The sequence below is a fragment of the Saccostrea cucullata genome, unplaced genomic scaffold (assembly GCF_032062105.1).
Source record: "Saccostrea cucullata isolate Sc308-1 unplaced genomic scaffold, CSIRO_AGI_Scuc_v1 ctg8474, whole genome shotgun sequence".
Taxonomy (NCBI): domain Eukaryota; kingdom Metazoa; phylum Mollusca; class Bivalvia; order Ostreida; family Ostreidae; genus Saccostrea; species Saccostrea cuccullata.
Genome location: NW_026932727.1, coordinates 1 through 53491, shown reverse-complemented (window position 1 = coordinate 53491; position 53491 = coordinate 1). Strand labels below are relative to the sequence as shown.

At 30.9% G+C, this 53491-nt stretch overlaps 2 protein-coding genes across 2 annotated transcripts; both read left to right on the top strand.

Annotated features, from left to right (window-relative positions):
- Positions 1-9076: 9076 nt before the first annotated feature.
- LOC134235916 (receptor-type tyrosine-protein phosphatase alpha-like) lies at positions 9077-26951 on the top strand. Its single transcript, XM_062718091.1, has 24 exons — positions 9077-9188; positions 9928-10173; positions 13686-13763; positions 13972-14544; positions 14759-15175; positions 15342-15479; positions 16173-16281; positions 16441-16514; positions 16626-16825; positions 17136-17223; positions 18825-18898; positions 19000-19036; positions 19171-19268; positions 19570-19698; positions 19823-19968; positions 21275-21410; positions 21688-21828; positions 22016-22109; positions 23354-23427; positions 23745-23879; positions 24002-24127; positions 24282-24439; positions 25419-25554; positions 25998-26951. Exons 1-24 carry the CDS (start codon positions 9077-9079, stop codon positions 26067-26069), a joined length of 3591 nt encoding a protein of 1196 aa, XP_062574075.1. The 3' UTR covers positions 26070-26951.
- An 11391-nt stretch (positions 26952-38342) lies between these two features.
- Positions 38343-53060, top strand: LOC134235917 (receptor-type tyrosine-protein phosphatase epsilon-like). Its single transcript, XM_062718092.1, is given in 25 exon segments — positions 38343-38442; positions 39665-39922; positions 41392-41469; positions 43027-43608; positions 44682-44846; positions 45217-45354; positions 45743-45851; positions 45982-46055; positions 46202-46401; positions 46716-46803; positions 47781-47854; positions 47951-47987; positions 48127-48224; positions 48584-48712; positions 48823-48908; positions 48910-48948; positions 49209-49344; positions 49554-49694; positions 49842-49935; positions 50375-50448; positions 50756-50890; positions 51024-51149; positions 51281-51438; positions 52310-52445; positions 52894-53060. Coding segments are annotated over 25 exon segments (3327 nt in total). The 3' UTR covers positions 52966-53060.
- Positions 53061-53491: the final 431 nt, after the last annotated feature.

Below are 53491 nucleotides of genomic sequence, written 5' to 3'. Positions count from 1 at the left end.
TAGTCGTAGCTTCATATCTTAAGCAGTTTTTGCTAAGTAATCAAGACAAAATTGCTTTTTAAAATCAGAAAATTGACCATATCTCACGACCGGAAGTGACGTCATCGACGAAAAAAATTTCCAATAAGGTTCAGATCAGTACCTATCAGATGTGAAAGTGTCATCAGAATCGGTCCAGTAGTTTACGAGAAATCGCGTGCACAAAATCGGTAAGAAAAATAATAATAATAATAATAATGGGGAAAAAAAGAAACCGAAGAATAACAAGAAGGTCTTCCGTTGGAGACGGAAGACCTTAATAATAATAAGAAACAGAGTAAAAACAATATGTTCCCCAACTTCGTTTGGGGAACATAATAATAAGAAACAGAGTAAAAACAAATTTTCCCCCAACTTGTTTGGGGAACATAATTACATATAGTATATAGTGGAGGGGGGGGGGAGGCCAATTTTTTTCAATGTCAACTTCTTTCAGTACCAATTTCTTAAATTCAATACTACATTTCCCTGATATCAATTACATATAGTAAATAGTGGGGGACCAACAAGCCTTTCAATGAACATTTCAAATAGAAAAAGTAATTTTTGGAAAAAAGTGTGATGGGGGGGCAGGGCCCCCTCACCCCCCCCCCACCCCCTGTTGCTACGGGCCTGTAATAGTGCATTTTTATTAACTGTTCTCTCCATTTTTATTTGCACGGGCTTATGCATACATTCACACTGTACAATGTTCATAAATTGATTGAGTTCTTTAAAGAAATCATTAATTACAACAAATATTTGATTTATTTACACAAAAAATAATTCTTAGTTGTTTTCCTGACACCAACACTTCTTACAATCACTCACGATATGACTTAAGACATGTCCGCAGTCGTCTTAAAGTTAGGAATAAGATTAGGAGGTCTCCTAAAATAGGATAGCTTCAATGGTCTCACTTAAGACTAAGATATTTCGTAAGACCGTCTTAAGATATGTCTTAGTCCTAAGATAGCTTCGTAAGCAGCCTGCTAACCGAATTTTGAAACTGAAAAAAAAAACAGTTCAGTTCAATTCAGTTCAGGTATATGTTAATTACCAGCCATTATGGGTTATATATGTATCAAAATAGCATGGATTTGAAAATAACAAAACTATATGCCAATCGGAGATTAAATTTAACAATTTTGCTTTGAAAGTACTATCGGTCAAAGTAGAGAGATCACTGTAGAAAATGCAAACGAACCTACATTAATATCCAATAAACTTAACAAATTTTCTTTGATTGAATTTCGGTTAAAAAAAAACATGCATATGGTCCACGTATTGTAGTCCTTTTTTTAAAGGACAGCAACTTGTTGCTGAATATTACTGATTAGTTGACATACATTTTTGTTACACTACCCTGCTTATGGGTATTAAGTAAACAAACTAAACAATTGCTAAGTGTATAGTTATGATTAGCAATGTGCCTCTTTCAAAGTTGTGAATGCCATTACATCTAGCTTAAAACATAAACCAAATTCAATCATTTGAAAGTTGTTGCATGATGCTCAGGTGACCTATAAGGCCCATGGGCCTCTTGTTTAATAGGAAATTTAAAATAAAATAAAATGTCCTCTTAACATTAATTTCGAAGGGATGGAGGTATTTGATCCCATTCCATCACCTTGGAATGGCAATATATCATGATATGAACATTTATTTACATGTTAAACATATTTTTGTCGAATAAGTAATACTTAACATAAGGACCTCTTCTCAAATGCGTCCCTGACCCTGCAGATAAAACTTCGAAAACGATTGAGGAAGTTAGACATTAAAAACTACTTTTATCTGATCATAATGTTAGTTATCTCAGGTGACCTACACATTTTACAAATTGATAAATAGTACGTTATCTTACAAATAATATACATGTACCATGATTTCTGCAATTTTTTGGCAGGCTATTCACTTTTTCTTTTTTTTTATTTTTTTTAAATCAATAGTATAATGATAACTTTTCCTACCCAGATTACATGTAGTACCCCCTCCCCAGAACTGCGCTCATTTACAATTTCAATAGAAATGCACATGCAAAAATGACAATATAATTATTTTAATCAACACGTCTGCATGGGGATAGGGCAAAACCGCAGTAGGTATATCAGGTAAAGAACAGTAGGGCCAGATGAGTGTTGTTGGGCATAGACGTCTTGGTTTTATCGCAAATTTGCAGAAAAAGACATAATTTAACGTATTCCTCGTATATGACTAATTTCTGACCTGATGCATGTAAGTGTCTTCATTTTCAAAATATTGAATTTTCAGGTGTATCATGATCACCTTTCTTTGTAAAACAAGTCTACCGAAATTATATATATAGATAAAAATCTTATATAGTTTCATAAAAGCCTCTTCGAAACTTTTCTGTTAACTGGCAAGTTGTCGACAGATGTAGATAAAAAAAAAATTTAAAGCGTTTATTATGCTGCTTGATTGTTTAATATTCACAATAATTAAATTATCTTTTTAGATCATTTTACACTACCGTCGTTTTGATTTACCTGCTCCTCAGATTTTGACAACGATAATTTTTTCTTCCTTTAATATGACTGCCTTAAGAGGTGTGTGGGTAGTTTTGTTACTTGGATTTACTCACTGTTACGGTATGTAGCTGAAATTTTATACGAACTTTTCTGATATCTGATTCATATATCCTTTTCTATGTGCAATAATTGGTGTGAATAATTTTATCTCCGGACAGCTTTTGTCCATTTCAGGTATCTTACATTTGAAAAATATTGCATATAATACCAGTAATTGATGAGATATATATAATAAATTATACACAATCTTAATTTATGTTAAAGACAAATAAGTGATATGTTGAATCACTATAAAAAGTGTTATCGTAAGTAAGCTATAACATATCATAAAATAGGTTCATCTTAAAGGACTGTTTACAAGATACAGTAACTATTACATGTATGTGTTATACAAGCATATTACAATATTATAATTTCTTTTTATCTCTAAATGGTAGCTTTGAAAACATTTTATCACACCGGAGGAAAAGGGTTTTAAAGCATCAGAGTGTAAATTTGTTTTTTTTTACCTGTGCATAGAATGCAGACGATTTATGCTTTTGCTGCATTAAAATTTAGTTTTTTAAAATTATAAATCTGTTTGTAGCTTATATATATTAATCTTTCTGAATATACAATGACAAAATCAATTTCCTATTTTACCACTTTATCACTAAAATATGGCGTAGGGAGGTTCGTAAAACAGCCCACTTGGCTTTAAAAATAATTCATCAGCCCTTTTTTGCAATATAAAGTGTTTAAATTGCAAAAAATAACACATTAATTAAATTCACTTTTAAAAAAAAGTTTATTATAGTCATTTTTTACTTGAAATAAAAAAGATAAGTAAAAGATAACTACTAAGCATTTACTTAAAATTTAAAATCAATTACTGAAATTAATCTCAATTACAGATTCAAATGTTTTCTTGTTTTTTAGCTCTACTGGTCAGAGCCAAAAGTTATGCAAGAATGCGTCCGTCGTCCGTCCGTCTGTCTGTCTGTCTGTAAACAAAAATGCTACTCCTCCTACAATTGTATCTATTTCAATATTACTTGGCACACAAGTAGACTACACTAAGATACATAGAATATCATCGGTTTTTAATTTCGATGAACGGTGTTGCCATGGTTACTAAAAATAGAATTTTCTGTGAAATTCCTTTAAAAAGCTACTCCTTCTACAGTTTTGCTCTGTTTCAATATAACTTGGCACACAATAATACACTACGATACATAGAATAGTGCATCGGTTTTTGATTTCGATGAACGGTGTTGCCATGGTTACAAAAAATAGAATTTTCCTGAAATTCCTTAAAAACGCTACTCCTACTCAGTTTTGGTCTATTTCAATAAACTCGGCACACAAGTAGACTACACTAAGATACATAGAATAGTGCATTGGATTTTGATTTTGATGAACGGTGTTGCCATGGTTACTAAAAAAGATTTTTCTTTGAAATTCCTTTAAAATCCCCCTTCTACAGTTTTGTTCTGATTTCAATATAATTTTGCAACAAGAGACTACACTAGGATACATAGAATATCATCGGTTTTTGTTTTCGGTGATGGTGTTCCAGGGTTTAAATAAAAATAAATTTTGTGTGAAATTCTTTAAAACGCTACTCCTTCTACAGTTTTGGTCTGATTTCAATATAACTTGGCACACAAGTAGACTACACGAAGATCAAAAAGGGCATCGGTTTTTATTTGATGTTTGGTTTACCATGGTTAATGAAAAAAATTTTCTGTGAAATTCCTTTAAAACACCCCCAATTTTTATTTTATTTCAAAATAAGTTGGCACACAAGTAGACTACACAAAGATACATAAAACAGTGCAATGGTTTTTTAAAAGTAAAACCATAGAGCTACACTCGACAGAGCTTTGGTTGTATTTTAAAGAATTGTTTTACTTACACACTAAAAAGTTTTACTTAGTAATTTATATTTACTTAAATTTGTGTATATAAGTAATAACATTACTTGGTCTTTACTTACATTTTACCACTATTTGCTATATTATTAATATTTCAATGCCCCCGTAAACGAAGTTTGGGGGTTTGTTTTTGTCGTGTCCGTCTGTTGTCTAGCTGTCTTTCTGTTTGTCTGTTTACCCGAGAAACTTTAACCTTGCCTATAACTTTTGAATTAGCGGATCTTTGACTTTCATATTTCACACGTGTATTCCTTGTGAAAAGCCCTTTTCTTTGGTTCACCAAATTTGACCTTCACCTCGAAGTTTGACTGACTTATACACAAAAAACCCAAACTTATTTTTTTTCCAAATTTTTTTTGAATAGTAATACCAGGACATTTATCTTCACATATATATTTTTTTGTTGTAAGAACTTTCATTGAATACCAACAACTATAAACCTTTTTTGCCTTTGGAATTTCCATCCTTGTAAAAAAAACTTTAACCTTGGCCATAACTTTTGAACGGGAAGGAAAAGTGCTTTCATACTTACACATATGTAATCATTTTGAAAAAGACCATTATAGGGTACCAAGAACTTTTACTTTTGACCTTGGAGTTGAACCACTTTTAAAAAGCAAATCTTGAATGTAACTTTAGAAGGATTAGGGTTAGTGCATTCATCCATTGACAAGATCTATTTTTACCCCCAAATCTGCCCTTTGTCCTTGACCTTGGAGTTTGACCTAATTTCAAAATTGATAACCTTGACCATAACTTCTGAAGGGTTGAGGAAAGGGTTTCCATATTTCACATATGTATTTTTTTTGGCAGGACCTTCATTAGATACCAATAACCTTGACCTTTTGACCTTGGAGATATCAAGAAATACCAATAATTTAAATTTGCATATAAGAAAATTTTAACCTTTGCTATGTTGCCATACGGGGGCATAGGGGTTTCACAAAAAACATTTTGTTTAAATTGTATTGAATTGATTTACTTTGAGCAAAATTTTATTTACTAAATCAAAAGAATTCAGAGCAGTAATTACTTAAATATAGTAGTCTAATCACTGTCGGGATTAATTTTAAAATGTAAAATAGAATTTTGGCTTCCATATTAATTGTCTGTGAGGAGGAGTTATCTTTTTTCTGAATATTCCTTCATGTGAAAAAAAGTAACACTAATAAAAATGCATATTTAATACTTGAAATGTTTAAACCCTTTTTAAAATGGTCCTTAAAAACATACAACTTATTCAATTTTTAAGGCTTTCGAAGTTTGAATCAAATGTTTTATTGTTATATATAATAAAACAATTACAAAGAAATTGGCAAAGAAATTGAAAGTATAATTGTTTCCATCTTAAGTAGATTTCTTCTATTAAACTATTCAGAGGGCCCAGTTAGGGGTCTCTGATTTTGAAATTTTAGTAGCACTCAAATGTCAGAGGGTCGGTACCTTGCAGTGTTTCTATAAATAATGTCGATTTTAGTAAATATGATAAAATTTTACAAAATAGTATTCTTTTGAGTAATAATATTCTACATTTTAATTAATTTCAGAATTGCATTTACTTAGTAATAATTCATAAAATCTAGTAAATAGAAAGCAATCTCTAAAGCATTATCTTAAATTAAGTAATAATAATTTACCAAAAATGAGTTCATTTACTAACTTAAAATAATATAATTCCTATAGTTTAAGTTATTCTATTGATACTTAGTAAATCACTTTATAAGTAAATGAATTCATCCTTTTTACTAATTATGTTTACAATTACTAACCTTGATAGTCATTTACTTGCTATTCTGACTAAATGGATTACTAAAATTACTAGTTTTTTTAATTAATACCTTATTTTAAAAAAAACTAGTAAAACTTTTTTTAGAGTGAATGTGGTTTAAATAATATTTCATTTTTAAGTACATTTTAACTGCACAGGTTTGAAACATGTTTCTGATCTGATAATCTTTTGATGACTTTCGTGATTTATTGGAGAATAATGTTCGCAGCATTTCTATGATCTCCGCAATAATCGTGTACGTAGTAGAATTATGTGCAAACCATCCCTTTCCTCTACTTGTTTCATATTTTTTACAGAAAACCTGAGCAGAAGATCCACAACAACACTCTCCAAAGTTCTACATACCACGATGCATCACGGGCAAATGATGGTGATAGAAATATCACAGAAAAATATTGTGCTCATACTGCTCCTATATACACAAACAGGGCTTGGTTTCAAGTAGATTTGGAAAACCATACAGCAAAAAAAGTGTAAATTTATTACAGAAGAGAAGGTATACTTGCATAATATTTACTTCAAGAGAAAATGAAGAATTTAAATATCTTTCATTGTAATGTTCTATAAATATGAATTATATGTTGAAACAGAATCCAATTATCTTTTGTGAATTTAATGATACTTTTAAGTACTTCTCTGTTAATTTGATATGGTGATTGTAACATAGAAAATGGTCTGATTATATGTCTCAAATGAACATAAAATATCTACTACACGTATTTTGATTGAACATTTTATATAAAAACACATTTCAGTGTACTTGGTTTCAAGACTTGCACATTTATATATATAATAAAAACTAATACAGAGAACATGCAATTATCTGCTTCTTGCCTTGAAAAGGAAACAAAATCTACCGTGGCTCAAATGAAAGCACAACAATGGACATGTACATGTATTGTGATTTAAAGAAGATAAGTGCTTGAAAAGTGAGGTGAATGTAAAGCGTGTGAAAAATACTGAGTCTTGGACTTGATTTTGATCGAAGCATAATAGTCATTTTCTACAAAACTGTTCATACAGGTTTCAGTAATCGAAAATAATGTAGCCCTCTCTGATTTTTGTCTTATGTTGTCAAGAGAGAGCTTCATGTACATGAACAATCCATAGGATCTCCCCGCTATGATGCAAGAGAAATAAATTGCTTTTGCTTTTAAATTTCAAAATGGATTTTATTAACTATTAAAAATTTACCCCTTATACGCTCAATCAAGTTAAAAATAAAACTGCCAGAGAAACAAGGAAAAAAAATTGCAGAGAACGCAGACAAACGGAGAGCTAGACAGACAGAACCTTTCAATTCAGAAAAAAACACAGATGCATCAGACTCTAGCGACACGATATTAAAAAACAAAGATCATTTATGCCTAAAACTGCCTAGCCTTAAGACATATTCAGATAAAAGTAATATAAAATAATAATTCTCTGAATTGATATTAAAAGGTATAAAAGTGAACCAAATACAATTAATGAAACACGAGAGTCTGAAGCAGAAATATGTTTAAAACTTTCAAGTAGATATACTTGTAATTAAGATTGAGTGGAAATGACATCCTTTCAAAAAGTTCTCTCTAACATGTGCTTGGCAAAAAAGATAACTCATGTGATAGCCATGATTTGTCATATTTATGAAAAAAAAAAACATTCTCCAAAAGTTTGTTTTTAAGTTTCAAGTTGTTCAATTCATAGCCACTATGGGTAGCAGCAATGCATGACCCTTAAGGCGCTGGGTCACAGTTACAAAAATATATATATATATATATATATAGAAATACATTTAAAAAAATTGTTTAAAATCAGTAATTATATTTACTTGTATATAGACTCATCTTCAGACACTATTCGTTAACATTTGAACAGATTATATATGATTATGATACCTGTTGCTAGGGTCGGGCCACAATGAATCATAACTTTACTTAGGAATAAAGAAGACAAATCTGCTAAAACAGCAATTTAAAGTTGCGATTCTTCATATTAATGAGAATACATGTTCAGGTAGATTTAAGATTGATTATACTATAATCCACTTGGCTAGGGTGAGGCCCACTTTAGGCATTATACTGAAAGGAAACAGAAATGTACGGTGAACTTTTGAGGAATTAAATTCATTTTTCTTTTTATCATTTTCAGTATTCCTATCTTATTTTTAAAATTATCTTTTAAGAAAATACAACCAATTTTTTCTTTTGTTTTTGTCTTATAAATCATGAGTTATTGGAACTCATATGACAATCGATACCACACAAGAGAAAATCGAAAGCCAATATCTTCAATGTCTCCCCGCGTACAATGTATCTGTCACAGTCTAGTTTCTCCTTTGCATCAAAATTCATCAGAGTGTTTATTTTTCTAACACTGGTTTAGGCCGCGACTGACCTAGTCGATAAAATTGGTAGCAACTGTTCGCCATGCGATCAGCACTTTTAAGTGAAAGTTGCGGTTCCTATTCGGATGAGACCTTAAAAACCGAGGCCCCGTGTCAGCGGCAAGCGTTTGCACGTTAAAGATACCTCACTGCTCAATGTCCCTGAGTGCCGAGTAAAGGTAAAAATTGTAAGTCCTTCACCGGCATACGATGACGCCTCAATATGAGTGAAAAATTCTCGAGAGGGACGTAAAACTATATACAATCAATCTAACCCCTTGCTACGTGTATATTGGGCATGAGCAACAACGTCGAAAATAAGTCAAACGAAAGGCGCATGCGCCAGTGAGAGAAACACAACCATTAATTTTATCAGCTAAAAACCCCAATTTGTGTAATTAGTTTCTTTCCGTTTGGGGTGAATGTAATGATTATGATAGTCTACTGTATTAACAGCAGTTTTGTGGTATTAGGTGGCGATAAAACAAGCTTAAGGGACAGGAAAACAACTCGACTGTTTGGCGTTAACATCATCGACACGATTGGTTGGAAACCATTCCAGAACATCTCTGTCAACGAATTACACGTTCTATGGGGGGGGAAATTTACAAGAAACTGTTTAGAAATCCACTTTGTCTTTGTCCTTACAACTGTAATTTGAAAATCTCACCCTATGGAACTTCCGTCAACTGTACTAAGATTGCAAGAAATTTGTATCATCTGTAAATTTTCAAGGACAAACAATGTGTATATCTTCAATTGAATCAAACAGAACAGCAAGATTTATTGAAAAACTCTTCATTTGTACGTGATTGGTCTTTTAAGCATTTTCCAATATGACGTCGAGTCAAACATTTAACGGTTGAGTAATTCTGAACACTGATTTTGGTGCATAGTAACTAACATTTCATCTGACCAGTGTGCGTAACTTTCGGTCATGCGATAAAAAAAATCAAATAATAAGCTACCCTGCGTTTTCTTTTTCCTTTCAGTATTTATAAGAAAATAGAAATGAAAATTTGTGTAGTAAAACAGTAAAGTCCTAATTATTCAGATTTATATGGTAGCATCCACACCCTTTTTGGATTCAACATTATTAAATCATGAACCCAGGCCTAAAATGAGGCCACAATGGGCGGTCAAAATTTAGAAAAACAATGTACAACTCATGATAAGCCATTTTTATTTAAAACACACTCAGGTTGTTTAGACTAATTTATGATTGTTAGGGGTAGGTTGGGGTAACATTATGCTTATCTCATAACAAAATATTTTACATTACAGGTCCCCAATGGCAGCAATACAGATTTAGACAGTTTTACCTGGACGTCTCGGACTATCCAGTTATTTCGACTACAACCAGTCAGCGAACCAGATGTTACACTGACAACAGTACAGCTCCTGCTGTACCTCCAAATATAATTGAGATTCCATGTAAACAGACGGCAAGATACATAATTGTGGAAACAGAGTACAAATATCCAACTGATAAAGGTCCAATCCTAGAAATTTGTGAAATAGAAGTTTATGGTAAAACGAATTTGAGAGATTTTATCTTGATGTTAACGTGATGCCCACCTGCAAATGGCAGTGTCGACATCTCTCTAGAAATTTGAATACGTATACGGTTTTTTTAAACCGATGTCAATAAGATGTTTCAAGAAATGTGAGGACAAGCGAATTTACAAAAAAAATAATTTTCTGAAATCTAAAGCAAACACTCCCAGAAACATGATTCAAATGGTGATCTAGTTGAAGAATACAATGTATTTTTTTCCTCGTGTACATTTGCAGGTGAACATCACATTTTCTGAATTGTATTATTTAACAGGTCAATGTAAGTCAAATCAAGGTTAACGCAGGCATAAGAAGTTAAAGAAGAAGTCTGTTCTGGACATTTCTTGGGCGGAAGGGGGGGGGGGTGTTATCCCGTACATTGGTTTATCGGCTCCTCTCCTTTGATTTATAACATTACTTTGTTCGATATACAACTAGAGTTTTCATAAGAAAAGCAAACAAATATGTCGCCGACTATGTATTCAGATAATGGAAAAGCGTGTCCCGATTGTTTATCGGTATTCAAGAAATCCTCAGCTGGCCTTCAATATTGAATTCGTTTTCAATTAAGAAGAACGTTTTAAATTAATATATGTACCAGAAATAATCATTTGAGATATCGGGGACTTATATAATGGAAAGAAATTAATAATTCATAAAAATTCAATTAACGGCGTTTTTTTCTTGTCACAAAACTCCATAAGTATTTGTAAAGAAAAAAAAGCATTGACCTCATAAAAGAAAATGACTTTGTTTTACAAAAAATCAAATCATGAGACATGGGTATGAGGAAATAAAGTATAAAAAAAAACATGAACCTGTTTTTTTTTTTTAAAGATAATTCAAATTTCTTGAACTGAGTACAATTATAACCGATGACTTCTGGTAAAAAAAAAAAGCTAAGCCAATTTTTTGTCAAAATTTTTCCCTTAAAATTATATCGATGCAACCGAGATAAAAAAAATATTCAACTTATTTTCAAGATTGTACAAATACTGGTTCTTTTAAAACAACCAGACCAAAAAGATACAGGTAAAAGATTCAATCAATCGTTCTAACTACTTTATGTGTCTAACAAATGTTATTAAAATAAAATACAACTGGCACCTATATATCCCTTGTGTATTAAGTTATAAGTCTAGTCAAAGCAAAGCCTTATACATGTTATACTTAAGGTGATTCGAACGTGACGAAGATACGTCAACTGCGCAACGCAAAACGTCACGAAAATTTAATCTCAACACCAAATGTTCTATTACATAAACTTTTTAATACCACAATTATAGATTTATTTCATTAATAAACAAAAAAAAAAATAAATAAAATCATATTGTTTGTTATCCTTGGTTTTATTTAACAAATGTTTGATTAATTTATGTATTAGAGCATTTGGTGTAGAGATTACATTTCCGTGACGTCAGCTGATGGCAATCGGGCCTTGGAACAAAATTCGAAGTTTGCATGAATTTTAGTTGTTTGCATTATCAACGCGTTGGATTTAAACTTAAAGAAGAAATGTATAGCGAGAAATATCATATTTGAACCTTATGCTACACGCAAACCGATAGGCATGTCCGATTTATATGTTAAAATCAAGCCTGAACCGAGAGGGGGTCAAATTGGAGTTGCACATGCATCTTGTGTATTTATATATAGGCCCTAGAGAGGGTAGAATTTTTCAATATTTGGCTTATTTAGCGACTCATTGACAAAAATTGAGATGCCTGTGTATTACCAGGAGGTGTCCAGTATTCACTCTGCAAGATGGACTAAGATGTCTGAACAACCTGACCACAATTATTTCAGTCATAAGTACACATTACAAATAGGCCCTACGCACATGTGATAACGTTGAAACATGAACAATGACATGTATGCAGACTACGCTCTACCGTTTACATGTAGATCTATGTACTTGGAACATTAAAATCATACATAAATGTAAAACAAGGCACTCAATTGCCCCACCAGACATTAAACGTAAAATGAAAATGAACAAAAAAATCAAATATACACATAATTATATTTTGATAAGTTTTTTGACTTAGCACGTTGGCTTTGTAAGAGATGTCGTTAGAAAAATGAAAACTTTTTTTTGTTTTTGATATTACTAATGTAAGTGAAACAATTATTATTTTTTCATATTTTCAATTACTATGCTCTTACTAAGGACATATTTGAAGACATAAAATTAAGCTATAACTATTATAGAGTGAAAAAAATTATGATTTTTTTAGTGAAAATACAATTTGGTTTATATTTTAAAATAAAAGGGAAGTTACTCCTCGTCAGATTCTCAAATCGGGGCTTCATATACGGTTTTCAATTGAAATATGAAGGAAAAGTCATCAATGAAGCATGGACATGAAGCATTTTAATTTTTTGGATATGAAAATAAATAAACTATTAATGATTTTATTATAGAATTAGAGAACGATTTATTACTAATTCATGGCCCATGAAAAAAAAATCATGTAAATTACAGATAATTAAGACACTAGAATAAACATATAATGTACATGTATAATGGAAAGCAATTCTTTTGATTAAGTACATTGATGAGTTGTATTAAAATTAATTCTCATATGTATGCAAAGGTTGTTTTAGTATTTTAAATATGTCTATAATGTATTATCCCTGTAGGAAAAGAGAATTTTCAGAATCTACAATTTTACTGAAATTCAAAATCTGATATACAACCCCCCCCCCCCCCCCCCCCCCAAAACCAAAAAAAAACAAAAAAACAAACAAACAAAAAAAAAAAAAAAAAAAAAAAAAAAATGTTTTTGATTATTTTATGCAAACTTTTAAGATGTTTTGTGTTTATCTTTTCATATATAAATGTTGTTTTTTGGAAAAGGCTAAAAATTGAGCAAGACCCAATGAAAGTCAGATTATTATATCTTTCTTAAAACCGGACTCATGAACCTATCAATTTTTTTTCCAAGGTTTAAAGCTTTGTTTCACTGCTATTCAAAGAAAGTTAAAAGAGAAAATTCCATTTACTCTTGGTAAATTGATTTTTTGCCATTTTATCAATTGGAAGTCATGCTGAAAATGGCATTTTTAAGAGCAGTCTGAGGAAATTCGGATTAAATTTCTTAAACATCATTTACTATATCCATACTTTTATTTATTCTGTAGGAAGACAATGTTATTATCTTTCATTTCCATGATGTAAAAATACGATTGAAAATAAAATCTTTTTATTTTTTAATTTTGATTATGTCTATTACTTGTTTATTTTTGCACAGCAGACAATTTCAACACTCTCATGTTCAGAGGCCGTTGCCATGGAAACTAGCGCATTGACCCATATCAAAACTGTCATTATTCAAGACAGGAAATCCTCTAGTATCATTCTTATCATTTTTTAAAAAATCGAATTACTTTGGTGACAGGTTCGAATCACCTTAACTGTTACATTATACTTTTTTTATTCAAAAAGCTAAATTCATTCCTTGATTAAATCTTTTTTTAATCAGGTTGTGAAGTTGGTTATTATGGCCCAAACTGTTCATCTTGTGAAGGTTGTTATAACTGTGACATTGCAACCGGCTGTCGTAAGTATTCATATTAAAAATACTACTTATTGAAAATGCATGTTAAAGTTTGAATCCTCATTTAACCTTTATATTTTGGATTTCTTTTTTTATCATACCGAACCCTTCAGTTATTATAAGTTTCATATTCTTTGCTAGATTTCTTGTTTTGACAAATACAATTGTATTTATTTATAATAATAAACGTTATGTTAATCGTTACTCTTAGCCTGTAGCAGTAATTGTGTAGACCAGCAATGCAATGAATTTGGCAACTGCATCCAATGTTATCAGGGACGTTGGGGAGATAATTGCCAGAAAATTTGTCCAACTTCGTGCAAATCGAGATATTGCATCAACACAAATGGATTTTGCTATTCCTGCAGCGATGGATACTTTGGAGATATATGTCAGAAGGATTGTTATGCAAAGTGTTCGGGACGAAAATGTAACAAATACACGGGAATTTGTACAACTGGATGTGTATCTGGTTATTATGGTGATTTTTGTAATATTACTTGTGGTAACTGCAGTACTGGAAATTGTTCTAGATATACCGGACATTGTGACACCTGTAAATTAGGTTATTATGAAGAGAAGTGTGATAGACAGTGTAGTGACACTTGCCTCGATTTGGAATGTAATAAAGAAAATGGCTATTGCAGTCGTGGTTGCAAATACGGTTTCTATGGGGTTTATTGTGAAAATGAATGTAGTGAAAACTGCAAACAAACCAACTGCAACAGATATGGAATTTGCATTAATGGATGTAAACCGAATTGGACTGGAGGAATTTGCAACAGTAAGATTTTTGATTTTAAAGTTTTCCTCAATTGTTGGTGAACGTCATTGTTGATGATGCCATAATGTACATGTAATATTTTTCTTTATGATTTCATAACATAAGCAGTTTCTGACATTAGCAAAATGTTAGATCATGTCGGATTTTGTATACAAATTATTTTCAAGCTTTAGATCAATATCAAAAACATCAATTTGATTTTTACTACTTATAGAATGTGATGCGACTCATTATGGAGATGATTGCTCAAACATGTGCAGTGTAAATTGTATCAGCCAGGCATGCAACAATGTTACTGGTGTTTGCACTATTGGGTGTGAGAGAGGATTTTATTCACAGAAATGTGAACAGAGATGTAGTGCTTCATGTCCATCTAGTTGCAACAGAGACTCGGGGAGTTGTGAGGGAGCATGTCCAGCTGGTAAATATGGAGATCAATGTGATAGGACCTGTAATCAAAACTGTAAAAAGGTATGCAGTAAAAGCAGTGGTTTGTGTGATTCTGGTTGTATTGACGGTAAATTTGGACCAGACTGTCTCAAGGCCTGTGGTGGTGGGTGTGATTCCGGATGTCATCAGTCCGATGGGAGTTGTGCTTGTAAGACAGGATGGCAGGGACGATACTGTGACGGTATTAATTTAGAAAACACTTTTTTGACAAAAACCTGACATTTTCTAAATATTGTTTTTGGGTATAAAAGTTTGGCGTTTGTAAATTGAGGTTATCTTACAATCATTTTAATTTGATATTTTAAATACCAGTTACAAATTGCATATAAATATTTTATTTTTTTTAGTTTGTAAACCGGATTATTATGGTCATGAGTGTGAATCTCAGTGTAGTTCAAACTGTTTGAACAGAACCTGTCTCTCAAACAATGGTTCCTGTATAGGAGGATGTAAGGGACACTTTGTGGATGAGAAATGTTTCATAGGTATGTTGACCAGGATACATTTGGCATTCGTAAAATTATTTTTGATAATGTTTATTTTTAAGATAAAATAATTCATAAGAGAGTATTATATCATTTTAGAAATATATATAATTTTATGAACTCAAATAAAACTTTAATTGAAAAGATATGTCTTTTTAAACGTTTTAGAAATAATTGACTGATTGTATATTGCTTAACGTCCCTCTCGAGAATTTTTCACTCATATGGAGACGCCACCACTTGCCGGTGGAGAGCTGCAAATATTGTCCAATACTCGGCACTCAAGGCCATTGAGCAGGGAGGGATCTTTTTCGTGCCAGCTTCTACTGCGACACGGGACCTCGGTTTATATAGTCTCATTCGAAGGACCGGTCTTCACGTCCCACAGTGGGATTCGAACCCGCGACGTAAGGATTGACTCTTTACTTCGCGACTCTAGAGCAGACGCTCTAATCACTGCGCCATTCGAGCGACTTTTAGAAATGAAGGGAAAATGCATATGTGTATTATGTCAAAAATAAATTGTATTTGGTCATATAATACAAAAGAACTTTTGTTCTACCTTAGTAGATTTTGAACTATTTTATTATGATTAAGGCTTATTTTAAAACATATTTTGTTCATTGTGCTTTGTTATTTATTTTAATATTCGACCCAAAATTTCATTTGTTATGTTAAATACTTCTTTTCCAGCACTTGCTGTAAGTGACCCGACTTCTTTGCCGACTACAGCTATTGGTGCTGGGTTAGGTGCTGTACTATTTCTTTTGGTTTTAATAATCATCATAGTCATTTTTCTCAGGTATGTTTGAAATATCTATTGACTTCAATTATTTAATTATTTAATACTTCAATTATTTCAAAGGAAACCAATATGTGAATCTAATGATAATAAATGACACTCTTGTTTAAATGTATGATTCTGTTGGAAAAATTTAATTTTATAATATTTTTATTGAAGATACAAACGACGAATGCGTCAAAATTCCAAATCAGATATGGTCTTCTATAAAAAAGAGCATGCCCCATCTTCTGGTAAATATTAGAAGTTTATAAGGTTCTACATTTTCTTCAAAATGAATTTGCTTACGTCTCTTAAGATTTTCAGTTTTTAATTTAATTGATTATCTTTTACCATGACAACAGAAAACAAGTTGTACACAAACATAGGTAATGTTTCGGTACCGATAGAGGACCCAGAAGAAGAACCACAAATGGAGAACCCTGAGGAGGCTGTGTATTATAATGATCTATCTGTGGCTAAGGATATCGCTGTGTCTGACCTACTGAGGATAATCACTGAGAGAGAAGCCAAGGAAAATGAAATATTTCATAAGGAATTTAAGGTCAGTACTTAATCATTTTTAGTGAAAATATTATTATTGAATTGCTTATTATCATTTTCTTATTTTACAATTTCACGTTGATTAACCTTAAGCCTTTCGTTTTTTTTACATTCCTTCCATTTCAACCTTAGAATGTATAAAGAGTACTTCATCCAAAAAAAAAAATGGGCATTTTCTATGAGAAATACAGTTCTTTTTTATCATTTTAACGTATCCGATTTACAACGTTTTCATTTCAAAGCGATTATATTGATGAATACCATTTTGCATAGTACCCTTTGATCACTGAGCAGTATTTTATCTATTTTAGTCTCTTCCTTATGGAGAAAGATTTGCCTGCGAGACAGCTAAATCAGCAGAAAACATGCCCAGGAATCGATTCAAAACCACTTTTCCATGTAAAATTATCCATTCTTATCATTTATTATTTCATTTTCAGTAAGAACGTATATAAACAATACTTGAATAAAATGGCAATAGCGCATTTGATAGTCACTTTCGCTTGCTCTAGTAGTGATTTTTGAAATACATTGTTTAACCAAAATTTTGTCATACACTGTTAGCTTATACATGCCTTAAAGCAAATCACACAAAAATAATATTTGATATTAATGGTTCCCTCGTATGATAGATATAAAAATCCTTTATTTTATATGGAGAATATAGTAAATACTGAGGTATCCCCCTAAACAATGACAAACTGTAGCAAAAGACCACCAATAACCAAAAAACAAGTCTTAATAATTTTATTTGGATATGACTGCACTTCATTACATTGAGATAATTTTTGTTAAAGGTGGTCTTCATATTGAAAATGTTGAACATATGTATTTAATTTTTCTTCTCAAAATTATTGCAAGATTCAACAATCAGTCTTAAATTTATCCATCCGATTACAATGACTTCGTGGCGTAGTGGTATGATTGCTGGATTGTAGACATAATGATCGTGAGTACGAGTCTCACAGTACGTGTTTCTAATCAATGCCTTTTTTTTCTCTCGGTGCATTTTTCCTATGATTTCTTTAATTATTTTATTATACATCTATAAATAATGTAAGAGATATATAATACAACATAACACCTTGAAAAAATCTCGGGTAAAAAAACCCAGTCCTAATTAATCTATTCTAATCACCCAAAGTCATAGCTGCTAGCTTGTTTTATTTTTTAAATGTTCTAAAAATCTTGTTTAGAATAAGAGAATTGAAGAAGTAAAATGAGGGTAATGTAACAAACTTGCAACTTTGAAAATATAACACTGGTCTACAAATGATAACATACATGTAGTTTGATCTTTAATCGAAAAGGTAAATGTACAGATCTATAAATAGACACAGGTGATTTCCATTTAAATACTTTAGTCGGTCGTGTCGCCGGTAAGACAGCTATGGTTCTTTTGAATGTTAATTAAAATTTGAAAAGAAAAGTTTCTTTGAGTTTCTTAAGCCATCGAATAAAATTATATTATAATATTCTTTTCATCTTAATATATAGGAATTCCTTTAATAGTTCCACAGTTTATACGGTTTTAACTTTGCTTGAACAGTTGACGCGTTTAAAATAAACAGCTTTGAGTTTAACTTGGGTAGCTAAATTCATTCCTTATACTTTAATTTTCTTCCATTAAGTGTAGCATAAAAACCCCAAAATTTTGCATTAAACTTTCTATTTAATTGTGCAAAATTTATATTAACGTCAAGCGGATTGACAAGTTTTGACGTAGGTCACGCTGAATATCCAATATAAACTTACGCTTTACATTCTTAATAAATTTATACAACAATATTGGATATTCAGGAAATATTCTATCGCACAGATTGTAACATGTGAATTTGATTGGATATCTTACACTGAAAACATGTTATTCTTTAATATCTTTTTGAAGTGTTTTGATATTCCGCATTACCATAACAGAAATTATATATATATTTCACTAAAATAGTATGTGATTTAACTGTAATAGACACTAATAATAGAAATTCATAATTTTCTTACAGACGATCATTCACGAGTAATTTTAGAAGTTGGTAATGGCTTCACTACAGATTACATAAATGCAAACTATATTGAGGTAACAAACACATATACTTTACTTTAATTTCTATTGAAGGTATTTTAGTGTGAACATGATATTATTGTTTTTTTAATTGCATTGTAACATTTTTATTTTAGAATATGGAGGGGGAAAAGGAATTCATTGCTTGTCAAGGTAAAAAATATCAAATTGTCAAAATCCATCTGAAAAATAAAACTTTTTTTTTAAAATGATATTGTTCCTTTGAATAATAAGAATCTTTTACCTTTGACTATTTCTTTCACTAAAAGCTTACTATATTCCTTTAGGCCCACGTGAAAACACTTTAGTTGATCACTGGAGAATGATATGGCAGGAGCATGTGGAATACATCGTTATGTTGACCAACCTAATTGAAGGACCAAAGGTTGAATGTGTAACTTTATATATTAGAGTATATAAAGTAATTTTTTTGATGTAATATCCTTTTATTTAAGTTGTCATCACTTGTGTCATAGTTTAAAGAAAAATATTTAATTATAAAATATTATAATCCTCAGTTTTGTCGACTAAATCTCCTTTAACCTGGTTTTGAAATCACAGTTTTAAAGATTTTCTAGTCCTTAAACTGTATCAATTTCCTTCAAACTTAATAGAAACATAAATTTTATTTCCACATTTTTTTTTAACAAAAATTCAAAATTTTTTTAACATGAACCTTCTTTTAGGTGAAATGTCACCAATATTGGCCAGATGAAGGGAAAGATCTGGAAATCAATCCATTTTCCGTAACTTTGGTAGAAGAGAAAGTATATGCGTATTTCGTCCAGAGAAAAATGACTGTGCGGAAAAAGAAGGTATATATAAATACTCATAACATTTTGATAAAAATGTAGAAACATGTATTTTATGTAGATTAAAGGTAGACGCCATAATTGCAATTCATCATACATTAATTGCAATGTGCATGCTTATTTTAAGGTCACTGGGTCAAGGACGGTCGTACAGTATCACTTCACCCGATGGCCAGATCACGGGACTCCAAATCCTCTGAATTTAGTTGTATTTCACCGACACTTCAGACACAAAATCAAGCCTTCTCAACATCCAATAATTGTTCATTGCAGGTAATTTCTCTGGACATACTTTATACATTAATGGCCTAAATTTTGAGCATCATATCCGTTATATAAGATGCTATTGTCCTGAAAAAAATACTATACCTTCAAATTTAAAAGAAGATAAAGAAACTTAACTTCTCTTTATATATTTTTCAACCCATCTACTTTTTAGCTCTACTGGTCAGAGACCAGAAGAGCTTATGCGATAGTAATGCATCCGGCGTCTGTCTGTCTGTCTGTCTGTCTGTCTGTAAACAATTTTTCGAAATGCTTCTCCTACAGTTTTTGTTTAATTTCAATATAACTTGGCACACAAGTAGATTATACTAAGATAATAATTCTGTGTATCGGTTTATGATTTCGATGAACAGTGTTGCCGTGGTAACTAAAATTAGAAATTTCTTTGAAATTCTTTCAGAATGCTACTCCTCCTACAGTTTTTGTCTAATTTCAAAATAACTTATCACACAACTAGACTACACTGAGATACATAATTCTTTGTATCGGTTTTTGATTTCCATAAACGGTGTTGCCTTGGTTACTAAAAATAGAAATTTCTGTGAAATTCTTTCAAAATGCTACTCCTCCCACAGTTATGGTCTGATTTAATTATAACTTTGCACACAAGTAGACTACACTAAGATACATATTTCTGTGTATCGGTTTTTAATTTCGATAAACGGTGTTGCCGATGTTACTAAAAATAGAAATTTCTATGAAATCCTTTCAAAATGCTATGTCTCCTACAGTTTTGGTCTGATTTCATTTTAACTTGGCACAGAAAGTAGACTACAGTAAGATACATAATTTTCTATATAGGTTTTTGTTTTTGATGAATGGTATTGCCTTGATTACTAAAAATAGAAAATTTCTGTGAAATTCTTTCAAAATGCTATGTCTCCAACAGTTTTGGTCTGATTTCAATATAACTTGGCCCACAAGTAGACTACACTAAGATACACAATTCTGTGTATCGGTTTTTGACTGATGAACATTATTGCCTTGGTTATTAAGAATAGAAATTTCTGTTAAATACTCTCAAAATTCTACTCCAATGATAGTAGTTTTAGTCTGATAATAATATATATAACTTGGCACACAAGTAGACTACACTAAGAACATAGAAAGACTGAATCAAGGGTCATTATTCTATTTATTGCTGTTATAAAGTTTCAATTCCCAACAGCTTAAGTACTTTTCTCTTCCTTTGCTATAGATATAAACCAGTAGAGCTTCAGTCTCGTATTATCTTTCATCGCTTAACTGTTTGTAGCCAATGTATTTTTTCTCTTCATACATAAATGTGTTACAGTGCGGGAATTGGGCGAACTGGGACATTTATCGCCCTTGACGTTTTGTCCAGGTACGCCAAGGACAAGGGCAAGGTCAACGTCATAGAGTATGTCAAGGCCATGCGTAGAAACAGGATGACAATGATACAGAATGTGGTACGTATATAAAGAAACTGCAATTTTTACTCATGTATACTGCTCTATCTTGAATTAAAAAAGGAGTGATAGAGAGATTGAGATGGAGATAAAAATACTCTCACACATACACAAATCGAGAGAGAGAGAGAGAGAGAGAGAGAGAAGAATATCTGTTTCTGTAAGTAAACTGCTAAATAAAAAATGAAATATTTTTGTGATGAATGCAATCTAGTTTTAAAAATGGAATATGCATAGTCAAAAGTAAGAAGAATCGTTTAACATTGTATCATCTTAGGACCAATACGTTTTTCTCTACCATGCTTTGTACGAGTTCTTCAGAAGGAAACCCCAGTATAAGAAGAAAGATGAATTTGTCCACCAGTATGGAGATGTCAACAGAATAAATACACAGAAACATCTAACCAATGAATTCAATGTGAGAATACACAATGTTTATAAGCATACATTTAATAGTCTTTTGAACTTTTTTACATGACTAAAAATAAATTGCTTGCAATTACAACTAAAAAATGAATAGTTTATATACGTTATCAATATTTGTTATTGATGTTTGTTTCAAAAATTTACAAAATCAAGAAATAATATCTTCATTGCACTTTTAGGAACTGGTAAGCTTAAAACCACGGTATGATGCCCATGATTTCAAGAGTGGAAAGAAGTTTTTAAAACTGAACTTTACAAAATCAGTCTTACCAGGTATGCATGTCCGAACTGCTATTTGAATTTCACTCATTTGTAATGTTTAGCCATGTGGACTTGTTTTGCTTATTTAAAAAAAGATAACTGTAAATAAATAAACTGACACGCAAAAGAAACACAACAAGTAGTAATCTACAAATGTTTGATTTTTTATCTTATGATTTTCAAAAGCGAATAAATTAAGGCTAATCACACTTTTCAGAACATCGGAGATTTGATAAAATTGTTAAATGATCATCTTTTTACTTTACTTTGTAAAATATGACTGTTAAAACATCCCCCTCCCAGCCATTCAAGTAAAACGTGCAAAACTGCCCAAAACAACAATTTTAGCTTAATTTCTAAGATACAGTAGGTTCATCAATATCGAGATCTGAGCGAAGAAATTCTTCTTTGGCATTTTTAAATGCAGGTTTTTTTTACATGATTAGGTTGAATTTTCTCTAACTTAGAGCAGTGTAGCCACCCTTGGACTTTCGTTACAAGGACTGTCCTTAATGCATATGATACGTAGGACCCCGTTATGGCGTAATGTAGTGAAAGTTCGCATCAGCAACTCTCCATCACTTTTACATTGAAATTTTCCAGCTAGAGCAATGGAGATGCGTACATAAGCCATTTTCAAGTAGCCTTAGCATAGCTACGGGAAGCGAAAGGAGATTTTATTTTTTGAAAAATTGCTGCGTTTCTTATGATAAACAGTAAAAAACCCTTAAAACTGCATAATATTGCCAAGTATTTTGTTTAACATGCAAGTTTTGATTTCTGTTAAGCAAATCGTTCAACCATTATAATACCTATTTTACCAAATTGAAGATATTCATAATTTTAAGATACAAATTATTTACTTTACATAATTATTTCAATCTAAAGTAGGGTGTTGTGTTTCTTTTGCGTGTCAGTTCATAAACAGATATTTAAGTGATGATTTAAAGCAGGCATTTTTAGCAAGAATGAAGAGATTGCTGCTAAAACTTAATAAATAAATGCTGATTATTTATATTTGTACTTTAAATTATATTTAGGGTAATCATTATATTTCTAAGGATGAAAAATCGTTCGATTTCCTTTTTCGTCAAAATTAAGGAAACATGGCTAAATTTTAGTCTCTGAAAACGTACGGTTTCAATCACACCAGCAATGTACATAACTTACTTTTTGACAGAAATATTGGTTAAGAGAGTTAAACTTTAATTGTGAAGAAAGTTTTAAATGCATCTTTATGATTCTTCTATTTTTAGTTGAGCAATATCTGGTCTATTTGACTTCTCATGTACCTGGTAGAGAGTCGTACTACAATGCAGTGAATGTTTCTGTACGTACATTAATTTCATCATTTGGAATATCTTTCAAGGCAAATGGTGTCTTTATACGTATATACATTTGTATTATCAGTATCTGATTAAAAAGATGAATATTACAAAGATCATTTCCGATAACTTTTTAGAACTATCACCGTTCTTTATCTAAGAAAGAAATTCAGATGATACAATAATATTTTATAAAGATGGTACGCACTTAATGTGGAGTCTTGTGACATTTACATGTTCATATTTTGTCAACACATTGTGTTTTTTTGTGCCGTTTCGTCAGATTTACATGTCCATGTGTATTTAATTTTTTATCATTTAGTCATTCACCCGAGCTGAGGAGTTTATATCTGCACAATTCCCAGTGTCTGGCGCGGCCATAGACATTGTTCGTTTACTTATTGATCACGAGTCAGCATTCCTTATTGCATTAAACCCATTATCAGAAGTGAAGGAGGTAATTCTAATATTCTTCAATCATTTTTGGTGATAACTTGCTTTTTGCATCCCCAGTAAATATTTTGTTTAATTTGATGCTATTTTTTATTATAAGATTTTAATCTATAATTTTTATTCCAGTTACAAAGCTGGGTAGAGGATAAACACAATCTTGTCAAATTAAGTCCATATACAATAACAAAGGGTACAGAGACATTACTCACTAAGGAGATAAGAAAAACCACTATCAACATTACAGATAAGGAGGTAAATTAATACTTGTATTTTCAAAAAAAAGACGTTTATTAAATTATTTTATTGAAATATTAAAATGTTTGCATGGAAAATCAACAAATGCATGCACGTAAAAGATATGTACAGATAAAACAATTGAATTTATAAGTAAAAGGTATTTTTACAGAAAAGCTCGGAAAGTCACGAAATCCAAATATTTGAATGCTTGAATTGGAGTTCCGATGAAGCACTGCCCAAAGAAACTTCTGCTTTGACAAACCTCATCAAGCAATTCAGTCTTGATCGGAAATATCACCAAGACGGACACGTAACTGTGATATCAAAGTAAGTACTCGCCTTTGGGTATATGTTTGGCATATATTAAAAAAGGGATTTTTGTTTGCCCAATCAGACACATTTTGTGAAGGTTGAAGTCGAACAAATGAAAGTAAAAAAAACTCCCAAGGAAAGGATATTTTTATTAAAGTACAATGTCCCAGAGATTGATTGATTGATTGTATGTAGTTTAATGTCCCTCTCGAGAATTTTTCACTCATATGGAGACGCCACCACTTGCCGGTGGAGGGCTACAAATTTTGTCCTATGCTCGGCACTCAGGGTCTTTGAGCAGTGAGGGATCTTTTTCGTGCCAGCACCTACTGCAACACGGGGCCTCGGTTTATACGGTCTCATCCGAAGGACCGGTCTCCACGTCCCGCAGATGGGCTCCTTACTTCGCGACTCTAGAGCAGACGCTCTAACCACTGCGCCACGCGGGCGACTTAATGTCCCAAAGAATAAATTGAAATATGAAAACCCAAGCTTTAATTATTCAAAGATATGGTTCAAAATTTTTTGAATATGGGTCATTTCAAATTTTAAAAGTAAAAAAAAATCAAATTAAAGGTATACAAGTTGAGCCTCTTTCGTAAGAAACACGCATGAAAAATATTCAAGCCCAAACACCCTTTTTTCCAAAGTTTATTCCAAAGATTAAATGTTTTAATTAATTAATCAATTAAATCCCACATCTGATGTTTTGGAGGTCCGTGTTTGTTCTGCTCCTATTTTGTATTGTTTTATGGACTTTGAGATTAAATACTATTCGTTATCTCCATTTCACTTTTTAAAGTGAATTAAACTCATAGGTCAAGAACATCAGGGCAAACATGCTTTTGGGGGTTGGGTTGGTAGGCGTTACAATGGACCTTAAAATTTTCACAATCAATTATATAGCTTTAACTTTAAGGCAATTTTTTCTTGAAAAAAAAATCATTTTCTTCTACATTAATTAAAAACATTATTTCTTAACTTTACGCAAAAGGGACGGTGCGACCTGCTGTGGAGTATTTATTGCTGTATATAACGCCATAGAACAGCTACAACAGGATGACGAGGTGGACATATTTACTATAGTACAACAGCTTCAGTGTAGAAGACCAGAAATGATATCTACAAAGGTATATTACATTGATTTTATTAAATTTTATTAATAATAAAAAAAAAATAGGTTGCATTGATTTATCGAAATATATTTTTTATACAAATTTGATAAACATTTATCTACCAAGGTACATTTTAATTTATTTTACCAGTATTTTATAAGAAATGAATTAATTTTGAACTTTAAATAATCTTTAATACCACATCTTAAAGTATATAGATATTAATATCATCTTAAAGTATAGATATGAGTTTGTTACACATGTACAACTATCCATTATTTTGTGATTTTCTGCTGGTAGAATTCATTTCCTATATAGGACAATTTGTGCTTAGGTTTTTGTAAATCGGAGAATTTTTTCCTTATAAATTATTTATAATTAACTTAAATTCTGGTGTGATGAAATAAAAAACACAAATTCTACGTAAATTCAATTCGTTTTTCATTTTTATATTTCAGGAAGAATATGAATTCTGCTTCAAAGCAATATCTGATTTTCTAAATACAGACAATGTGTATGCCAATTCTTAAAAGAAAACAATTGTGAGACACCTAAAAGAATATTGCAAACACAAATTTGATAAAAATTATTTGTCAAATAGTTTTTATTGTCTATTATAAGGGTTTTTCTTTTAGAATTTAAAGATAACTATTATATTCTTTTTTTCTCTATCATTTTAATATTAAGCGTTATTTAAAGAGAAGTCTAGTCATAGTTCATTAGAAATAATGGCACATTTAGTATTCTCATCTCAATATTAACTTACATGTAAAACTACTTCTAACTCTATATGTAAATCTTACTTATATCGGTTACCTTTTTGAGGTAAGATTATTTGTAAACTTTTTGCTTTGAAAAACCTTTTTAAATGATCTTTTATCTTTCTTTTTATTATTTCTATGATACTGATAATATATATTGTATATACATGTATATCAGTTTCTTTCCTTCATAAAAAGGTTTCTGTTATTAGATAGAGAACATTTTTTTCTAAAGGTTGCTTAACTAGATGTCAATTAAAGTTATTTTTTATATTTCACGCAACAAGTTGCGGGAGGTATAATGTTCTTGACCCGTCCCTCAGTCAGTGTCAGTCAGTCATTATGCCAGTCCTGTTTTTTTTTTCAGCGCAACTCCTCATAAACCGCTGCACAGAATTTCGTCATTTTTTAATATAAAGGACACAATGTGTAGATTTGTGTATCACGAGGAAATTCCGATTCCTTCATTTATTCCGGGAATTTCTGAACTTTTCAACTTAGATTTTTTGGTCATACCTTGAATAAGACGTGTATAGTTTGTCAGCGCAATAACTCATAAACCGCAACACAGAATTGCGTCAACCTTTGCAGTTATTTAGGACACAATGAGTGGATAGGCGTTTTACCAGGAAATTAGGATCCCTTTTTTTTTCTGGGAATTTCCGCACTTTTCAACTTAGATTTTTTGGCCATACCTTGAATATAGATAACAGTTGTTAGCGCTTCTCCGCTTAAACCGCTGCACAGAATTTCGTTAAACGTAGCATATATTTAGGACACAATGTTTAGATGTGCATTTTACCAGGAAATTCCGGTTAATTGTTTATCTGGGAATTTCTGCACTTTTTTCTTAAATTTTGGCCATACATTGACTTTAGATATTTTATAAATTAAAGAAGTAAAGGTATATGTACGTGTGTGTGTGTGTTTTATTATTTTTTTTTTAACTTTTGAGTATTTCATGTAAATATTGTATAAGCATCCTTAGGATTTTTAAAATAAAGAAACAATCTTAAATCTTGTATTTCTTCTAAGTATTGGAAATTTTTAATTCTAATTTTGCTTTTCATACACATAGACAATGTTTCAGATTAATCTGGAAAATCGCTAGTTAATCGTTGCCCATTAAAGCAGGGCTTTCAATATGATATACACTCTTCTTTACACGTATCAAAGCCCTAAAATGTACTCTGTTTAATTAAGATTCTTTTTCGAGTATTTGTTAACAAGAATATATATATATATATATATATATATATATATATATATATATATATATATATATATATATATATATATATATATATAAAAAATTGGTCAATGTCCATTTCCCTTAGTTCCATTCACTGAAATTCATCTTTCACGTCCGTCTTCCAAATGCACTTTGATGACTGATACAGTAATGGCAGACATATGTCAATATTTCAAATAAATATAGCATTCATAATAAAAATATCAATATAGAAACCAACCTTCTTTACACTAAATGAATAAAAATGTTATATAGAGGTGTTATTATTAAATCCAAAATTTATAAATAATTGGGCAGTTGGTATTGCCAATAATTCTCCAGTTTTTTGTCTATGGCCCAGGAAAAGCTACCTTTAATTATATATTCATATTTGAATATGACTATACATTGTATGTAACTTTTTAGGATCATATTTTATTCTTTCATGTCATTTTTTATGTTGTTTTGTTTTTTGTTTATGCATGTCGTTTTAATAAAAATATTTGTTTATTATATATTTCTTTTAAATTTCATATTTGTTTGATTGAGAAGTAGAGTCCTCGTTTCGATGAATGTTGCAGGATAAACACTTCGGTCCTGAAATGTTGTTTTAAAATAATAAAACTAAGGTGTTCTTATGAGTTGAGATTTCTACATTTCAAACAAAATTTAATTTCCAGACCGAAGCAGTTAAATGCATCATTTATGATAACAAGAATTAAACTTCTATTTTTTAATGTACAGTAACAAAATAAGTTATATTTCCTCGTTTTATCATTATATCATGGAGTTTAAATGATGTAAAGTTCTTGAAAAAGCCCGCTTATCAATTGATTGGTTAACTGTATATAGTTTAACGTCGCATTCGAAAATTTTTACTCATATACACACGCCACCGTATGCCCTAGAAGGGCTTCATATAGACCTACATTCGGTACCCAGGGCCATTAAACAGCGAGGGTTCTTTATTGTGCCAATGCCTACCGTCACATTTGACCCTAAGTTTTTAAGGTCATAATAGAAAAAGGTAAACTATACACTTATTCCATTTTTTGACTGATCACAATTTTCAATAGTTTTAAAGACATTGGTAGAGTGTTGCAAATAGAATGAACAATATTTCTTTTTTAAAGGTAAAATCTTACAATATTTCAGAAAGCTTATGTACTGCTTGAGTATTTTTACGTTCCTTGATCGCCCGAAAATTAGAAGTTCCTGTATGTGCAACTACCAATAATTCAGCATATTACTATGTCTTTTTTGTAGATAACAAGTCTGAGAGATAAAGGAGAGAGAGAGAGAGAGAGAGAGAGAGAGAGAGAGAGAGAGAGAGAGAGAGAGAGCATGTTGAAATGTCACAATTCAGGATCTTTTGGTTTTCATACATTTATGTTTGCTGTGTTTTTTTTTTTCAAGTCGGCTGTGAGCTTGATTTGAATATCATTTTCGTGTGTACTCACGCGTAGAAATATGCACGGAGAAATTAATGTGCGCTAACGTGACGTCACAATGAGGCCAAACAGAGGTTTTAAAATCTAAAAAAAAAGATATAGGCCAGCGAGTGCTTTTAGACATGTAAAATGTAAGCATAAGGAATGTTTTTGTGGGTTATTGGTGTGCAAATCACACAAGACTTGAATGTAGGCATGTTTTTCAAGATACGCTAGTGATTTACACAAAGATAATTTTCACAAAACTTGAAAACAGTCATTACAAATACACCGCAATGACATACTGATATTTCATCAAACAAGCTTTCCCTTTAGGAATTGAATTTGGTTTTATCTTTTTCATTACTGTTTCGTGTAAGGTTAAGATCAAGTATATATAAATTGTATAAACTTGTCAATTTATTACAATTTAATGGGGTTTGTGTAAATGGATTGCGCTGTTGTGAGGTTTTCCCTGGTAGTAAAGGCGTTTCATTCCAATTAAAACCGCGCATTACAGATGTAAAAGGAATGAGGAACAAATAGACAAATCGACGTTCAATAATACTAACCCAACTTCGCTCTACATGTACGTATATGGTCCTATTGACTTAGATTTACCCTAATTGCAAAATACTTAGAATAAAGGTATATTATTTTGCCCATCGGCAGGACTTTCACTTGTGTTTAACGGGATGGTCAATGGAACGATATTCAACAAGGAGAACAATGTGGCTAGTCAGGCTATCATATTATTTTTGAAAGAGAAAAAAACTCGAAGGAAAACATAATGTGCTGATAAGTGTATACACGTAAATTATAAAATCAGATCATAGAAAAATCATTGTCACTTAATATTACAAAATCGTAGTCTTAAATTCCTCAATCATGAGGAAAAACAACTTGGACAATTGGAAAGTCGGTGAAAGGCAAAAGGAGATTCAGAATAATGACAGTTTATTACACAGTTTTAATACTAATTTATATATAATTAAACACAATCATTAGTTTTATTGAATTTCACAATGTGTGCAATCAGAGTAGTTTTAATTACGTGTAATTTTGCTTATTTACCAATTTGGAAATGTGACAGTTTTCGAGTTCCTTTTTTATTGAATATAGATTCTAAAGATCTTAACTGTAGTATAAAGTGCATAAAATGACCAATGCCGTACAGAAATTTCGAAAAAAGGGTCTTATGTACATGTTACATTTATAATTGAGCACCAATTCTAGAAAACAATCTATAAAAAAATAATGCTGCCAAGAGAAAATTCTAGAGAAAGCCTGTGCATGTATGGTTTATATAAATATTTTTCGTCTGCCTAGGAAATTTTGTTTGAAGGAAAATTTCATTATGTGGATCTTACATAGAAAAGGTTGCATTTAATACTAGTAAATAAATTTGCTCTTTAACTCGAATATTCTGTACAATTTAACATAAAAAGTTGTACTCGTCTTAAACTTCATCTTGAGAGCAAAAATTACCTAAATCTATTTTCTAATGAATAATAATTTAATCTGTTGTCTTTGATTATCATCACAAAATTGTTTGCTTGCCCTCTCCCGACCGACTGGTTATTTTTTTTAACCTCCAGAAAGCTATCATTGATGTACTTTGGATGATAATGAAATTTTCTGAAAAATACATTTTTCACACCTACCTACCAACCAAATATTTGAATACCGAGTCGGGAGAGGACAAGCAAGCATTTTTCTAAAGTTAGTCTTTCTCAATCTAGTTATTTTCATAAAAAGATTTGTAAAAAGCAATTCATTGTATATTACCATTTAACAAGGAAAATGACCTCGTTTCTGATTGTTATTTAAGGGGGATGTACAAGCCATATTGGATCTAGTCTGGTGTAAAATAAGAAATACCAAGAATGCACTTAATACTCTACTAAACTAGCCCAAAGTTACTCAAAGTGCTAATGCACTAATTACCTACTGTTCGAGACCAAAATCAGTTAATAATTAAGTTTATTTTGTTTTAATTAGGAGGAAATTAATCATGTTAGAACTGCGCAGCTACAGCATTCACGAGATGAAAAATGCATTGAATATAGTGTTAGTTCGATTCATTGATAATATGGCTACAACCATTTGTTTCGCTTTTTTCTTATCATTATCCATAATTCTTGAATATTTGATTTTTCATATGGGTGTCTTCCTGAGGCCATGTGTTTATTTCGTCCGCCATTCCTCTGTCACACAGTGTTCGAATAGCATTGGTTTTAGAATAAATGCGACCATAATAACATCAAGACAAGAAATTACTAAGTAATAAACATTATGTTATATTACTTACTACTTTTATTTGTTGCATTGCATCGTCTGATTAATTAAAAAAAAGCGATTTAAACCCTACTCCAGCAAATCGGGAAAAACTGTTCTGTTTACAGCTCGAGATTCCTCGATAATATCATTCCACTGAGCACGTGGTTGGCATGTGCATATATCTGCTGTGGATAGATGCGTTTATTATCATGATTATATTTAATTTTTCATGGAACAAGTCTTGATAATTTGTTGGTTTCTTTAAAACTCAAGAAAAAAGATAAAACATGTCCTAAACATATGTGATTACGGCGGGTCTTTTTTCTGTGGCGATAGAAGTTATTTTCAAATGGGGCACTGCAAGGAGGATGCTTAGCATTCAATTTGAAAATGTTAAACAATATGCGGTGCATGAAAAACAAATTGTAATTACATGTCTTGCATTCGAAAAGTTGGTACATGTGTCTATTTTGTTTAGCAGTTAGATAGAAAAAATAGGCAGTTATAGGATTTCCTTCAGGCACCTCACATAAATAGCTAGATTGTTTGCAATGAACCACACATTGTATGGAGTAATGTTTGGACATAAAAACGCATCATGTCTCATTATGTTGACAACATTGTAAGCTCTCGCTCATTGAACATACGAAGCTTGATAAAATATATTGAGTTGTTTCTTTGAAATTTAGAAGCAAGCACAATGTTTGCAAAGAAAGGTTAATTGCATATGCTATGTCTATCATCGCAAAAAAACAGTGAGAGGCTATAGTCCCCCCCCCCAAAAAAAAAAATCCTATGTTTGTTTTTCAAAATCGTGTACTAGCCTTATAAGACAATTTGTTATAAAAATATTTGGTTGCCCTCTCTCCCGATCTACTGCCTAGAAATGGCCCGACTCATTTTTTTTTTACATCCCATTACATGTTTTTTCTTCTTCCGTCAACGAATATGTTTAAAATTTTAGGAATTTTTTTCTCACCTATAAATACGGACCCAATAATTTTTCCCTGAATTGGGAGGATCACCAAACGTCATTTTAAAGATGGTATAAAATATTTATTAATGTTGATTTTTTTCTTTACTCTGTAAAATTGTAATTTTGACAAAAAGTTTTTTTATTCATTAAATCTCATAACCCACTCTGAATGAATTCATTCCTTTTCAAATGTTGCTCAGCTAAAATCAAAATTGTAAATGTTTATTTGACAGAGTATACGAGGGTATATCAAAAAGTAAACGATATATCTTAGGTATTTGATAGTTATATTATTGTTGAAATATTCAAGTATTTTTCAAAGTGTAAATTGGAGGTCTTTGATAGCATATTGCTTAATTAAAAACACATCCCTTTTCAAACTTGCTAATATATCACTGGGCAATATAACAAGTATCATATTTAAACCATCTACCTTCCTTCGCTAAAACGATCTATCCAATCATTGATTGAATTTGTAGGAAGCCATTTGTCTTAATAAACTATGAACAAATTCTTATGTGCTACTTCAAAGGCATTTTTAAGATATACTATAAATATTTTAGTCGTTTGTTAAACGAGTTCCACTGAGGCAACCATTTTTCGTCACAAGTACCTGCATAATGACGTCATTATGAGCAAAAATTTATTCAGCATATGCTATTTTATAGAACTTGTGTTTGGCTATGTGTGCATCAAATTTGTTTCTAATCTGAAATGTGGTTTTGTAGATATAGAGATAGATCGCGTACTTTGTGATCACCCCTCGTACTAGTAGGTACTAAATCAAGGTCATTCATATCGATTTTATGTGTTTAATTTCTTTGTGTTTCATTGGTGATAATAAAAATTTTGATATATATTATGTTATCTGTGGCAAACTTACAAACTCTTAATTCTTAACTTTGATGGTGCTCATTTTTCCTTACCTGGAATCAAAGAGTTTAAGATTTTTTTCTTTGATATCAATAAGTACATTATTTAACAACCGTTCTATAATAATACTAAATAAATTACTTCAAGCCATACTATAACACATTTCCTCTTTTAAAAGTGTTCATACTACTTGAAATATTTTGCAACTGTAATTCTCTTCTACATTTAAAGATCGTTATGTCCCTCCATTTTAAGAAGAGGTCTGGAAAACAAAATTATCTGCTAAAAATAGACCACGTGCTGCTATCCATGAACTACTTTCATGGTTCTTTACACTCTTTTTGAAGACAACGATACCTTGTTTTGAACTTAAAATTATCATTTAAAAGTGCAAAATTTAGACATTTTCTCAACAAATGGTTGTAGAGAGAACATTGATGCACATTTTGCATATTTTTTTGGATTTTTTAAGGCTCTGCTGAATTCTGTAGCTGCGCAGTTCTAAGGAGCATATCAAAAGCATTTTTCTGCAAAAGTATAGATTATATATGCACAACATGTATTCAGTTATGAATATTTATAGTATCTTTATCATAAGGACTTAAAATTTGATCAAAATATGATGTATTTTAGCCATTTGATTGAATGTTTACATTTTGTTCTCACAGCACTAAAGGTGGCCGTACATCCCCCTTAATGAAACATACAGATATTCCTGAAAAGATTTTAGAAGAAACTGGAAAAGATTTGTATTGTTTGAACAATTTTGCGAAAGAAAAATTGTGACGGTTAAAAGGATTTAAAAGAAGTGAAAAACCATAATAATGGCGATAAAAATAAAAAAATACAACGTTATTTTGATGGTTGTTGTTCACAATAGCTTTTTGATTTTGCATTTAATGAGTTAACTAAATCATAAAATTAAATGAAAATTGTCACTTATGTTTTTGGCTCGGATTAACAGCAAAACATTCGCGTTCTAACGCAAAAGTTACAAGTTTAGTTGCCTTATAATTATCGGGGTTTTTTATATAACGCGAAAAAATATATGTTGAAACCTACAAAAGATAAGCTCATTGGCATTGTTTTATTAAAGGAAAAAACATTCTTTGACTTTGATTTTTGACCCATAGATAAATACGAAATAAAAAAATAGCAATCGCTATGGGCTGTCAATGGACTATTTAATTCTTGTACTCTTATTACTATACAATTTTGAATAGTTAGGATAGGTCCTCAGTACCCCCTTGCTTGTTGTAAAAGGCGACTAAACGGGGCGGTCCTTCGAATGAGACCGTATAAACCGAGGCCCCGTGTCAAAGCAGGTATGGCACGATAAAGATCCCTCCCTGCTCAAAGGCCGAAAGTGCCGAGCATAGGCCTAAATTTGCAGCCCTTCACTTGCAATGGTGACGTCTCCATATCAGTGAAATATTCTGGAGAGGGACGTTAAACAATATACAATCATACAATACAATTCTCTTTGAAAAATAAATCCATATATAGATTTATACGAAGCGTTTTTTTTTCAAGAATTACATAGACAATAAAGAAATTAATTAATCATATTTTATCAATTTATAGATTTCTTATTTTATCTCACTCTTCCTATATTCATCAGGTAAATATATTTGTCCAGAGCAACAGTTTTACTGGGAAATGAATGGTGTCCAATCTTAATTGTATCCTTTATTTTATTGTAGTATATTAGAATTGATTATTTTTTATTTCTTTAATAAAATTCCAATTGTGAACGCAAGTCTTCCGTTTCCACTTCTCCTACATATATATGTACGAAATAGAATTCTCGAATGTGGACAATCTCCCCTTCTTTTTTAAAAACGATTTTACATGCCTGCACTAATCTGAAAAAATCTATATTTCTGGTCCTCAAGGAAATTAGTTTTACTTCCAGGTTTGACTAAAATGAGCATGGTCTGAGAAAATCATAATCTACATGTATTCAGGCTTTAATGGCTCGTACATATATTACGGGCTCTACATTCTGTACAGAGAGTTTTTGCAGACTTAAACAACTATTTCTGAAAAATTGTAATGTGTTGTACTTAGAAAGAGACTAATGGACATCCTGATAGTTTTTCAAATACTGTAAAAGTACCTTTTTTCCGCGTGGTATTAATTTACGCTGTGTACGCGGTCACAATTTTTCCGCGAAAATTTGTCCAAGCATACTCAATATAAATGTAGGGCATACCAGTAAAGTGATAGTCTAGGAAATCCGCGTAGTTTTCTGCACGCAGATCCAGCAGAAATCATTAACAGCACCATTGACAGCGTGCATGTATTTTTAGACACATTAAATTGGTATGTGTGCACAGGCTCAAGACACTGTAAAGCGTTCTGGGAGCCCATACGAGATATCTTCACAAAACGTACCAGTGACATTTCGTTCAAAATTTCACCTGCATTACTGTAAATCAATTTGTACATGCATACATTGATGGTTGAAGAAAGAGGCAATGTAGCAGTAATGTATACTTTTTTATGTAGCGTTAATGTAACGTTTTTTGTACATGTAGCGGTAATGACTACTTAGCGGTAATGAAAATTTCGAAAATGTAGATTAATGGAGTTTTATGAAAAGACTTACTTTTACAATCAACGACTGTTTTTTTTTACAATTTATACAGAGACAAACTCCAATCACTGAAATGTAAAAGTCAGCTGTGAAATGTTAAAGTAAGTCTCTTCATAAAACTCCACTGATACGCACCATTGTAAACATACACATTTTCAATTATAAATTGATAGACCAATACTCAAATAATTAACCTAATTATACATGTACATATTCACATAAATATTCTATCTAAATATTATATTTTTTTTTATCTCTATGAATCTTTAACCAAGTCATCTAAATTTTTAAGGTTTTAATGAAAATAATAAGTAAATTGAATTTCGTTGTTTATTTCCTATTATCAAAGAAAGCAATTAGTTCTTAACTTGGTAAACATAAAATTTTTAATATCTATAGGATTTTTTTTCGAAATTATTTATTAGATTTATTGATTGTATATTGTGTAACATCCCTCTCGAGAAATTTTATTCATAAGGAGACGCCATCATTTGCCGGTGGAGAGCTGCAAATTTTGTTCTTTAATAGGTATTCAGGTCATTTAGCAGACAAGGATCTTTTTCGTGCCAGCACCCTTGCGACGCAGGACTTCGGTTTATACGGTCACATCCGAAAGACCGGTCTCCATGTCCCACAGTGGAATTCGAACCCGCGACGTAAAGATCAACTCCTTACTTCGCGACTCTAGAGCAGACGCTCTAACCACTGCGCCACGCGGGTGATTGTTTATAAGAAAGGAGAATGTTATTTTAAGTGCATTAAGGATTATTAAAGTTAACTGTACTTGCAAACTCTTTTCTTTGAACACATTCAAATTTTAACTTTTTTTATTTTGTGTAGATAGTATATTGAAAATATTACCAGTATTATATCTGTCAACTTAAGAAAAATCTCTTTCTCAAATATATACTAGTGCATTTTTACACTTGTATTGTCAGGCGACTTCATACTTACCGAATATCAATTATTCAAACTTGAAGTACTAATATATTTATTAACTTAAATACAACAAAGAATAAAACAACTCACATACATGTAGCACCGACTGAAAGGGTAATGGAATTGTTCAACAATTCAATAGACCTATAAAAAAAAGAAAAACTCGTGCATCTTGAAAGTAGTCCGTGTACATATGCATTCAGCAGCGTATGTGCACAATACAGTAAAATTCGGTTATGACATAATCTCTCGGACCTCTGAGATAACTTTTCAATATCCATAATTTGTTTTATCCGTATACTACGGAAGCCCAATAGTGCAAACCAAAAATAAATAAAGAAAAACGAAATTATTAAATAAAGAAAAACGAAATTATTAGATAAAGAAAAACGGAATTAATATATAAAGAGAAACGAAATTGATATATAAAGAAAAACGAAATTATTAAATAAAGAGAAACGAAATTATTAAGCAACGAAAAACCAAATTAATGTATAAAGAAAAACGAAATTATTATATAAAGAAAAACCAAATTAATATATAAAGAAAAACGAAATTATGAAATAAATCATTTTGTTTTTCTTTATTTAACAATTTTGTTTTTCTTTATTTAAAAATTTCTTTTTTTTTTAAATTAATTTGGTTTTTCTTTATTTAATAATTTCGTTTCTCTTTATATATTAATTTCGTTTTTCAAGTAGAAAACTGAAACTAAAATACGGAATTTACAGATGTGCATGGTGAGGGCTTGAACCCATAAATCATTAGAGCACGCGTCTGTTAGACCTGATTTTGTTTGCCTTTGCACTCACCGACTCCCATATCGAATACACAACCATTACAACATGAATGGGGGAGAATTTAACCTTTGGTATCTAATAGTAATATGCTTAGATTTGTGTTTTTATCATGCATTAACATGATTAATGTGAACTTTAATCAGTCTGATAAATTGGCCAGTAATTCGGTGAAATAATGACTGTAACAATTCGTTTAATATCATTAGCTTTCTTAACCCTCTGCCCGAAAGGTCTGATGATCAGCAAATAATGAATCTGGACACGTAAATAATGACTTTGGAAATGAAACATTAAAGAAATTATCCTAATAAATTGCACAAATATTTAAGATAAACGTGAAGGTTAAGATTCCGTTGTTATGTACTGTTGAATTTTTAACATTTAGGAAATACCCATGGCTTTACAGTACATGCTAAGAAAATTCCGTAAAATAATACGTTACTGATCGGACTTTGTGGGTTTGTTTGATATTGTAAAAAAATGTTTAAAAAGAACAAGTGAAAAAATTAAACAAGTCAAAGTGGTTACAATAAGTAGATTTTAATGATTGCCCACTATATTAGAAATAAAGTAAAACACTTCTGATTTCTTGGTCTTAATAAATGTCAAATTCTCAATCTGTACTATTTACAAGTCAGTGGTAGTGTATGACTAACTACTATATAATTTGATTTCACATATTCGAAATGACAAACTCTTAATCTGTATTTATTAGTTAGTGATATTTGTGAACAAACAACGCACACACTTGCATAAAACAAATCCCACAAAGTAATCAAATCATTTTTCTCTTTATAATAAGTTTCAACAACCTAAGATTTATGGGTACACAGAGAGGACGCTAGGTTAAGTGGGAATTCAGTAAAACGATACTCAAGGTCTTGAACTTCTCGCGATTCACGAGATTAATTGAAATGTCATTAATTCTATGCAAACAGAAACAGCCATCCTCTCTAAGTCCAGGCTTACAGGCTCCAACAATGATGTGGGGATATGACACAGCAACAACTTCCCGTAAACAAAATTGAATAGTTTATGAATTGTTTACGGAAATGGGAATTTTAGGCTGTGTGCACATATTTTTTTCGACGTTTGTTAATTTGATATTTATATCTTCTTTAATTTTTCATTTCCACCACACATTTGTAATGTCGAGATAAGGCGTAAAGAGTTTCGAGGTGATGCTTTATAACATGTGGGCTTTATGGAATGATTCATTGGTTCAGGCCCTTACCATGCACATCTATAAATTCCGTATTTTAGTTTCCGTTTTCTACTTGAACAACGAAATTAATATATAAAGAGAAACGAAATTATTAAAAGTAAAAAACGAAATTAATAAATAAAGAAAAACAAAGTGATTTATTTAATAATTTCGTTTTTTCTTTATATATTAATTTCGTTTCTCTTTATTTAATAATTTCGTTTCTCTTTTTTTAATAATTTCGTTTTTCTTCATATATTAATTTCGTTTCTCTTTATATATTAATTTCGTTTTTCTTTATTTGATAATTTCGTTTCTCATTATATATTAGTTTCGTTTCTCTATATATATTAATTTCGTTTATCTTTATTTAATATTTTGTTTTTCTTTATTAAATAATTTCGTTTTTCTTTATTTAATAATTTCGTTTTTCTTAATTTATTTTTGGTTTGCACTATTGGGCTTCCGTAGTATACTAAGGAATAAGTTAAATTGATTAAGATGAGGATCCAAGATAAACTGAAATTTAAAGATGTGTGTTTAAGTATCGTCTCTCAAAGTAACTATTTTGTTTATCGGAGGCTCGGGATGTCGTCTGTTATGCTTTGGGATACCTTTCTTATCCCCAACTCCTAATATACCTATGAATGAAATTTGATGCGACTTTCACAGAATCTTTATCACATATTGCCATTTTGCACCTATTTTACTCGTCTTTTTTTTTTGTCCCCTTTGGGGACCAAATCAAACAAATAATTGTATATTTTGTACACTATAGTGATGAACTGGATGAGTTAAGGAGTCAATGAGAGGACAATTGATAAAGAGATTATACATGGAATTTAGAACCATCAAAATTTAAAAAATCGATAGCTTTTTAAAAAAAATATAGACGCATAATATTGGGATGACCACCAAAGCTAATTAACATCTACATTGTATTAATCATTCTAAATGACTGTTTTTGTTCTTCAAATATTGCTCCTAATTTTAAAAGGAAGGAAAAGACCCTAATAATTTCATGATTTACAGGACTCCTTGCAAACGACTGGAAACCTTACCGATTTCGACAATACAGCTTAGAAGTGTCAAATTCCTCTGCTATACAAGATTGGTTCCAATGTTACAAAGATGACACTCCAGATTCCCGCATACCATCAGACATACAGAATATTCCATGTGAAAGAACAGCCAGATACCTCAGAATAAGAACAAGATATGATGCTCCTGAAGATAATAGATATTGGATCACAGGGGCTATACTTGAAATATGTGAAGTTAAAGTTTACGGTAAGGAATAGAAATTGCCTTTTAATCCTTTACAGATTAATATTTGAAGTTTGCCGAATACAGTAATGCGTTTTAAAGAAAAAATAAACATTTCGAGGACCATGAATAACGCAAAGATATATTGTAAGAGGCATAGATCGTGATTGAAACAGTCCGACATTTCCATAAATGACAAGGGGGTAATGACAAATAAATAATATTTTGAATACAGGACTTCTATTCACTTTATCTGCAAATATTGTGAAGTGTTGTGTCATTTTAAAATAGAGCATGTAGAAGAAATGATATTAATTTCAATAATGACATATTATGAATTATATATTGGGAAAAGAGAAGAAAAATGAATTTTTAAATAACACATAAAAAATATAGCAGGTTATCAATGGGGAAAAATGTTATAAATGATGTTAGTTTGGATAAAATATTTATGAACAGTTATATCTCCATGAGAAAAGATAAATTAAACTTTATTTTTAAGAATAATACAAACTTTTTTTTCAGGATCACAAATATTTCTCAAAGATTCACATTCAAATTGTTGACCTGAATAATGTTTACCAACTATAATGGGATGTTTTTATAAAAAAAAATATAAGGTTAAAAATTTGTGCAAAATCAATGCATCAAAATTTTATTTGTGTTAAGTACTCTTAAAACCTGATTCTCAAACTTTATTTATTCTAATGCAAAAAGTGTTTTTGACTGACCCTCCAACAAAAATGAAAGAATTATCATACTGATAATGTATGTTCTTTAAATATAGATTGCTTAGTGAGGAAAACTTTTTGGAAAGCTATTTCTCAGTGTTATTATTAATTAAATGAAGCAAGCTATCGGAAAGGAGAGCAAAATATGTATTCTTAGAAAGAAAAGTAAAGGGGAAGGGCAGCCCCCTCTCATTCAATACAATGCTTGTATACTGTGAAAACTCGTTGAAATGAAAAGAAATTAATGTTTTTGTCGAGTTCAATAAAATATAACGTTGGTATTTGCATACCAGGAAAAAGTGATTTTTTTTATCAAATTAAAAAATAAGCCGATTATTCAATAAAAAGATGCGACTGAATGATAACTAAAAGGTCACTAAAATGTATTTGCCATTCAGTCGACCTTTAGATTCTGCAGCTTGATTACGTTTTCGTTTAATTCATAGGGATTTATTTGTGTCAAAATCAGTTAAAAACTGCGGTAAAAAATGCACAAATTACAAAAGGTGGTCAAGAAGTACGTAATTAAAATGCCTTTAATTTCAAATGATTACAAATCAAATATTTTAAATAAGTCCATTTATATGTGATTTATTTCCTTGTGTCGGAAGTTAAAGGATTATTTGTAACAAACATTTCTAATTTAACCAAAGGTTTTGTAAAGGATTGATCATTGCTAGAATAACATTTGAGGGATAATCCTCCTGAAGACATTTTATGAGATTTAATTGAACTTATTTGATGCCGAAATTTACTCTACAGGTTGTGATATCGGTTATTATGGTCCAAACTGTTTGTCTTGCGGAGGCTGTGCAAACTGTGACATTGTAACTGGTTGTCGTAAGTAGTGCTAAAGAACAAACATGAAATTCTTGAACATTTTATATTTCTCTCATACCTTTATTATGCAGCTACTATGAACCTATTCCATTACGTTATTCCTATCCAAATGAATAGTTACATATCGTGAAGACGCGAAATGCTCTTAAAAAGTTCTTGTTTTTTTTGTTGTTGTTATTGGACCCTTTTATAACCACAGTCAACTCTAAACAGACTGTTTATGTATGGAGTCGACTTAATAACGTAATTTCAAAACATTTTGCTACTATGATACAAACATTTCAAAAGATTTTTAAAAGACATTTCAAAAGTTATTAAAGAAAATAAAAAAAATGGAAGTGGAGGCGAGGTATAAAATTTAGTCTATTTTTGTGGCATAATAATAAAAATTCATGAAGCATACACTTAATAACTTCTAAGTTTTCACTCTAATAAACGTATTTATTTTAAAACTAGATGGTAGAACGGTGTAATATTTTTTTAATTATTATAACCAACAATTGTCGAAAGAAAATCAATTATCACAGATGAAAACCAATCTCCTATGACAATCAATCTATTTAAAAAATAAAAATGTAAATAAGGGTACGTGTTTTATATAATCAGTATCTTTTTGTGACCAGTATCAATTTTTAACAACTGGTTTAACTAAAAAAACACGCGATATTGGCATAATGACCATTGAAAAAGTCAGAAGAGTATTTGGAATGTTGATATCTAGATCATCCTTCTATCACGTTTTACTTATTATTAGTTTAACGTTTGCTTTGTCCTATATATAACATTTAAAAATTAATAACAATCCATTCAACCAAATTTTCTATTCGTTTGCTTCATTTTTATCGCCAATTTGTCACAATTCAAAAGCATAGGACAAAATTTAACCAAGATTTCTCGTCACATGTTAAGAGAGTGTTTCTTTGTCCTGAAACAGTATCAGAAATCTTAAAACAAACAACTTCAATGGCAAAAAAATGATAAGAAATTGGTACTCGTGGTTGTCTACTAATATCTCAAACAGTCTGCACATCCTTAAAGTGTGCTTAACACCCAATGATATTGACCAGAAGGCATTTGTATGATGATACACAAATCAAATCAAGGGCTCTGAATCCCATTTAAGACATTTGGTATTTTGATAAGAAATAACAGCCCCTCCACAAAATTTAAACGGTTTGGTAGCAAATGTGCTAGTCTCCTATTAATGGGTACATGGTATCGACAAGGAAAGGATTTCTTACAGTAATTAGAGTGAGTGGTGATCTTACTCCATGTATATTATTTTATGTAAATTTTCATATTGAGAGAGATCATGTGCTTGAAACTTGGCTTAAAATTCTGTCGAGATGATTACATGCATTTTACGCAATGTCGAACAGAAATATGCATTATTTACCATAAATTAAAGAAATCATTTAGTGTATACATTTGTTATTTAAAACATTTAAAAAATGTTGAGTGAACACTGAGGAGTTTAGTTCTGTGTATAAATGTTCCAGTCTTGCAATTGATCTACTTAAAGGATGTAATACATGTATGTGTTGTATGTTTATTAAGCGGCGGTAATATGCAGCAATAATTGCGTAGAGACGCAATGCAATGGAAATGGAATCTGCACCCGAGGGTGTAATCAAGGATACTGGGGAGATAGATGTCAGAACGTCTGTCCCTCGACTTGTCCAGGGAAAGTCTGCAACAGAATTAACGGTTTGTGTACTTCCTGTAACGATGGGGACTATGGGGAAAGATGTGAATTAAAATGTCATTGGCCTTGTGCTGAACAAAAATGTAACAAAGGCAATGGAATCTGCACAATTGGATGTGAAACTGGGTTTTATGGACCCTACTGTGGAAGTCTTTGTGGTAATTGCAGCAGTGGTTCTTGTGAGAAATCAAATGGAAACTGTCAACCCTGTAACACAGGCTATTACGGAGCAAGGTGCGATAAACCTTGTAGAAATACTTGCTTAAATCAGGAATGTAGACAGATTTATGGACAATGCAGTAATGGTTGTAAAAACGGCTTTTACGGTTCGTATTGTAACATGACATGTAGTAAAAACTGTGAAGGAGTTACCTGCAACCAAGATGGAACTTGTAGTGGATGTAAACCAAACTGGGCAGGGGATAATTGTAACAGTAAGTTCTTATACATATGTTTAGTCTGCCGTTTTTTATTGTGTCCGTGCTATTCGCAGGTTTTAAATTTTTTATTTATAATGTCTTGATTTGTCGCTTGTAGGAGTCATGTAGACTGTAGATAATTTGATGCATTTATTTGCTTCCTGATAGTACCTTTAAAGAGCCAGGGTTGCCATTTTTAAACTATTTTAATCTCCTTTAGAAGAAGAGCTTCATATGAAAATATAATAAAATGATAAATTTTAAAATTAAACGTAATGAAAAGTGTCCTTGCTAAATGATAGTTGACAGCTAAAGATATCATATGTCAAAATTTAAATTATATCTGGTGGTTATTAAAAAAGTAATTTGTTGAGCACCTGGCTTCGTTAAGAATGTTCTTACCATTATGGGAATAAAATGCGTCGATAATATACTTGTACACGTAGTTTCAATAGCAAAGAAATATTTCATAACATACAGAGAAATGAAAAGAATGTTCTGATTTTCTTTGATACAATCAAAATTCCTGTTATTATCTTTATTGCTTATTTTTTGCGTAGCTTCAGGTAAAAAGGAAATGAAAACATAGGGCGAAGCATATAAGAAACAACGCTGAAAAAAAGCTTTGAAAATAATTTTATACGATCAATGTGAGGAAAATGTTTTTGACATTCATCGATGAACAAAGTCTAGTTATATTATATCAATTCTAAGAATATGCATGAAGCTGAAGTATTTTTTACAGAACATAATTTTAAGTCCAAAAAGTAAAAGTCTTCAGATCTGGAAAAAAATTGCATTGTAAAATGTTTTTCTTATTAAAGAAAATGCCCTAAAAATGATAGATTTGTAAGTCTTATTGACCTAAGTTTATGGACTGTGTTAGGTTAAGTCTTGGTCTCTAGGTATGTAAAACCATTCTCTATCTTAGAAAACAATGAATAGTTACTGTATTTGAGCATTACGTACACTAGATACGTGTATTTGCACATAGCTTTAGTTCATAAGCAAAAAACTTAAATCTGATGCTTATTTCTTATAGAATGTGATTCATCTCATTATGGAACTGATTGCTCACAATTGTGCAGTGTTAATTGTAACAGCCAGATATGCAACAATGCCACCGGTTTTTGCACGTATGGGTGTAAGAGTGGATTCTATCGAGAAAAGTGTGATCAGGGATGCAGTGCAACATGTCCATCGGCGTGCAACAGATATTCTGGGGAATGTGAAGGTGAATGTCCATCTGGCAAGTATGGAAACCAATGTGATAAGACATGCAACATTAATTGTAAAAATGGATGCAGTAAAAGCGATGGCTTATGCAATTCTGGCTGCATTATTGGGAAATTTGGTGCCAACTGTATTCAGAATTGTAGTCAAGGGTGTATTTCCGATTGTCATCAAGTCGATGGGAATTGTACTTGTAAGAAAGGATGGCAGGGACGATACTGTGATGGTATTAATTTAGAAAACACTTTTATTATTGTCAAAATCTATAAATTTTCTAAAACTTATTTTTGGATATAAAATCTGGTGTTTTTATAGTACAGTCATTTTGATCAGCTTTTATAAGTACTAATTACAAATTGCATTTAAGTATTTAATTTCTTTTTTTTTTAGTTTGTAAACCTGATTATTATGGTCAATGGTGTGAATCTCAGTGTAATTCAAACTGCTTTAATGGAACCTGTGTCTCCAACAACGGGTCGTGTATAGGAGGATGTAAGGGGGGCTTTGTAGGCGAGAAATGTTCCATGGGTACATTGACCAGGATATATTTTATATTTTTCTAATTATTTTTTGATACTATTTATTTTTAAATGACAAAATAATTTATAAAGGAACAATAGATCATTAAAAAAAATGATTTTGTGAACTGAAATTAAACTTTGATTGAAAAGATACGACTTTTTAAAACGTTTTAGAAGTAATAGGGAAATGTACATATGTATGATGTTAATATTTATTGTAGTTGGTCATATAATACAAATATTTTATGATCTAAACATTGTTGAGACATGATTGAGTTGCACATATCAATTTAACACTTAAGTATTGACGCCATATGTTTTAATAATCCACTTTCTCATTAAAATTGAGATTTGTCCCCTAATAGTGTTACATATGATAAATAATTCTCTCCTAGAACTAACTGTAAGTGACACGACTTCTTTGCCGACTACAGCTATCGGTGCTGGACTAGGTGCTGCGTTATCTCTATTGGTTTTAATCATCATCGTGGTCATTTTTCTCAGGTATGTTTGAAATATTGTTTGGCATCAATAATTTATATAAAGGAACCAAATCTGTGAAACTTTGAAACTAATACTATATGAGAATGTATAATTCTGTTGGAATTATGAAAATTTCAGTATGATTTTTTAGGTACAAAAGACGAATGCATCAAAATTCCAAATCTGATATGGTTCTCTATAAAAAGAAAGACACTCCATCTTCTGGTAATTAAAATATTCTTACATGCAAATATTTTCCATATATCTTAATATACTTTTGTATTGTTTCATCTTATTTCGAAAGAAAACTTCTCACGTCTTTAATGGTGGTCAGTTCCTTTATTTTTTTTATTTCTTTTTTATGATAACAGAAAATAAGTTGTACACAAACATAGAAAATGTTTCGGTACCGATCGAGGACCCAGAAAAAGAACCACAGCTAGAAAACCCCGAGGAGGCTGTGTATTATAATGATCTGTCTGTAGCTAAGGATATCGCTGTGCCTGATCTACTCAAAATAATCACTCAGAGGGAAGCCAATGAAATGGAAGGATTTCAGAAGGAGTTTAAGGTCAGTACTTAAATATTTTAAGTGAAAATAAGATTATTGAATTGCTTATTATCATTTTCTCTTTGTACAATTTTACATTTCTAAGCCTTCAGCCTTTCGTTTTGTATTTTAAAAAAAAAAATTCTTTCCATTTCAGCATTAGAATGTATAAAGTACTTCATCCAGTAAAACATATGAGCATTCTCTATCAGAGATAAAGTTATTCTTTGATCATTGTGACACGTCCAATTTACATTGTTTTCATTTCAAAGCGTTTATGAATACTGTTTTGCATAATACCCTTTGATCACTGAGCAGTATTTTATCTATTTTAGTCCCTTCCTTATGGAGAAAGATTTGCCTGTGAAACAGCTAAAACAGCAGAAAACATGCCCAGGAACAGATTCAAAACCACTTTTCCATGTAAAATTATTCTTTCTTTTAATTTAGGATTTTATTTTCAATTAGAACCAGCATGAACAATTTTTTTCATCTTTAGAATGTGAATAAAAATTTTAAAAAAATTCTTAAGCAATAAAGTAAAATTTAATATACATTTTATTCTAATATCTAGCTAGGAATGCATTTAATAGTTGCACAGCGTATACGGTTTAAACTTTGTACAGTTTGCGCGTTTTGAATGTTTAGATTGGTGTTTAACTAGGTAAGCATTCCCCATAATTTCATTTTCATCATTTAAAAAACACAATTTTGCATAAAATCTGCCATTTAACTCTGTACAATTTATTTTCAAGTCAAGTTTCTGACTTGGTTTAAGGCGAATATTCAAAATAAACTGATTTTAAAACCAAAACAAGAGCGCTTTACAATCAGAATTAAATTATACATAAATATTTTATATTCGTGAAATGTTCTATCAGAACAGTTTGTAAAATGTGAATATGATAGGTTACAAGTGTAACTTACATGGAATACAGTCCCCAGTGGCGCAGTGGTTAGAGCTCTAGAGTCGCGAAGTAAGGAGTCAATCCTTACGCCGCGGGTTCGAGTCCCACTGTGGGACGTGGAGACCGATCCTTCGGATGAGACCGTATAAACCGAGGCCCCATGTCGCAGTAGGTGCTGGCACGAAAAAGATCCTCACTGCTCAAAGGTCCTGAGTGCAGAGCAAAGGACAAAATTTGTAGCCCTCCACCGGCAAGTGGTGACCTCTCCATATGAGTGAAAATTCTCGAGAGGGACGTTAAACAATATAAAATCAATCAATATATTGAATACATTTTATTCTTAATTATTTTTCAAAGTAGTATGATAATTACCATGTCATGAATTATAGGTACCTTCAATAAAATAGTATGTGATTTAAATCAATAGACACCAATAGTATGTGAATTTAATGCAATAAACAACAATAATAGAAATTCATTTTTGTTTTACAGACGATCATTCTCGCGTTATTTTAGAAGTTGATAATGGTTTCACCTACGATTACATCAACGCAAATTATATCGAGGTAATAAACACATATAATTTACTTTAATATTTTTTTTCTTTTGTGATAGCGTGAACTTAATATTATTTTAATTGCATTGTAACATTTGTGTTTTAGAATGTGGAGGGGGGAAAAGAATTTATAGCTTGCCAAGGTAAGAAAATCAAATTTTCAATATCCATCTGAAAAAAATATTATCCAAACTTATTTAAAAATTATATTATTCCTTTGCATAATAAGAATATTTTATCTTTGAATATTTCTTTCAATTAAAGTTTACTATATTCCTTTAGGGCCACGTGAAAACACTTTAGTTGATTACTGGAGAATGGTTTGGCAAGAACATGTGGAATACATCGTTATGTTGACCAACCTTATTGAGGGACCAAAGGTTGCATGTATAACTTTATATATTGAAGTACAATGTATATTAAGTAATTTATTCAAATTAATATAATTCTTTTTAAAGTTGTCATCACTTGAATCACTGTTTAAAGAAAAATTTCTAATTATAGAAGTTTTTAATCCTCATTTTTGCTGACAAAATCTACTTTAATCTGGTTTTGAAATCAGTTTTAAAGATTTTCTAGTCCTGAAGGAAAATATCTTATCATGGAAAATTCTAATCCTCAGTTTTGTCAACTAAATCTCTTTAACCAGGTTTTGAAATCACAGTTTGAAAGATTTTCTAGTCCTAAAACTGTATCAATTTATGTATGCAAGTTATTTCTATCGTGAATCTTCTTTTAGGTGAAATGTCACCAATATTGGCCAGATGAAGGAAAGAATCTAGAAATCAATCCATTTTCCGTAACTTTGGTAGAAGAAAAAGTATATGCATATTTCGTCGAGAGAAAAATGACTGTTCGGAAAAAGAGGGTATAGAGAAATACACTGTACATGAAGCATAAGGAAAAAAGTAAATTCATGTATTTCATTAAGGTTGATGTACATCATACATTAATAGCAGTGTGTATGCTTATTTAAAGGTCAATGGTTCAAGGACGGTGGTACAGTATCATTACACACGATGGCCAGATCACGGGACTCCCAACCCTCTGAATTTGGTTGTCTTCCATCAAACCTTCTCAGCATCCAATTATTGTCCATTGCAGGCAATTACTAAGGACATACGTTGTATATCAATAGCCCAATTTACGTGTATCATTTTCATTAAATGCTTCAGTACTTTTGAAAAAAAATATGTAGTTACTTCTAGTTAGAAGAAGATAAAGAAGCTTTACTTTTCTTTATATATTTTTCTACCGGTTTACTCTTTAAGAAAGTACTTAAATTTGAAATTTCCTTTTATTTTTGATCGATAAACTGCTCAAAACCAATGTAATTCTTCTCTTCATATATAAACGTGTTACAGTGCGGGGATAGGACGAACCGGGACATTTATTGCCCTTGACGTTCTGTCAAGGTTTGGCAAGGACAAGGGGAAGGTCAATGTCATAGAGTATGTCAAGGCCATGCGTAAAGACAGGATGACCATGATACAGAATGTGGTATGTAAACAAAGAAACTGTTATTTTTAATTATAATTTGAAATTCTTAATTAAATGCTCTATCTTGAATAAAAAATAGAGAGGGATGGAGTTGAAAATGCATTTTTCATATATACAGAGAGAGAATATTTTCTCTAATTGAACTAGTTTGAATTTGAAATATACACAGACAGAAGTAAAGAGAATAACTTGACATTGTTTCATTCTAGGACCAGTACGTATTTCTTTACCATGCTTTGTACGAGTTCTTCAGAAGAAAAGCCCAATATAAGAAGAAAGACGAATTTCTCCACCATTATGGAGATGTCAACAGAACAAATACACAGAAACATCTAACCAATGAATTCAATGTGAGAAAACACAATGTTTATAAGCAGCTATATTTGACAATCTTTTGAACTTTTGTGATGTTTAGATGACAAAAAAAGTATTTGCTTGCAGTTGAAATTAAACAATGCACAATTTGTATACCTTATAGATCTTCATTTAAATTTTAGGAACTGATAAGCTTAAAACCACGATATGATGCCCATGATTTCAAGAGTGGAAAAAAATTTTCAAAACTGAACTTTACAAAATCAGTATTACCAGGTATGTCCTAAACTGCTCTTTTGAATTCGCTTTTTTCAGGTTTTAGCCATGTGAACTTGTTTATGCTTATTTAACATATACAGAGACATTTAAGCGTTGATATAGTTGCGGAATCTTTAGCAATAATGATGAGTTTGCTAAAATGTAATATAGCTTAATATTTACAATTTGCATAAACATTATTGTTTAAAGATATTATTACCTCTCTAAGGACTAAAAAAATCTTTCACTTTACTTATCGTTTAAATTAATGAAACATGGCTAATCTTTAGTATTGGTAAAAAAAATACACATACGGTATCAATTGCACCAGCAATGTTCACTACTTTATTTTTATTTTTTTATTTTTTTTTCTTTGCAGAAACATTGCTTAAGAAAGTTAAACTTTAATCGTGAAGATTATTTTTTAAATGCATCTTTATGATTCTTTTATCTACAGTTGAGCAATATCTGGTGTATCTGACTTCTCATGTTGCTGGTAGAGAGTCGTACTACAATGCAGTGAATGTTTCTGTACGTACATACATTTCATAATTTGGAATATCTTTTGATGCAAAATGGTGTATTTACATGTATATATTATGAGTTTTTTTATTAATGAATATAACAAAGATCATGTCCAATAACTTTTGAAAACTATCTCTGTTCTTTATCATAGAACAAAATTCCAATGATACAATAATATGTGATAAATATGTTGCGTTCTTTACGTGCTATCTTTTGACATTTATATATTCATATTTTGTCAACATGTTACGTTTTTTTGTGCCTTTTTCGTCAGATTTACATTTCCATATGTATCTACTCTCTTGGCATATAGTCATTCACGCGAGCTGAGGAGTTTATATCTGCACAATATCCAGTATCTGGTGCTGCCATAGACCTTGTTCGTCTGCTAATTGATCACGAGTCAGCATTTCTTATTTCATTAAACCCATTATCCGAAGTGAAAGAGGTAATTATAATATCTTTCAATCATTTTTGGTGATAGCTCGATTTTTGATTCTCCAGTTATTTTTTCGTTCTCTTTAATGATATTTCTCATTATAATAAAATTCTAAATTCAATATTTATGATTCTTATTTCAGTTACAAAGCTGGGTAGAGGATAAACAAAATCCTGTCATGTTAAGTCCCTATACAATCACAAAGGGTGCAGAGACATCACTGACCAAGGAGATAAGAAAAATAATTATAAATATTACGAATAAGGAGGTAAATTAATACTTACATTTTCAAAATAGACTTTTATTCAATTATATGTGTTGAAATATCAATATGTTGTAAAGTTAAGTTACCATAGGTATGCATGTAACAAATGATTTTAAAAAGACGTATTTTTGCAGGAAAACTCAGAAAATCATGAAATACAGATATTTGAATGCTTAAATTGGAGCTCCGATGATGCACTGCCGAAAGAAACTTCTGGTTTGACAAAACTCATCAAGCAATTCACCCTTGATCGGAAATATCACCCGGATGGAAATATTACTGTGATATCAAAGTAAATTCTCGGCTTTGGGTATATGTATTGCATTTATTAACAAAGGAAGTTTTGCATGCCCAATCAGACACATTTTGTGAAGGTTGAATTCATACAAATGAAAGTAAAAAAAACTCAAAGGAAAAGACATTTTATTTAAGTACAGTGTCTAAAAGAATAAATAAAATATTAAAACCCAAGCTTTAATCATTCAAAGATGGAGCCAAGCCTCCAGATTATTAAATATGGGTCAATTCAAATGTAAAAAGTTAAAAAATCAAATTAAATCTATTAAAGTTGTCCTCTTTCATTAGAAAAACACATGAAAAAAATTAAATGTTAAAAAAAACGATTTAAATTCGGAGGTCAAGAACATAAGGTGATATTTGTTTTCTTGGTTTTAGTGGGTACAGTTAACCTTAAAATTCTAAGTACATGATGATGATAACAATAATAATGATAATAATTATAATAAATAGATAGTTTTCGATAGGCCTGAATTTAACGAAAGTTACCTCCCGCTTGTTGCCATATTGGAGGTCGACTCGGTGATTTTTCCTCTTTGTCTTACCAAGTTTAAGAGGTTGTAGCAGAAATATTTGGTGGAAAATCTTTAATAAAATTTTTTTTTTAAATAAAAGAGGCTTCCAAAATTTATATACTTCAGAAAAATAATGATTTCTAATTCAAAATAGCAAATATAAAAATTTTAATGAAGGAATAAGATCACTTGGACCTCCAGTATGGCGGCCAACGGGAAATAACTATCACTAAATTCTGGACTATCGAAAACTATCTATGTACTATCAGTCAAATTTCTTTTGGTGAGATAGATACCACATTGTTGTAGGTCATTTTCAAAAACAATTTATTTCTTTATTTTACTTAAAAGGGACGGTGCAACCTGCTGTGGAGTATTTATTGCTGTGTATAACGCCATAGAACAGCTACAACAGGATGATGAGGTGGACATATTTACTATAGTACAGCAACTACAGTGTAGAAGACCGGAAATGATATCTACAAAGGTATATCTTATCATTAACTTTTATTGAATGATGGATAATATGTATACCTATCGAAATATACATGTTTATACAAATTAAATACAACAATTATCTACAAAGGTACATTTAAATTCAGTTTACCACTGTTTTATCAAAATAAAGATATCTTTGAACTTTGATTTATCTTTGATAATTCATCTTATAGGTAGGTATTCGTATGTTACACATGTACAAGCTTGCATTATTTTGTGATAATTTCTGCTGGTTGATATAAGATTTCATTTTTATAAAGTACGATTTGTGTTATGTTTGTATTATTCGAGTTTCATTAATTAATTTACTCCTTCTAAATCATTTATAAATAACTTTAATTCTGGTGTGATGTTCATGTAATAACAAGGTAAAAATAAAAAAAAGTACCATTAATTATGAATTCGACGTAATTTGTTTTATATATGTTTTATTTCAGAAAGAATATGAATTCTGCTTCAAAGCAGTATCTGATTTTCTAAATACAGACAATGTGTATGCCAATTCTTAAAAGAAAAGAATTGAAAGACACTTAGAAGACCATTGCAAACAAAAATTTGATAAAATGAAAAAAGTATATTTGTAAAATAGTATTTTATTGTGCATGTATATATATATATATATATATATATATATATATATATATATATATATATATATATATATATATATATATATATCTACGTTTTTTCTCCTATCATTGTTTTTAGCGTTATTTAAAAGACATTTCTAGTCATAGTTTATTAGAAATTAAGCACATATAGTATTCTCATTTTGATATTTACTAGGAACTATTTTATCTTCTAACTCTTCATCTAAATTTATTTTTATCGGTTACCTTTTTGTGATATGATCATTTGTAAACCGTTGGCTAAGAAAAAAACCTCTTTAAATTATCGTTTATTTTTCTTTTTTGTACTTATCATAAGTTTTGTAGAAAGATGTATATCTTTTTTTTCTTGATATAAAGGTTTCTGTTATTAGTTAAAAGAACATTATTTTTTACAGGTTGTTAAACTTGAAGGCTTTAAAGCTTA

Bases quoted from the DNA above. Each gene is read 5' to 3' on its own strand.
- LOC134235916 (XM_062718091.1), top strand. From the start codon at position 9,077: ATGATAGTCTACTGTATTAACAGCAGTTTTGTGGTATTAGGTGGCGAT. The intron at 10,174-13,685 runs GTAAAACGAATT...TTTTTTAATCAG, and splicing joins TTGTGAAATAGAAGTTTATG to GTTGTGAAGTTGGTTATTAT. The intron at 17,224-18,824 runs GTAAAATTATCC...ATTTTCTTACAG, and splicing joins ATTCAAAACCACTTTTCCAT to ACGATCATTCACGAGTAATT.